The sequence below is a fragment of the Notamacropus eugenii genome, chromosome 3, assembly GCF_028372415.1.
Source record: "Notamacropus eugenii isolate mMacEug1 chromosome 3, mMacEug1.pri_v2, whole genome shotgun sequence".
NCBI lineage: Eukaryota > Metazoa > Chordata > Mammalia > Diprotodontia > Macropodidae > Notamacropus > Notamacropus eugenii.
In genome coordinates this window covers 166,562,609-166,634,697 of record NC_092874.1, presented here as the reverse complement: position 1 = coordinate 166,634,697, position 72,089 = coordinate 166,562,609, and the positions used below count along the sequence as shown (strand labels likewise).

At 37.4% G+C, this 72,089-nt stretch overlaps 3 protein-coding genes and 1 pseudogene across 8 annotated transcripts in view; 3 read left to right on the top strand and 1 right to left on the bottom strand.

Moving 5' to 3' along the window:
• Positions 1–5,476, top strand: part of SUV39H2 (SUV39H2 histone lysine methyltransferase) — a 16,800-nt gene extending 11,324 nt beyond the window's left edge. The window contains exons 4-6 of one of the 3 annotated variants that reach the window (XM_072653252.1): positions 444–590; positions 1,698–1,827; positions 2,849–5,476. In XM_072653252.1, the coding sequence (XP_072509353.1) occupies positions 444–590; positions 1,698–1,827; positions 2,849–2,955 (384 nt within the window). In that variant the 3' untranslated portion in view covers positions 2,956–5,476. The remainder of the gene's footprint in view (positions 1–443; positions 591–1,697; positions 1,828–2,848) is intronic. The other 2 variants (XM_072653253.1, XM_072653254.1) reach the window with 2 other exon arrangements.
• Positions 5,477–18,882: 13,406 nt separating this feature from the next.
• Positions 18,883–49,625, bottom strand: DCLRE1C (DNA cross-link repair 1C). The gene is made up of 14 exons (XM_072653248.1): positions 49,392–49,625; positions 48,407–48,458; positions 47,752–47,836; positions 45,035–45,094; positions 44,350–44,405; positions 43,393–43,494; positions 42,469–42,541; positions 42,135–42,275; positions 37,963–38,064; positions 34,665–34,801; positions 33,935–33,989; positions 29,983–30,071; positions 22,180–22,277; positions 18,883–19,977 (listed from the first exon to the last, which is right to left on the bottom strand). The coding sequence occupies exons 1-14, from the start codon at positions 49,498–49,500 to the stop codon at positions 19,058–19,060; spliced, it is 2,079 nt and encodes a 692-aa protein (XP_072509349.1). The 5' UTR covers positions 49,501–49,625; the 3' UTR covers positions 18,883–19,057.
• LOC140531921 (cell division cycle 5-like protein pseudogene) lies at positions 49,499–52,462 on the top strand (annotated as a pseudogene).
• A 10,853-nt stretch (positions 52,463–63,315) lies between these two features.
• Positions 63,316–70,788, top strand: MEIG1 (meiosis/spermiogenesis associated 1). 4 transcript variants are annotated; one of them, XM_072653244.1, is made up of 3 exons: positions 63,316–63,408; positions 68,085–68,253; positions 70,447–70,788. In XM_072653244.1, the coding sequence occupies exons 2-3, from the start codon at positions 68,116–68,118 to the stop codon at positions 70,573–70,575; spliced, it is 267 nt and encodes an 88-aa protein (XP_072509345.1). In that variant the 5' UTR covers positions 63,316–63,408; positions 68,085–68,115; the 3' UTR covers positions 70,576–70,788. The 4 variants fall into 4 exon arrangements, with proteins under 4 accessions (XP_072509345.1, XP_072509344.1, XP_072509348.1 ...); XM_072653243.1 differs by lacking the exon at positions 63,316–63,408 and adding an exon at positions 63,570–63,742; XM_072653247.1 differs by lacking the exon at positions 63,316–63,408 and adding an exon at positions 67,303–67,325.
• The last annotated feature ends 1,301 nt before the right edge of the window (positions 70,789–72,089 follow it).

Genomic DNA, 72,089 nt, shown 5'->3' with positions numbered 1-72,089 from the left:
CATAAGAGGCTTCAGTGTGCTTTCTCTTTGGCTTCATTTACTATTTTCAGGGAAAAATAACGGTAAAATTTGCAAAAAAAAAAAAAAAAGTAAAATTTGTTTTAAAATTATGTATTTCTTCTGAAGCTATTTCTGCAAAAAAGAAAAAATAGATTTTTTGCAAGATCCTCCCAGATTTCTTCCACCTATCTTGTTTCAAAATTTGTTTAGATAATGGGCAATCACTATGACTCTTCAGAGTAGCTAGTGTATGTCTAATTTAAAACATTTTTAGGTCACAGCTACTGTACATTGTTGGTGTACTGTTAATATTGGCTGCTTAATTTCCTTGGTTTCAGCACTAAGATCATCTCTGACTTTTTTATAATTATTTTGCAAAAATATGGATTACTTTTTATTTTAGTTCAGCAATAGTTATATAATATATTAGTTTTTCTTTGTAGGTTATCACAAGTGAAGAAGCTGAGAGACGGGGGCAGCTCTATGATAATAAAGGAATCACATATCTCTTTGATCTGGACTATGAATCTGATGAATTCACAGTGGATGCAGCTCGATATGGAAATGTGTCTCATTTTGTGAATCATAGTGTAAGAAGTATCATTTCAAGCATAAACAGGATTTTTTAAAATTAGAGGGCCAAGAATTTCACCTTGTTACTTTAAAATTTTTGATTTTTTTTATTATTTACTACCAAGAATCATTTCGACTTAAAACTACCCAGTTCCTTAAAACAAGGCTTTAAGAATGAGGTGATCACTCATACAGGGCTTTGTATTTCCAGAGTGCTTTATAACATTTTTACATCTTCCACATAGAATCTTTGTTAAGGTATTGTATTATTGCTGTTTTAAATAGACAGCAAGTGAGATTACAAACTTGGGGGGGAAACATACCAAATTATTAGTTCAGGTATAATTGGTTTAAGAAAAACGCTGGAAATTCTTCCAAATCCACTGATTAGATCCACTTAACCTATTTTAAGGTAAACTTTGTTTAGTGGTGAATTTGAGATCCATGAAATTAAACACTAACATAACTAATGTCTGGCAAAGTTCTGTGTTCATGTCTCACTTTGTTGTGGTGATAGCAGAGACAAAGTCTGACATTGTTTATACAAAGTTGACAGTGTTTCAGGTAGGAGACTGGGTGATGTAGTATATATGTCTGTTACCTAAAAACCAACCTAGGCGGTGCAGAGACATTCATCACCAGAAGGCTGTTCAATAAGTGATGAATTTGAATTTGTTTGGTTATAGCAGTTCAACAGGACCAAACAGTGGAGAGTTTTCAATCTGCATTGGTGGGGAGAGTACACACACTGATGAAATCATGAATCTTTTGAAGTATCTCAAGAAATACTGAGATAAAAATGTATAAAATATCTAGTTTTATTTGCTAAACAAAATATGGGCTTTATCCCCTCTCCCATATAGCTTATAAATTAAGTGTGGGGGAAGCAGTGGGTTCCTCAGCTTTTTCTTTGAGCACTGAGACACCCTGGAACCCTAAATTGAGGCTCTAAGAAGTTTAACTTAGTCCTTTATCCGTGTGAAAAGCAATTAAATTTTAAAAAGGAATTTAAAAACAAGGCCCTGGGAAAATAAAAATTTCATGTGGCATTTATCTGGCTTTAAATCAGATGCTTCTGTATATGTAACAGCAATGATCATGTAATTCTAATGTTCCTTTTTTAGTGTGACCCAAATCTTCAGGTGTTCAACGTCTTCATTGATAACCTTGATACTCGCCTTCCTCGAATAGCACTGTTTTCCACGAGAACAATACATCCTGGAGAAGAACTTACTTTTGATTATCAAATGAAAGGTATGATGATTTTTTTATGGATATGACTTAAGTTAAATAGTTTTGGGTACAGAATAGAATCAGACTTGGAAAGGACCTTTATATTTAGTTCTACCCCATTACTTTGTAGCTGAATAAACTTAGGTTTAATTTAGCCATAGTCATACAGGTAATAAGTCACAGGAGTAGGACTCTTGACTCATTTTGGTAACCTTTACATTATACCTATACAGCTGCTCAGGATATCACCTCTGTAGCGATGGGTTTATTGTGTTTAAACCAAAAGAACTTTCAAGTAGGGAAACTGTATTCCTTCTCCAATATAATGTCTTATACAAAATACTTGTATTTTAATTTTTTTGGAAATGTTATAAAATCTTTTTTGTTGTAGTCTCAAAAGACTAAAAGTTACTAAACCACATAAAAACTTAGCTCCTATTTGTATCTAAAGGTTTTTTTAAGTTAAAATTTAAGCAGCAAAATAGTTATTTTTAATATTTTTCTTTAGAATGAGCTTCTTAACATTTTATGTACAACTTAACCTTCCTGTGTAAGGTTGTATATTAAATAAATATTGTATAATTCAGTCATTTTCCCAGTGATTTGCATTATTCCAGATGTCCATTCCTACTAAACAAAAATTGATTCCACACTCTGGATCTGTTACTTTGTGTGTGTTTAATTCAATCATCCTACCTCCCTGTAAGAACAATTAATCTTCATGATCTTTATTTTCATTGAATTATATCATATAATTCTATTTGCTTATTAATCGATGATTGAAAAATACTAAGTACAAAATCCTTAAGAGAAGAACATCTATATTATTCTCGGAATAGTTTTTAAAGATTATTTTGCTACCTTGCAGCTACTTCTGTCCTCTAGTTAGTTATGTAAATAGGACAATTACCTTCATTGATGTTAGTATTAATCAGATATTCAAAATGTATATTAAGAACAGTCTTTAAAATTAATAATAAAGGATTCAGTATTCTAATTACCAACTCTCTTTTTTCCTGTGTTTTTCCCCCCATGTATTCAGGTTCTGGAGATATATCTTCAGAGTCTATTGACCTCAGCCCAGCCAAAAAGAGGGTCAGAACTGTGTGCAAGTGTGGATCTGTGTCTTGCAGAGGTTACCTCAACTAAGTTTTCAGGAGATAGGTCTAAAGATAAATGTCATGGTTCTTTTTGTTTGTTTTTTACTTAAATCCCATTTTAGAAAATGAATTTTTTTTTTATATTTAAGCATTTGGGATATTTTTGCATATGCTAAATCAAGGTTGTTATGCCTCATGTTTTCTTAATTTACAACTCATTTCAAAACCACATTAGCCAAAGACCTTACTGATGCTCATTAATGTGAAAGGGTAAACACAGGGTCACAAGAGTAGATCTTACAGACTGGTCAAAAATGTCAGTGCTTAGTAGTTGGATGTCATACCCATTAGGAAAACAAAACTACTTATGAATTAGGGTTTTTATTCAACAAACATTTATTAAGCACTAACTGTGGGGAGCACCATGCTAAGCACTGGGAGCGGGAAAAACTTTAGAGAAGATACCATCCCTGCCCCCATGGAGCTTACATACTCAAGTTTAGTTATGAAAATGCTGCTTTCGAATGTGTAAGTGTTATCAGTTTAAGACTAACATTCAGTTTGTTGAGAAATCTTAAATATAGTTAGTTTATTTAATTTGGACAATGTAAAAGAAGTTCTATTTTTGTTAATGTAATTTATATGGCATCCTTATTCACCTGTTTAACAGTCATACATACTGTGTATGTACTGATTGAAAATAGGTGATATCAAATTTTATACTCTTTTCTAATTTTTATTAAAACAAATTGACAAGTTACTTACTGATCCTAATGTTTGCTAAGGTGTAAAATTAAATGGAAAACAATAGAATTTAAATATCTTGATTTCATACTTTAGAGAATTTTGTAGCATATAAGATATTTTTTTCTGCTTTTACTAGTAGTTCTTAAACTTTTTTTCATATACAACAATAATCTTTTACAAAATACTGAATGGCTGGCCATCATAATTATGTGGGACAAAAAGGAGCACAGGGAAAGTTTCTGTCAACTGGTATAGTAGCATCAAAAGCCCCTTGCAGCACTCCTCAGAAGAACAGATATACGTCCTGAAACTCCCTCATAACTCCACTGAAAATTGCAAGAACCTTTTTGAGAACTACTGATCTGTATACTATAACCAGATGTCCGCCAAAGTATTTTGTGTATTCCCATATTTGCTATTGTTTCATAATAAGCAAATTTTTCTAATACATTAGTATTACACCTTTATTCAGACAAGTTTTAATGTACATGCTTTGTTAAACCTATAGTAATAATTTTTATATTTTCTGCAGGCTTTTCATTTTTAAAAGTGATATATATTTTAGGCTGATGTTCTGTACCATGAACCTAGTGAAAACATGATCATGAAAGCTAAGTTTGGCTTGGCCAATAATAGTTTTATCATAGTGTTTCTGAATTGTGGGGCTAGGATTAAAACTGTAAAGAAAAAAAAGAACAGTTTTATCACATGGGAACACCTAAAAGTTGAATAATTTTTCAGCTGCATATTTCTGGTTCTGGGATTGACTTGTTTTCGATTCTAATCATGATGTTCAACATGGAAACAAATGGTGCAAAACAGATGCAGTTCACTGATTCCTAACCAGGTCTGCCCAAGCCTCTTTTCCTTAACTGCAATGACTCAAAACTTGCCTGGGACACAATGAACATAACAGCAACTTAGATCCTGTTTGCCTCTGTATGACACAAACTAGGGAAAATCTGCCACTTGTTTATGAAATCACTTTTTGTTAAGGAGTGTGTGGTTAGCCAGAGAGCAAAACAACTGTTGCGTTTAAAAAATTTCATTATAATTTAGGTTATGTTTATGGACTTGGAACCAGAGTTAAAATGGCTAACTGGAAAGGACTTTTGTGTGTCTGCTCACAAATCATTTATGTGTCATTAGTCAGCAGGGGCAGTACTGGCTTCACAGACTTAGGCTTAAGCTTATGCTTAGGCTGCTATTTATTGGTTGAATCTTGAGAGAATGAAGGGGCCTTTCCTTTTAAAGATGTAATTTTAAGTAATTGTTAGTGCATTTTTACTTCTCAAAATGTTAAATATTTCATGAGATCTTGCCTCTTTATTTTAAAAACAAAATATGGATAAATGGGCCTTTGTGATTAGAAGTATCTGAGCTCCATTATACTATTATCAAAACCAGAATTTATTATGCAGCCAGACAAATGTAGCAACACTGTTTAGACAAAATAACTGTGGTTTCTTGCCATTTTAAATAGTGATTTGTGTTTACCATTTAGCTAGCCACCATATAATTTGGCAGTTACCTAAATTTTGTTTATTTTGATGGCTATTTTAAAGCCTTAGGAATTTGATATTTTTCAAACATAGGTGATTTTCCAATGTAAGATTTTTATGAAGTTTAAATTAAACTAATGTACAGGTTATACTAACTCCATTGTTTTCAGTGTATGTAAACAGAACTGTGTTAGAAATACACAGTTGGTAATCTCAGGAATGTTTTTTTTTTAATAGATATGCAAATTTTAGTTTGTATTTAGTGATTTTTAAAGCATTTTTTCCATAGTTTTTAACAAAATAAATTTAATTTAGTTTGGATTCTGATGTTGTTCAAGTACATCTCTACTTACCATAAAGTATCATTGTTTCTGTTTAAGCACCTTATTTTAGTGATCCCTGAGTGAGGCAGAAAAGCACTGACGTATTTCTGAATATACTGAGATGAAACTTAGCTGATTTATCAGGGACTTAAGGTTTAGTTTTGTTTTTAAAAGCAAGCTATCATCTTTGTTTAAATTCACACCTATTTTACTGGCCATTTTAAAGCCTTGGGTCACAGGATTATGGATTTTAGGATCACAGATTTAAAACTAAAAGGGATGTTAGAGGTTACCTAATCCACTCCGTCATTTTACAGATTAAGAAACTGAAGTAGGCAAAGATTGATAGAGAGGATTTGAACCAGGTTCTCTGATTCCAAATCTAATAATTCTTTCTATTGTGCCATATCACCTCTTAGATTCTTTTGATCACTTTACTCCAGAAGTGAAAGGGGTCTCTGTAAGACAGTTGCTCCAACCCCTTGCCTTTGCTTGAAGCCCTCCAGTGAAGGGAACCCAGTATCTCTTACAGCAGCCCACTGCAAAACATTTGTAAGTTTTTCCTTGTAACAGACTGGAATTTGCCTCTTGGTAACATTTTCCCTACTACTCTTAAAACTTAAAATTTGGTTTTTCCTGGTGGATCCAAGCAGAACAGGTCTAATCCATATAGCTAGTATTTTTCAAGTCATCATATCTATATCTATATATAGCTTTTTCAAGTATTGAAAACAGTCATCACATCTCCCATTCTTCGTCTAAGCTTAAAAATTTTCCATTTCTTTCAACTGCACTTCCTGTATCATGGAACTTTTTAAGCCTTTCCCCATCCTGGCTGCTCTCCCCTAGACATTTCAGATCTTTGGTGCAACCTAAAACTTTACTTTCTATTAACTTTACTAGACTACATAAAATCTTATTCATGATACAATTTATACTCACAAAACAGAAAAGGCTAACATTTAATTAAAATTATAAACTGAACACTAAACTCCCAAAATAATTCAAGTAAGTTTTAGAGGAGTTAAACACCAAAGCAAAAGACATCCTGGAATCTGAGCTAGTAAAATTAAGTCCTAAAAATAGATGGATCAAATAGATGGACCAAAGAAGCTATTATTTTTCAAAGTGGAATTACCTCTCTGTAGGAAGCCTCTTTATTTCTTTAAAGCAAAAAATACAACCTGTGTATTGTATTGGATTGTAAATAGAATAGTTAGTATAGGTATATATTTAGACCTGAGTTCAGATTCATTGGATTTCTAGTATGTGGCTACAGTGAAATTACTAGAGATAGCTACTCTCTAGATTTACGAGATATAGCTACTCAAATGTATAAAAACAGTGATTCTTAAGTGGACTTGTGATTTCATCAATGTAATTACTCCCTCCAGTGGTACAAGTCATCAACACCTTTCTATCCTATGTAACTCTTAGCCAAATCCTTTCATGAGAGGTTCATTGAATGTATTAGAGGCCTGCTTTTTAATTATGTCTCAACATTAGACTAGTAGCAGTTTAGCATTTAGGTTGTCTAAATGTTAGCTCTTACTCTAGCCATATGACTGATTCACTTCTCTTTCCAATCATCGATCTCCTGGATGGTATTTTTTATGCCTCTTCTTGGGCACAAGTCCTTACTGGTAATTTGCTGCAGCTTGTTTAGGCCCACCTACAGTGATCTCTCCATCTCTTTTGAGCTTTGATTGACTCACAGTTTTATTTCCTTGAGGATGGTAGTCCCATGAATTGAAGCCCTAACAGCATCACTAGAAGAATATTGGTGATAAAGGGAGGTTTTTGTTTCGGGGTCTTTAAAAGTTCTGTGAAACTTCTAAAGGAATCCATCCTGCTATCTTATTCCTATTCAAGTTCGGACCAGCTCGGTGGATTGTCTCTTTAGCTACATATTAAAATCCAGAGAATAGGCAGTCTTTATCAACTTTGTTTTTTCTCATAGATAATTAAACTAAAATTATGAGCATTGTGGATCTCATTTAAGGAGATTCTGTGATGTTCAGTACTAAATGGAAGTCATCTATAAAGAAGAGCCTCTGAAAGATCTCACCATCCACAGGGAATCATTCTTTCATTTGGTTTCTACACTATGCACTGTACTTGACAGTAACAAAACCCTTTGGTGTACATCTCCTGTTTTATGCCTTGATACTAATCAGATCATCCAACAAAGTTTTATCTCTATTGTTGCAGTTATATTATCTTAACTTATGCATGGGTGACACCTTGCTGAACTGGAATTTTTAAGGTTGCATTTTGCTCTACTGCAAGTAGATAGTGTATTCTTTGAACCTTTCAATCAATTGCATATGTGATTTTAATTGGCTGTAGAACACAGTTTGCAAACGGCAGGTTGCTTCCTTTTCGAACTTTGATCGAAGATATGCTTAAGAACCTCCTGAAAGACAAGTACCAGTTTTTTCTTTATGTGTATCCTCAGCCTGTAGTAAAGTACCTTGTATATAGGTAAGTGTTTAATAAATGCTAATAGATGTATGGATCCTCCAGAAAGATTTTATAGAAAATTAAAGTAGGCAAATAGTTTGTTGATATTCTTTTCTGATGCAATAAGCTATTGATTCCTCCACACACCCCAGTCTTCCAGCACCTAGTTATCTTTTCAGATAGAAGTGATATTGTGTCGCCATGTTATTGTGGACATTTCTGTACTTGGTTTGATCCAGGTGCTCTTCCCACCTTTATTGTTCTTTATGCATATTGAGAACTGAGATATTTGAGATTAAATATGATCACTCCATGATAATTGATGAACATAGTTTGTTTTAGTTGGTAGATGTTTTTCATTTTTATCAGTTCTCCTTCTACTTTAATCTTTTAACTACTCTTAAAATAACTGGCTTAAAGGAGATGTCATACCAGACTTTCTACAAACTTATTTTCTTCTTCACTTCTCTTTGTTGTTTTATTGAGCAATGTTACCCATAATCTAGTATCGTTAGGGTTTTGCAAATGAGTTTATATTATAAACTGGCATTTCTCTTGGCTACAGTCTTCTTGTCAAGGAAAACAAGAATTTGCTATCTAAGGTGGTGTCTTGGCTATTTTTGTTCCCTCATTCTGATACTTGCTTTATATCAGTGAAACTCATGTGAAAAAGGGTAATACTCAAAAGTCTGTACCTTTATCAGTTATTCATTTTCAGTGTTAGTAACATTTCTGAGTATCAGGTGGTCACTGTTCTAAATGTATACCAATTTTCTTATTTTTTTTTCTAATACAATATAATTTTGATCCTTTTGTTAGGTGGATGGTATGACTCCATATAAATAGATGATTCTGAAATTACTTCCCACATTGGAAACCTCCTCTGTGTTAAAACATGGTCATCTTCTTTTCCTTCTGATTATGTAGTGCCGCTCATTTCCACAGCAGCAGGGTCAAACTCAAATAGAAATGGATTCCTGTCAGCCACATGTTGACTTAGAAAACCACAAATTAGCATTACATTGTATTTTTTAATTTATTTTGTTAAAACATTGCCCAGTTACATTTTCACCTGGTTCCACCTTCAAGTTTGAAACCCACTCTGCAGTGCCTTCCAATTCCCCTCTTGAAAAAAAAGTACTCTTGATGTATGTATAGGCATCAGACTTTGGTATAGTCTTTAAGCCTTTGGCCTCTTTCATTTCTTGATCCTGACCCATACGTTTCAACATATAAATGTGGGCATTCTGAATTTTTTTTTTTAATATTCATGTTCCAAACATAACCAGAAGATGTAAGGAAGTTGCTACTAAATGGATTATGGTTTGCAGGTTTTCCTCAAAAAGTCCATGAAGTATGTACTATGTTCCAGTTACTCTGCTAGGAGCTAGGATACAAGTATAAATAATGATATGTCTACTCACAAGAATCTAAAGGAGAAACATTTTAGGGGAAGTCACCTTGCCTTTCAGTGTTGATAATAAACAAAAAGACCACCATTAAGGAGTCTGATTTTATGTGCGCAGCTATTGTGGACAATGGAGCAGAAAAATTTTTAAAAACTCCAAAAAATTCTTCAAATTAAATCACCTTTATATTTCAATTCTTGATGACTTAAAGTGAAGCTGGCATAGGAGATAACAGTAAACAATATGTTGGGGGACAAAACAAACAAGTAAAATTTTATTGTAACATAAATGATAGGAAAACACTTTACAAATCTCATTTGAGCCTCACAAGAACGCTGTGAGGCAGGTGTTATTATTGTCCTCATTTTACTGTTATGGTAACTCGAGATAGACATAAGGTAAATGACTTACCCAGAGCCACACAGCTTGTAAGTGTCTGAGGCCAGATCTGAACTCATATCTAACTAACTCTAGGAAGTCCTCTAGTCATTGTTCCACTTAGCTGCTTTTAATGAGACCTGATTTTTACAAAATTACTCAGCATTTTTCTAAAAAAAATTCCAAGTGTCACCTGGGGCAGCCAGGTGACACAGTGAATAGAGCACCAGTCCTGGAATCCAGAGGACCTGAGTTCAAATCCAACCTCAGACACTTGACACTTAGAAGCTGTGTGACCTTGGGCAAGTTACTTAATCCCAATTGCCTTGCCAAAAAAAAAAAAACTAACAATGTGATACAGTAAGGGGAAGGAGAAATGTTATAGATCGATGTAAATGCGTAATATAATAGTCCTCAAGATACATACAGGAGTCATACAGGAAAAATACTTTATATATAATTGGATTCTATAAGATAGTACTCTCCTTGTAATGCATCCTATTACTATCCATTTGATTAGAGGTAGTTAACAAGTGAACTAAAGATAGGACAGGATCCTTCTCAAAAGAAACACGCAGATTTTGGGAGGCAGGAAGGTAAGATTATCAAAGTTTGGGGTGGGACTGGTTGAGCTCCTCTATTAGACTTAAGCCCAGAATAATGGAAATGTTCATGTCAAGACAGGTAGGACTTTTTCTTGAATAAAATTGCAGTTTGCCTTAGGGTTCCCTCCTTTCAGCCTCTTCCTGTACCCCCTTTCCACTCCTCTAGATACCTAGCATCCTTTTGCTGTCGCAATTCTCTAAAATCCATCATTTAAGCAACATGTTTTCCTCTATAGTGACCCATGCTCCAAATTACCTCATTTTTTCCTGTTTCTATCCGACAAGATTGCCATGATCTCATCTAAGCTGATTAAGTGAATTTGCACTAATTGCCTGATAAAGTTACTAAAGCTGTTTCTTAAGATCGTTATTAACTCATATTAATTTAATATATGTTAACTCATAAATCATAATTACCAGGATCTAATTCTCTTTTTGCTTGGCCTTTGTGTGTAATTTGACATTGCTGACCAGCCTGCCTTTTCTTAACACTTCTTAGGTCAGAGGCAACAAGGTGATACAGTGGATTGTATCAGGGAGACATAAATGCAAGTCCTACCTCAGATGTTTATCAGTTCACTTACTCTCAGTTTCCTTATATGTAAAATGGAGGTAATAATAGTAACTACCTCCCAGGGTGGTTGAGAGAATAAAATATTTGTAAAGTGCTTTACAAACTTTAAAACACCATATAAGTGCTATTTTTTATTTATTCTAAGAACTATTGGTTCTTCTGACAACTTCTTAGGCTCTTTCCCTAGAAGGTTCTCCTTTCCCTAAACAGGGTTGTTGCCCAGCGTTCTGTCCTTGGGGCTCCTCTATACAATCTCTCCCTTAAATTGTCAGCCGTATCCAGATAACTACCAAATCTATATAATTAGCCTGTTTTTCTGAGCTTAAATCCTACATCAAACACTGGAGACTTATCAGTACCTTAAACTCAAAATTATGGACAAAATATTTTTCTTCCTGTAATACTTTTCTCATTTTTTGTGTTTTTGTTAATGGCATCACCATTCTCCCAGTCAATATTTCATCAGAATTATATCTTCAATTGTATTGCTATCCTAGTTCTGGTTCTTATCTCTCACTAAGATTTTGTAATATTCTCCTAATTCATCCCCTTACCCTCAGTCTCTTCCATTCTCAAATCCATTTTTTCCATACCTGCCAAATGGTTCCCTAATGACTCCCTTTAGGCTGAGGTCCAAGCTCTTTAGCCTTAGCATATTGAGCCTTTCGTGATATGGCTATACTCTAACTTTGTAGCTTATTTCACATTCTCTTAATGTACTTAATGTTCCTGCCAAATTAAGTCTATTTACTCTTTCCATTTCTCAGTTTACCTTTGTGCAGACCTCATCTATGAACATACTCTTCTATCAAGAACCAAGTGTGGTGCTCTTTTCTCTGAAAATGTCCCTGGATCCTATCTGAAAATGGTTTCTCTGTCCTCAACTTTATCTAGGTCACTTTGTCTTGATCTCTCCTTTACCTCTGTGTCATGACATATGTTTCATCATCCTGTCCAACCCAATTAGCCAGTAAAATCCTGAAGGATAAAGATTATACACATTTTATCTTGATATGCCTCAAGCATAGCATAATGGTTTTTATATAACAGTCAACTAATAAATATTTCTTGATTTGTAGATTCATTAATATAAGTGAATTCTAATGGTAAAATTTCAGCTAGAATTGGAGGAAGAGAGCTATATGGATATGACTGGAAATTATAAAACATTTTTAATTATTCCAAGCCACTCCCTTCAGAAATAGGATTTGAATTTATATCTCCCTGACACAATCCCGACAGATCCTTCAGAATAACTCCCTAAAACAAAATCGTTTTTTTAAAAACACCAATAGTCTTGGTGATACTTGGTGATGATTTTTGCCAATGAATAATGGAATGCCATAACCCTTGATGGATCAAAAATGTGATAACCCAAAGGGCAAATAAGACTGGTGTAACAGCGTATTACTAATGATGACTTATGTTTGAGAAATGGTGTGAGATATCATCCAGGAACCATATGCTGAAAGGGAATTGGGCTAGTTATATAGTAAGAGTAAGAAATAGAGAAATAACAGTCTAAATATTGCACCCATAGAATGTTACAAGACTTAGAGGAAGGTCTCTTGTACATTGAGAAGATCCTTGATAGAAGATCATGGACAAGAACTACACAGGATGGAAAGGCAGGGACAAGCTACCATCTGCACCACTGGAAGAATAATCTTATCAGTTAAGATCATATATCTACTGAGGTATTCAATTGCAGGCTATACAAAAGAGATGTACTTGGTTTAATTTATATTGTTCAACTCACTTTCCTGCATGCTTGCTCCTAGAGAAAAAGGGAAAGGAGAGAAAGTGGTATCTAGCCTTCCTTCCTCTTAGGTATGGATATCCCTTTCTTGATGCAGATCACAACCCATCTATGCCTTCTCATTCTGTATGATTTTTGCCCACATTTCAATACTTCAAGGATCTGTGATTTTATTAATATGGCAGTGCTTCCTCCACTGACACAAACTATGAGTCCTATATGCTTTAGCAGATGGTTTTTACAAGTCACTGAAGCTTAAAATTAATTACCTTGCAGCCAGCTCCAAATTTACAATACTCCTTGGACAATGGACATACTTTCTATTAAGGATTTTATGTTAGAAACCTTCCTACCATATGACCTTTCTGACCTTGTAATTCACTGACATAGGATTTGAGATCCCAGGATCAATTTCACATAACATGAGCCACTGAAAGATTTCTGTGGAAGATTACTTTCCATATCCTTCTAGGAAAGCACATGGAAGTCCTGTAGATCACAACAACCCTGAGGTCTTGCTCTAGCTTCTTTAATACTTCATAGGTGTCAGTATGTTAATTGGGCTAACCATTTGTTATCCATGATTTTTGCTACATAATTGACTTACTTGCTTTTTTCAGTCATAAATGCCTTTGATGCTTTATGCCACTTCTTATGTACAAGTCATTGGTAACATGCACTTGCACTGTATTTCTATCTTTTCCATTACTTTTGTGTTATCTGAAATTTTCATTCTTTTGAAAGCATTCTTTTCCATGATACCATAGTGATATGGCCTTACCAGGATGCGTGTTTAAAAGCTAACTTGGAGTCACTGAAAATGCCGCACAAGTTTCCAAGTGCAATATATTTAGAGCAGGAAAAGACCTTAGATGTTATCTAGTCCAACACTTTACTTTTATAGATGCAGAAACTAAGACCCAGAGACATTAGGTGATTTATGCGAAGTCAAGCAGAAAGTGGCAGAACCAGAGTTTAAATGTGAGTTCTCATGATTCCCAAGTTGAACACTTTCCAATAATTTCATATTTAACCTACTGCCTTTCTATTCATTTCTGGGCTCATTTTATCTTCAGTGCCTAAGATACATATACTGATGAGTGTACTCAGTAGGATAGTTTGTCCATGGAACTGCAAGTCAATCTGGCCAATATATATTCTTCGTCCACTCAATTTTTCTTTAGGAGATTCTGCATGGCCACATGCACACACACTGAACAAGCACTACAATATTCCTTGATAATATCAACACAGTATCATCCACAAAGAGGAACATACAGAGAACTTTACTTATAGCAGGGATCCTTAATATGTTATGCATCACAGACTTCTTTGGCACTCTGGTGAAGCATATGGGCCCCTTCTCAGAAGAATTTTTAAAATGCATAAAATACACATTACAAAGGAAATCAATTATATTGAAATAAAGGGTGTAATTTTCCCTCATTCAGTCTTAGACCCTTCAGAATGAATGTTTTGTAGGCAACCCTTCCTTTCTCAATCCATTTGAACTCTAGGCAGAAAATCCATGATAGTAATGCACATCTCTGGCAGGCAAGTCTTTTTTATGCCTTGTCACTAATTATCAGAGGATCATTGAACAATGTTAACTCTGTGATTGTATCAAACAAGTAATTTTGTATGATCTTAGCGTATGCACAGATAAAACCCAGTTAGAAAATTTTAGAGCCATGTTTTGTTCTACCAGGGTAAATTCTGGCATATGTCCTAATTTGTCTTTTTTCCTCTTCTGGTTTACCTAAAAATTCTCTAGGACAATTTAGCTTAGCTTAGCTTAGCTACTGTCTCATACCAAAGCTTTCTGCAATCTCATTTTTTTTTCCCCTCAACTGCTTTTTGGTGTTTTGTGAAGCAAATAATAGACAATAATCCTAATACTCTTACCATGAACCTCTGTAATGTTTGGCAAAGGAACCTCAGATATCATGTCTTATTATTTGGCCATGGGAGCAAGCTCTGGCTAAGATGGTTTCAGGGTTCTGTTGACCTAACTGTAGGTTAAATATCTCTAAAAATAGTTTTATTTCTATCCATTCACATTTTATTTTTATTCATTTCTTGCCATGGAGCCAGAAAGTCTAGGTTGGAGTCCCACACATACTGGCTATGCTATGCAATCCTGAGAAAGTCACTTAATTTCTCAGTGCTCTAGACACCTCTTTAATATTAAAAGTTGCAGACTTGTCAGGCTTTCACTGGTAGAAGAAGTTTCCTCATCCAGGATTTCCTTGTACCAATGAAGTCACAGGTCTAATCCCTATCAAAATTCTGTTTTTGTTTTTCATAGTCAACGTTTTGTTTAGGGTTGGAATTGTCATTACTATATGTAATGTCATGTCATCATCTTTCTAGTTTAGTGTTTATTTTAACCAGGTACATTGTGTTCTTGGTTGAACTTTACATTTGTTAAATGCCTAATAATTTTTATGTTCCGTATACTACACTAAGGGTACAGTGATGTAATAAGATATTGTCTTACCCTCCAGGAATTTGTAATTTAAAAGGAGAAGGGCAGCAAATGCATAACTATAACACACACATTCATAGGTGAGGTCCAAAAAGAGGTATGAGACTAGAGAAGGAAGAAATCAAGGCAGGCTCCTTAATGTTTAAAAAAAGAAAAAGGAGTCACCATTTCCTCATAAGTTTCTTTTATGGATTCTGAGACTCAAACTGCCTGTTCAATCTTTCTTCAGCGGAGAACAGCAACTCTTCATAGAAAGGTGAACATTGCCTTGAATTAAGTCAGCTATGACCTGAAACCCTAGTAGCCACCTTAATCTTGGTTCCAAATATTCCGAGAAAGGGAGAGACTTACTATCTGTATCTAGATCCCCCTTAGTTATGGATGGATTCAGGGATCCTGAGAAGGGTCTCAAAGCATCTTCTTGTTCTGTCCAGTTTCCCCTTTTATTCTTTACAGCTAGCTAGTTTTATTTTGTTAGAAATGCTTGGTTTAACAATAATATTAATTAATGGTCATTTAGGTGAAGTGCTGAACATGTACCCAATTGTCCACACTGTGCCATAATTATGTGTATTGTCAAATGTCAGATTAATTTGGTTTTAAGTTTTGATTGTAACAGTACTGTTCATGTAGACTCGGTCTTCATAGTGAGTTTAGTGCTCACATAGCATGGCCATCTACTCTACTAACTTAAAAATATTAGCAGGAATATTTGTTGTAACTCCCAAAAGGTAAGGAAGTAGTCATAGTTTATATAAACTTCGTATTTCTAAGAATTGAAACAGTTCAAAGGAAATGTAGATGTGCAAAATTAAAGTATCCGCCCCAAATGTTCACATGGACTGTCTCTGCCCAATCTGTGGTAGAGCATTCCAAGCTCGTATTGGTCTGATCAACCACAGTCGAACACACTGAAACTTAACTTTATCATGGTGATGTCATTTTGGTCCTCTTCAAGAATGAAGGACAACAACCAACCAACCATAAATATTCTACTTAAACTTAGGGACAATCCCAAACTTTCATTCCCATTTCATTTTGCTGAACAGCCAGCTACAAAAGCATTTTATCCTTCAAAGCTGATGACTTAGTAATTAAAAAATAACTGAAGTCTTTTTAAAAAATGTGAAAGCATTATCTGATGCCTTGGATTCTGAGAAATTGTATATTTCAGATTAAAGTGTATACAAAGACAAGATCATACTGTACACAACATTCCAATGAAGGGAGAGGCTGTATACTAGGGCAAAAGGGGGTTACAGATCCATCACCATGAAGCCTATATTAGTGTAGGGTATAAGAACAAATGCAAGTACAAGAACAACAGATGTGTCCCTCTCTGCCCTGTTCCAGGTCATGGATCCAAGACAAAGTGGAAAAGACCTGGGCCTAGAGGTGGTATTCCAGGGGGAGGAGCCATCCCAGTTAAGGCATGTACTGGGGAAGGAGCAAGTTCGCTAATAAGCAGCAGCTGTGAGCCATAGACCTCAGGAGCAGAGCAGGGTTTCAGTTCCAGCATCTAGCCCAGTGTGAAGCCCACAGAGGAATAACTGGGGCAGGAATTTCAGATCATAAGGGAAGCTTAGAGTTCTATCACTGGACCAGCAGAGCTTTTCACCTAGCTCACTGTGGCTAAGTCCATCAGTCTACTGAAACTCCAGATATAACAAGTCCACAGGCCTATTGTTCAAACCCAGAGCCAGGTTGGGAACTTGCACAACTCAGATGAGAAGGGCATGATCAGCCTTTGCCCTGGATCAAACCACTTCAGGGGCACTGAAAGGTTTCAGGTCCTGTACCTGAGGCTATCCCTGAGATTCCAGAATAACAATATAATACCCTTAGGAATCAAACATGACCAGTCCAAACATTTCTTCCACAAGTACACAGAGGCTAGCCTTAAAATCTAAAGTCGGGAAGCAGGCTGGAAAACATGAGCAAATTTTTTAAAAATCCTAAAATAAAAAGCTATTATAGTGACAGGGACACTCAAAACACAAACCCAGGAGAAAAGAATGACTCCAAAACATAGGCAAAGCCTCAAAAGAAAAACAGCTTGGGTACAAGTTCAAACAATTCCCTAGAAACTTTTTTTAAAAGTTTTTAAATTGTTTCATAAATGAAATAAGAGCACTAGAAGGGGAAAAAAATAGAAAAATAAATGAGGGCTGTTGAAAAGGTGTAGAACATCTTGGCACAAGTACAAAATCTGAACCAGTTAACAGACTCCGAAAATCAGAATGGACCAAATAGAAGCTAATGATTCTATAAAACAAATATTAATTCAAGGTCAAAAGACTGAGGGTGGGGCGGGGAATAAAAGAAAAGGTAAGGTTATCTCATAGCAAAATCAAGTAATCTGGAAAAGAGATTCAAGGAGAGAAAAGCCATGACCAAAAAAAAATATTTCAAGAATTCATAAAACTATCCAAATCTTTAATACTCAAGAGGGCAATGTGGAAATAGAACTCACTGAACATCTTCTAAAACCCCCAAATAGAAACTCCCAAGGGCATTATAACTGGCTTCCAGATCAAAAAAATAAATACTGCAAGGAGCCAGAAAGAAAAGAATTCAAGTGCTGAGGAGCCACCAGTAAAAAGGAAAGGAGAGCTCCAGAAGGCAAAAGATAACATTTATAGCCAACGCTCCTTATCCTGCAAAACTTAAGTATAATGCTAAGGAGGAATAGCTGGCCTTTAATGAAATAAAACACTTCAATGCATTCCTTTTGAAAAGACCAGCAATGCAAAGGAACTTTAGAATTCAAATACAGGACTCAAGAGACGTAAAAAGGAAAACAATCATGAGAAACTAAAATGGCTTACATTCAAATACAGGGGGATGATATATGTGTCCTTTGTGAACCTTATCATCATTAGGGATCATGGGGGGAGTCTACTTAGACAAAAAGCCTAAGAATGGTTCTGTTATATCTTAATGATCTTAAGAGAAGAATGAGATGGAAAAAGGGAAGACTATGCTAAAGGGGTATGTAGGAGAAAGATGCTTGGGTAAATTTATCTCACATAATCAGACTTGAACCTCAGTCTCACCTGAACTGGTCAAAGGAGAGAAGAATACATACACAGCTGCGTACAAAAATACATTTCACTCAACAGAGAAAGTGTAGAAGAGAGAAAGGGGCAGGGGCACAGGATGCAGGGTATAATAAGGGAGCGATTAAACCTAAACAAAACAAATTAAGGACATATGAAATATTTATAGTTCTTTGCAGTGGCAAAGTATAAGAAACCAGGGTGGGGGAAGAGAGTGCAAAGTACTCATCAAATGGAGAATAGCTTACCAAATTAATAAATATGACAATACCATTGTGTTGTAATAAGGGGATGGTTTCAGAGAAATCTGAGAAGACTTGAATGAACTGATGCAGTGAAATGAACAAAAACAACTACTTTTATACTTTTATACTTACAACTACTTTGTAAAGAAAATTTTGAAAGATTTAGGAACTCTGATCAATGTAATGACTTAACCATGAATCCAGAAATCATAATGAAATATACCACCACTCATCTCCTGACTGGTTAAAGGCTCAAAAGTGCAGAATAAAACTTTTTTGGGGGGAAATGGCCAATATGGAAATTTGTTTGGCTTGGCTACACATGTTGTAACAGGGGATTTGTTTTCCCTTCTTTCTCAATGGAGAGGTGGGGTGGGGGTGTGTGTGTGAAGGGGAGGGGAAGTAAAGGGGGAAAAAAAATGGATTTTTGCTGATTAAAAAAATAAAATTTATTTCTTAAAAATGTATATAATTTCAGCCACTTAATATTTCACAACATTTTCTTCCTTAAAAGTCCTTACTTTTAAGATTTTTTTTCTATTTCATAAAATCTCTGTGGGAGCCTTCGTATTTTGACTGAAATTATAACTCCAAAATATTTAAGAACTGGATGTACTATGCTTTCTTTCAATTACTATACTTTCACCTGTTGCCAGCTTTGTATATAGAAGTTGTAAATGCTCCCGTTTGGGAAGTTCAGCCTCAGGTGTTGAAGGTATTTCAAAGTCTGAGGAGCTCTGAGAATCCACACTTGTGCTAAGATTTAATAGGTTTTTTTCCTCTTCAACCGTACATTTCTCGCAACTTACTGTAGTTGCTCCTCTAGAAGTAGAAGCTCTATTGACATCTGGAGCCCTGCCTTTCAAATCAGAGGAAGTGTTTTTTGGAGCAGATATATTTTGTTCCAGCTGGCATGCAGTAACAAGCTCTCTGACTCGGGAGCCACTTTTGTTTAAAAAAGTGAAGTCACCACAGTTTCTTTCCTGAGAAGATAACAAAACAGTATCTGACTGGCTGTCCCAACCTTGGCTTTCTTGTTCTGATATGTGTGTGGACTGAGAAGAATTCTGTGAGGAGATGTGAGTGGAATCTCCATCAGAATCACTGAAAAGTCTTGGTGACTGGGACCCACCTGCCTCTGTGGAAGAAATTAAATTTTCTGAACCATCATCTGAAATGTCAGCATTATTTTTAAAGAAAATTTTCCACTCAGGCATGTCCACATCCAATTCCTGTTGTTGTAATGGAAGGGAATTCAAGTCCCCATGAAAAGAAGATGAGGTTTCAGATTGCTCCTCATCTTCACTGTTGGATTCTTCACAGTCTACGAAGTTTGTCAGAACTGAGGTCTGTGCACTATCTGTTCTGCAGTTTGCTCTGCTCAGCTTCAGCTGTCCTGGACAATCCTGAGGTTCAGGTTTTGGGGGAAGTAACAGAGGCTGGAAAGTCTGTTGGTTTGGGATCTTGTGCCTCAAAGGCATTAACTGAAAGTCATCAAAGAGATCTTCATCTTCATCCTCTGTCCACACCACCAAGGAAAAAAATTGGTAAATGGAAAGATTTACAGAAATTACAACACAATTTCTTGTGTAATGCATTCAACTGTTCTCGTGATCTAAGGCATCTTAAAGATCCTCTCTTCTTTCATAATAAAGAGTAAAAGACACTTTATAGATATTAGTTCCCCAGCTCTTTAGGAGATTTTAGAGCGCAATATTATTATCTTTTATTTGTGAGTTATTTTATTTCAGTTAAACTACAATGTTTTTAAACTCAAATAGTTTAACTACCACTGACACTTTTATAATGACGGTTTAAATTAAGATCAAATATTTTTATGCATATACACTCTCAACTAGACTCTACTTTTTTGTATCTCTATTAGCCTCGTAACTTGTGTTAAAGTAAATGCTGAGTAAATACTGGTTGGTTAAATAGACAACATTTAAGTCTATAACTTAAAATTGTAAATATTAACAAGCCCTACAAATGTTAAAATTGGTGATATTTGATGCAGCCAAATTAAATACATTTTAAAATCAGAGATCTGTCCAATTAAAGGTATTAAAAGTACCTTGAAAATCAAACACAAGCTCTACCTCTATCAGAATTCACTAACCCAGACTTCAAACTGCCAAAGTTGAAAGTAGGAACAAAATATACTTGAAGAAGAACTCCTGCATAAAGGCTGAGGTGCTAAATAGGTTATCCTACAAAGAATGACAGAACAGGGCTGGGAACAAATAAAAAATGTTTTCCTAACATTCAGCAAATAAAGGAGTTAGATTAGATCAGCAGTATCAAACACAAATAGACACAGGGTCCCTAAATCATATATAAAGATACCTATAGATATATATCTATAGATGTAGATATAGATATATATCTAAATCACTAAAGACAGTGATTTAGAAAACCACATATTAATGTTTTTATTTTTGTTACTTTTATCCTGCTAAATATTTCCCAATTACATTTTAATCTGCTACTGAGTACTGAGGGCCACAATGCAGCCTGAGTGTCTGACACTGGAGAAGATGACCTTAAAGGTTCCTTTCCAGCACTAAATGTTTTAATTCATTTTAATAAACACTGATTTATTAATAAATAAAATTCATTTTAATAAACCATCAATCACCAAGGTCAATGACTTTACATATGTATATTTCTTCTTACTAGCTGCCATGTAGATACATCATTATTAGAAAGTACTTTGACATAACTAATGAATTTGGAATCCACTATTGGGATAAACACTCCTGATGATAATGCCAAGTGTAAGTAAGTCTTGACTTCTCCACTGTCACCAAAATATATGCTGTACCTAGTTCTTCAAACTACCCATTTGTTAAGATGTTATTTTTTCCTCTCATATCTGATTTTACAATTACTTTAGTTTCTTAAACAAATCTAGCACTGTAATATTTTTGCACGGCCAGCTTATGTTGCTGGTTTAGTACACACTGGTTTTAAGAGAAATGTGGATTAAAGCATTCTCTCCTATATTTCCAGATTAGTGGAAGAACTAATCACAGAAAACAATGTGAGATCATTCTTAGAAGAGACAGGTGAAAGTTATTTACAAATGAATTTCAAGTTCCAGTATTTTGGCTCAAAAGTACTTTCCTACATAAACACATCATTATTTTCCAAAAAATTTATGCATCAAAGCAATGAGAATTCAAATTTTTCTTAATGAAGACCACCACAGTCAGCTCAGTTCAGAACCTAAAGTTCTTCATTCTGCTTCAAAATCAGCTCACTCCTCTCTTTGACTGGATAATGGAAATAAGTCAAAAGAGGCAGCAAGATGTGAAGTATCATCCGTATTGTTTAAATCAATGGTAGTTTTCTATCATACTGAAATTTAATCAAGCCAGAAATGATTTTTAAAAAATGAAGACAGACGTTCCCAATAGCTGTACAAGCCAGTGTACGCATAACTCATGGATGACATCAGTATAACTCCTCACTGCCTTCCTCATTTGGTGGTGCTTATTTCCAAGAAATTCAAAGCACTAAATAATATAAACATTTGTCCTCCCAACAGGTTTGTAAGCTAAAAAAGAGATCCAATTCAGCCCTTATTTTATTTTTAAAATTATTTTCCCAAGAAAAGACATCAAGTATTAGATCCTATTTCCTCTCCAAATTATGTTATTCCACAAAATGCAGCCTTCCTCAGGCAAATGCACCGAGAACCCAGGAATATTCCCTTTACCTGACTCGAGGCATGTTGTTCTGGCTCTCTTCAACATTCCAAGTGGTTTATACTTTGCTTCAGTATGCTTAGTAAAGGATCGGCATAATGGTTTTAAGCTGAAAAGAATAAGGACATATATACATTTTTTTTAATTTCTAAGAAAGCTTCTAGAATGTATAGTATCTAAGAACTTCAATATCTGCTCCATGAATTTTAGAAGCAATTTTTAAAACCTCATACTTTTAACAGAATAATAAAGTGAAGATTATAACCTCCGTAAACTTAACAGCACGAAGTAAGTAGTGTGTAGTGGCCACAACTGGATTCCCTTTCACAAAATCCTTTGCAGATCTGTAGTGGCTCCTGCTTACAAATGTGAAATATGTTTGGCCTCATCTCTTTTACAAGTCCTACAGGATAAAGCTTGACCCAGGAGGGCAAAGAAGTGAGACTTTGCTATGACCTATTCCTTGATAAGGGTGACCCCTACCTTTTTAATTCCTTATAACTGGCATCCTATAAGTTTTTTAGTTTTTAGCTCCTCTACTCCTTAGGAAAGATGATATACCACTTTGGTTTCCATTTAACCCAAATGATTTTTAAATTTATTGGTATAATTTTTTTGGTTATTTTTCTTTCTGAAAGCTTCCCATATTAAATTTAATTTACTTCCTTAATTTTAAAAATTATTCTTGTCACATTTTCAGATGTGCAAGTATGAAAAAAACAACATGATAAAAGATAAGTGGAACAGTCAACAAGAATTTATTAAGTACCTACTATATACATATGCCCAGTATTGTGCTAAACAAGCTCTGGAAGCTTTTGTGACCCTAATACAATCATATTAGTAGTCTAGACCAGTGCTTCTTAAACTTTTTCCATTTGCAATTCCTTCAGCGCTCCTTAAACCGAGTTGTGACCCCATAATGGTCCTCTCATTCAAAAAGTACTTTATTTATCATATAACTGACTTCAAAACTCTTTTCTTATTTCTATTTTTCTTCTCACTCCCAATCTTCCATTCAATCTACCCAAATCTATAAACACCAAATCATACTTCCTAAAAAGCCACTTCCATTATATCACTATTCTGTTCAAAAATTTCAGTAGGTCTTCCACTATCTTGAGAATAAAGCTCAACCTCATAGTATTTACAACTCTCTTCAATTGGTACCAACCTTTCTTTTCAGCCTGTGCCCTACTACTCTCTACCCTTGACAAACTGATAATTTTACTATCCCCCAAATAAGTCTTGGCTCCTTAAACCTAACACTACTTACGTCACCTTTCAAGCCCAACATCCTTCCTCTGCTTATCCAAAAGTCTTTCCATCTGTCAAGACCTCAAGTCCAATTTCTTCCACAATGCCTCCTAGGACAACTTCAGCCCACACAAAGAGCTCTCTGCCTCACCCAAATTAACATTATGCACCCTACCTTGTGGTATCTTGTACAACTACCTTCTGCTATATTTGAATTTTTATGTACATTGTCCTCCACTAAAGTACTATTCCTATATCTAACTATGGTCTGGGGAAGCTGGGTTCTTAGCATTTTTGCTAACAGATTGAAACTTCTGGCAGACCCAGATATATGATCAGATATAATGATTTGACTGAATTGTTGTCTGAGGACAAATCTAGCTAAATTTGTAAAGATTCATCACAAAAGGCTGGCCATTAGATGCTGAAATATCTTGGCAAGTTCAACACAATTCATCAAACAATCTACTAAAGTATGGAAGGATTACAATCTGTTGTTTGCTAGAGGGAGTACCCATCCTGTTAAAAATCATATGTTTTATATGAACGAGGTCATGAGCATAAAATAATGATGTAGATTTTTTTTATTAACAAAATGCTAGCACTTATACATATAAATGAGTTTCAACCCTTTCAAAGTAATCACTGTTGAAGGTAAGGAGAAAGGTCTCTTAATTATTACACAAAAGTTTTCAACAGTTCCAGCTGTGAACATGCCTTCCCCTGCTGGACATTCTGAACTCTTCTAAGTACACACTGAGGGAATATAAGAGCATACAATTAATAATCTGACTCAGAGATTACTACTGTAGTTATCAGGCATTTGGGAAAGGAAACATTCTTTTATCATTACCATGTAAGTCTGTGCCTAATAAAAGATTTTAAAAGAAAGAAATGAAATGACTACAAAAAAATTGATCTTATCTAAATTAGAATTTAAACTACCACTACAAACAGTTCTTAAGGCCACTGATCTCTGCCAATCAGAAAGTTGCATGGCTTGTTTGGTGTTATGAACTCAAAGGTCCAATGAACCACTGATCTCCTATATTTTATGATAATTTATTCCTTCCAACAGTTTCCTAAATAACTTGGTCATTTAGAAATCGACATTCCAAAAGATCTCTCTACTTCTGTACTCAAGCTTAGAATAAAGACTGACCAAATCTCAAAGACTTTTATATCTTTCCTTAGCTCTTTTCTCACAGGCTGCATTGCTCTTTAACATACTTAAAGACTTGCATTATGTTTTTGTGTTTCCCCTCCTGGGTCCAAATCAAGTTCCATAAGCTAGTTTTGGAAGGCTAGTGAAAAAAGAGGAGAAAGGTCTATGCTTGATTCAACAGAAAATATAACAATGTCCAGAATCTGATATAGAAGCACGTAACAGTATATATAAGAAATAAAAAGTAATTTCATTTGGTGGGACTGATCACTTTCAACAACTTTCCTACATATCATCCAGTTAGCATTAATCCTTTAGAAATACATCCTTTGAACCAAACCCAATGCAACCAAGATTAGGAGGGAAGCAGAAAACAGGGAAAGAATTTTTGCAACTAGTGTCTGTGATCAAGGCCTCATTTCTAAACTATATAGAGAACCGAGTCAAATATACAAGAATACAAGTCATTCCCCAATTGATGAATGGTCAAAAGGATATGAATAGGCAGTTTTCAGAGGAAGATATTAAAAGATATCTATAGTCATACGAAAAAATGCTCTTAATCACTATTGATTAGAGAGATGCAAATCAAAACAACTCATATCACACCTATCAGACTGGCTAACATGACAAAACAGGAAGATGATAAATGTTGGAGAAGATGTGGGAGAGTTGGAACACTAATTCATTGTTGGTGAAACTGTGAGCTGATCTGGACAGCAATTTGGAATTATGCCCAAAGAGCTACAAATATGTGCATACCCTTTGACCCAGCAATAATGCTTCTAGGACTATATTCCCAAGAGATCATAAAAATGGGAAAAGGGTCCCACATGAACAAAAATATTTATAGCAGCACTCCTTGTGGTGGGCAAAAACTGGAAATCAAGGGGATGCCCATCAACTGGGGAATGGCTGAATAAATTGTGGTATATGAATGTAATGGAATACCATTGTGCTGTGAGAAATAATGAACAGGAAGACTTCAGAGAGGCCTGGAAAGATTTACATGAACTGATGCTGAGTGAAAGGAGCAGAACCAGGAGAATTTTGTACACAGCAACAACCACAGCATGCAAGGATTTTTTCTGGAAGACTTAGAACTTCATTGCAATGCAAGGACTTAAAAAATTCCCAAAAATCTTTTAAGGCAAAATGCCTTCCACATCCTGAGAAAGAACTATGGAATTCAATCACAGAATGTAGCAGATCATTTTCTTCTGTATTATGTTTTGGTTTGTTTTATAATTTCTCCCATTCTTTTTAATTCTTCTATGCAACATGGCTAAGGTGAAAATGTATTTAATAGGAATATATGTGTAGAACCTATATAAAATTGTATGCCATCTCGGGGAGGGAGGGGAGAAAAAAATCTAAGTTATATGGAAGTGATTGTGGAACACTGAAAACAAACAAAATAATAATAATAAAAAATAAAATAAAATTACATCAGGAAAAAAAAAGAAATATGTCCTTTGGGGAACAGGGTCTCTCTTAGTTTCTATAAGCATATACATCTCTAGCATGGGAACAAACTGAAGAACAAATGGAATGACCTGGCCAAACTCTGAAACCTACGGTCCAAGAACTTATTTTAAAAGTATTTTAAATACTATGTTTCAACATAATTGGTTTCCTTTGTAACCTCATGAATCCTATTTTTTGCTTTAGTTGTTATTTAGTCATTTTCAGTCATGTCTGATTCTTCATGACCCAATTTGGAATTTCCTGGCAAAGATAATGGAATGATTTACCATTTCCTTCTCTAGCTCATTTTACAGATGAGGAAACTGAGGCAAATAAGGGTAAGTGACTTGTCACAGCTAGTAAGTGTCTGAGGCCAAATTTGAACTCAAGTTTTCCTGACTCCAGGCCTAATGGTCTATCCACTAGGCCACCTAGCTGTACAGAGAGGGCTTTATTTTATTCATTTTAAAACATTATTTTAAAAGGGAGTCCCTATGTTTTACCAGATTATCAAAGGGGTCCATGACACAAGGAAAGGTTAATAACTCCTGCTCTAAAAGAAATGTAATACTTTTCCCAAGGAAAGAAACATATGACTATTACAGTGCTGTTGAAAGGATATTATCATATTAAGTATATAACTGAAATTAAAGTCAGATCATAAGTCTAAACTCAAAAGAAATAATTCTATTTAGCCACCCAAAAAAGTGACTGTTAAGTGATTTTTTTAACTGTTACATAGCTTAGTCACCTATAAATAAATAGGATAGCCTAGTATGATCTGACACTGCTCTGTATCACTGACCTGGATCAAGGTGAAACTCCCTATCTGAATGAAAAGTAATGCCAAAGTAGAATTGTGGATATTATGAAATATCAAAGATGTATTCCCTTGAAGTTATATCAACCACTAGTAAAGTGGACTGTAAAAGTACAGCAGACAGATAGATCCCTTCTCCAAGCTATTTGGAGCAAGTCCAGAATCAGTAAATGAGAACACTAATAAATTGGGAGGATCAGGCAGGGGAGGAGAAACATATCCAAGTGAATGCATGGAGACTGTTGATATAGCAGCTTGAAAATGTGTCCAAGGGATGAAGTGCATACAGCTCTATAGACTGAGCCCTTTCCTGGTTAACTAATACTGAGAAAGGTTAAACACAGGGTCCTGGCAATCCACAAATGTACTGTACCGAGTATCACTGGACTCAATGTATGACTTATCACGGTGACTATGTTGAAGTACAATAATCAGCTGGATGTATGCTTATTTAAAATTCCTTCTCATAACTTTAAACTTGTATTTATTTCATCTACCCATTGCCTTGAGAACAGAAACTGATAATTTTTTTTCTGTATACCTCACAACATTTAGTGCAATGCTACAAAAACATTAGCTTCTTGATAAATATTTACTGACTTCATTTAAAGTACATGCTCTGGTTTAAGACAACTGAACATATATAAATTTGAATTTAGAAGGCAGTTCAATCAGAATGCACATTGTTATGTGCATTCAAAAATATTTTTCACTTTAAGAAATCACTATAGTGTTTCATTAAAGAGTAAACTCTCCTTATTTATTTTCCATATTTGGGGAAATGATTTAAATTGAAGTTTTCGTATATTTAACTACAAAATATTCAAAAACAAGTGTCTACAGAAGACCACAAAGTACAAATGTAGTTGGTTAGTAAGATGGAAGATGACAACAAAATTTTTGCAATCTGTTGATGGCTTATCACAGGCAAAAATCAACAAATCAATCAACATTAAATGTCTACTATGTGCCAAGCTCTGTGCTGCGTACTTTACAAATACCAATCAGTCAAACATTTGTAAAAGCACCTACTACCACCAGACACTGTGCTAAGCACTAGGGATAGAAAATAAGGAGAGTTCACAGTCTAACAATGGAGACCACATGCAGACAAATCTATACAAAGCAAACTATACAAAGGATAAAGAGGAGATAATTAACAGAGGGGAGGTACTGGAATTAAGGGAGGCTAGCAAAGACTTCATAGAAGGCGGGATTTTTGCTGGTATATAAAAGCCAGGGAGGTCAGTAGTCCAAGTGGAAGAGGAAGTGTTGCAAATGGGGGGACAGCTAGAAAGATTGCCTGAAGCCAAGAGATGGGGTACCTTGTTTGTAGAACAGCCAGGAAGGCAGGGTTACTCAAATTAAGAGTATGTAATGTGTAAAAAGATTGGTAAGGTAAGAAGGGGGCTAGGTTATGAAGGTAGATTCTAAAATCATAAGTATAGAGATGGTAATTAAATCCACGGACTCTGATGAGATCACCATCTATACTATGGTACAGGGGAGAAGAGAAGGGAACAGAACCCCGGGGGGCCTCTATGATTAGAGAGTGTGATCTGGATGAGGATCCACAAAGAAGACCGAGGAGGAGTCTGACACGTAGGAAAACCAGGAGAGAATGGTGTCCTTCAAATCTAGAGAAAAGAGAGTCCCAAGCAAGACAGAGCAATCAGCAGTGTCTACGGCTGTGAACCAGTAACAGGGAACATTTAAATAGCACTCACTACCTTCCAGGCTCCAAGGTCTTTGTATCCTCACAACCGCCCTGAGGGCTAGGGGCTATTCTTATCCCAATCTTAACAGAGAAGGAGGTTAAGTGACTTGCCCAGGGTCATAGCTAGTAAGTGTCTGAAGTCAAATTTGAACTTAGATCTTCCTGATTCCAAGCCCAGCACTTTGTTCACTGCATCACCTACCTACCCATGGAGACAGAGAAAGGGCCATTTGACTTGCTAACTGAAAAATCATTAGTAACTTTGGAGAGAGCAGTTTCAGTGGAATGAAGAGGTCAGGAGCTAGACTGTAAAGGATTGAGAGTTTACTGTAGATGGCCTTTAGGACAACAGCAGGGACAGAAGGCTTTTCTCAGGAGAGGGGAAATGGGATATTTGCAGGCAACAGGATATGAGCCAGTATGAAATGAAAACGAGTGAACGAGTGGGGATGGCAGAGGAGCCAACCTGTCAGAGGAGAGGGGATGGGGTGGAATCTCTTCAACAAGTGAAGGGGTCAGCCTTTGTGCAGATGGAGGAGAAAATGACAGAAGGCACCTGCCAGCAGATGAGGAAGAGAGAAAAGAGGGAATCCATGACAAAGGGTCTCAATTTTTTTTCTGAAAAGCTGAGAGCATGGGGAATGGAGAGCCAAGGGAAGTTTGAGGGATGAAGAGCTGCTGTGAAGAGTGGGACAGTGAGTAAGAGAGGGATAGTAGGACTGCCAAGCAGCAGCGAAAGCACACTTGAAATTAGGTAACAAATCTGTAGTGAATCTAGTAAAAACAGCTGAACGATTTTCTCCACTTTCATTCAGCATGTGTGTAGGAGTGAAGGCAGTAAACGGTGAAAGTAATCCAAAGCTGTGGCTTGCCTGGGGGTAACTCAATATGATAAGGGAGCCAAGGATTCAAGAGAGGACAGTGTGGAGTTGGTTCAGCAAGCAGGCAGGATGGGAAGAGGAGAGAGTGGCTAATGCAGGGGAACCAGCCTGGGACAGAACTGAGGTGGGCAGGGATTGGAGGTCAGGGTACAGATGGAGAGCAGGGTTATGTAAAGGAGGCACAGGGAGAAGTGAAACTTAGGTTACGGTCAGATAAGGGGATCTCAGAATTCTTGAACATGGAAGTGGAAGATCTATGGCTTAAGTGGGGCAGAGGAGCAGTAGAGGAGTTCCTTGGGAGTATCTCAGAGTAGACAATGAGCAAACTGAATGGGCAAACAGAAATGGAAACAAACAGCAGGAGTGACCTACCTTGAAGACAGGGTTCACAGATTTCGAGCGGAACCAGATTTATGACCAGATTCCACAGCGAAGCTTGAGCCTCTTGGCCAAGCCTCCCAGGGACAACAGCATCAGTCTGGGGCTCATTTCAAACTCTCTACTTACATTTCTACCACTTTTTCCATTGTTGCACCCACGGGTATGACATTTGGATACACATTGACAGGATGTATGTAGCTCAAGAAATCCTTAATCTAATGGAAAAGGAAAAACAATAATGTGACACTAGTGGGAGAAAAACAGTCCTACTTAAACAACAAGGAGTGAACTTCACAAGATTGGAGGTAAAGGAAAGTAAAGGCCTCAGATGTTTGCTGAATAATACAACATGTGCCCCAAATCCCATGTTGTGTGCACAAACTATTTACCTCCTTGCTCAGGGAGGTTCAGCACCCAGATACATCTCCTTTTCATTCTCCTGGAATTTAGTTGCTGCCTTTAAATAACCACATACAACATAAAATCTTACAACTTTGTTGTCTTTCCCTGTACAAGATCACTATTATGAGATGCAAACCTTTTAAAATGACAGAACATCCAAAAGCTCTTCAAAGGCTTTGATGGTCTCTGACCTTACTGAGTGCAGTTCATGGACACACAAAAGGAATGGGATGATTGTTTTTAGGACTACTTTGTGTCTTCTACGAAGCCCAGGTTGTTATATAGGTATTTTCTCATTACTCTCCACAACAACCCTGTGAGGCAGAGAATTATTCCCTTTTGCAAATGTGGAATCTGAGGCACAAATCAATTGTTGCATCTTAACTCCTCTAAATTCAGTATTCAATCAAAGGCAATTCCATTCAGCAACCACTAAGCATCACTGAAGAACCCTTAGGAGCATGGCAGAATATAAAGACCAGCCCTGGAGTCAGAGCCACAGGGCTTCCATCCCACTTCTCATGCTTACTACCTTTGGTACCCTGGACAACTTATTTAACCTTGCAGGACCTCAGTTTCCTCAACTGTAAAATGAAGGGGTTGTATTGGGCTAGATGACTTCTAAGGCCCCTTCTAGCTCTAGATTTTGATCCTGTCATCTCCAATGACCTTGTAGGAAAAAAGGAAATACATATTTTAATTAAAAGAGGAAAGTAAATGGGAAAATCCTTTATTTAGAAATTTTTAATTTACAATTTTCTTTAAAGTTTTAAAGACTTCATGAAATAGAAAATAATGCTTTATATGTCTACGACTTTTTCTTTTATGAACCAAATCCAACAGGATAGATAGGAGTTTAAGATGTAGTTCACGGGAAGTAAGAAAGGACAGAATTATACATGGGTAATTCATTTCTTCTTCTCTCAGATAGGGGACTACAAGGAAATGGGAATGCAAGTAGAAAAGTAACTCTTCCCCATACCCTACTCCCATACAAGCAGAAGTTTTACAGCTTAAAAGTACACTAAGATTTTTGGGATGCTGTATACATTCACACACAGAGTATTTAGAAAAATACAAGTTCTAATAAAAGCCAATCTAATTCAAAAAACTTGTTTAAATTAATATATATATTTATGTTTACATATTCTGTTCTCTCTAATGAGAGAATGAGTCCCTTTGGTTGGAACAATTTGTTAACTGGTGAGTAACTTAATATCCAGTTTCTAGAGATTTGCTGGGGGGAAGGAAGAGGGCGGTGGTGTGGTGCTGAGAGAAGCTACCCAGAACTAAGGTAATAACTTCATTAGTGTATGTAAAATAACAACCAGTGATATGAAAAAAGGAAACGGGCAGGAACTATTCTGCTATTCCACCCAGGTGATAGGAAACTAATTCCATCTGATCAGGGTAAAGCAAATACAGGCTCTTATGCTCTTATTAATGTGACTTTGCTATATGTAAAAATGCTCCCTTCCCCTCTTTCTTGCGCTGCATATAAAAAAAAAGAAACAGAGTTCTGGTTTCAAAAAATTTTAAAAAGTAAAGCCTGCCCTGAGATTGACTTAAATACCTTGGACAGGGTACAGAGACCACCTATGGCTAAAAAGAATACAAAAGAAATATAACAGCTGATCCAGAGAGACAGGCAGCCTAAGACATTCCAACAGCAAACTAGCTGAAAAGCAGACTATTGCTTCTATCTTCTACCCAAAATTTCAAATAACTAAAAAAGGTATGAATTGTGCCATAGGAACTTACTACTTCGAAAATTACCTTAAATATTATCTTTGTAACTAATGACTAATGTTAAGTTTGGTTATTAAATAGTTATTTTTGGTAATAAGTAGTCAAAAGAAAACTGTCCTTTTGGCCTTCCTAGGAAATATGATCAAATGACTCTTTCATCCCTCCCACCAAAGGCCCCAACTCCCTTCTGTGAAGTCTGCCCTTCCCTCTCACTCCAGGGTAAAGTTCTGTTCTACTATCTAGTCTCCTTTTTATAATAGTTTTATTTTTGTCCCTTGGGACATAAGAGTGCTTTATCAATCTCTACTGTTTAACCCTCTCTTCTCTATGACAAACCTTAACTCTATTATTTTGTACTTCCAGCCTAAGGTCTTTATCTTAACTCTTTCTCTTCATTTTAGCTCCACTATTTGCAAAGTCACCTCCTGAGAGGGTAGGAGAACACTGCCATTTGGATGGTTTATGGGGACAATGAAGCAGAATATTTGAAATAGGGTATATTATAGAAAATCTAAGACATACGTGTCATAACCTTGGAGGTTAATTATCAAGTCCAAATACTTACCCTACACACAAGAGAACCAAACACTGATTAAGGTAGCTACCAATATGATCTGACAAAATAAGCAGCAGAAAGTAATGCTGGAATGAGCTAAAGAAGAATGAAATGTTAGTCACTATGGAAAAGTGATGACTCTTAAGGTGGAGAACAATAATTTAAAAGTATAAATCCACTGTTATGTCATTTCACCAGAATCTAAACTCCTTTAGGATAGTACTGTATTTTATAATTTGCATTTTGTTGAATGCTTTCTAAATGGGGGAGAGGGGAGTCGTTATCCCAGTTAGATAGCTTGGCATTTCATAATTGTATTTTTAATCCCCACACCAATTTCTGAAAATGCCTAAATCTGAGGGTGGAGGATCTGACTGAGGATCACTGCATCACAGATTTATACCTGCCCATCCCTCTCCATTCACAGATGAGGAAACTGAGGCCCAGAGAAGCTGAATGACTTGCCCAAGGTTAGCAATAAGAATGATGAGAGGGGATTTGATTTGGGTTCAGGTAGAAATTAGGTCTCTAAGGTTGCTGCCAACTCTGAGATTCTGGGTTTGTGACTGTTCAATGAGCCATCTTCTTAAACCTGAGGCAAAACACACTGATGACTGATGCTTTACAGTAAAGAATGTCAGCTGGGGGCAGCCCAGCCCAGGTGTAGGACCAGTAACTATGAGGGAAAAAACAGACTTTCAAATTTCAAAACGAAAATCTTAAGTTATGCTATCAGAGCAAATGTTACCCAAGTCTACTTCATTCTACTTCCACACATGAACATGCTGAATTTGCACCCTCATCAGAGTTAATATTAGCTTGTCTGAGTTTACAAGAATAAAAACAACGGCAAATTAACTGGGAAATTAATTTTCAGGAAAAGTGCAAGTACCGCATTACCAGTTTGATACAACCTGGATCCCTGTATAATAACTGTCAGTATAATGAAAGCCATCATGCAACAATAACTAAATGTTTTTAAGCCTCATTAAAGGCAATTTACTCAACATTCTACTGAATGTTGCTTAAAACAATATTCAGTACAACAAAATTCTAGTACAATCTGGTTATTTCCTTATTGTGTATTGGAATTATTTTGGCTAATACTGAGTACTCCTTTGAATGATAACTTAATGGTTCTATAAGATAGGTAAATTCTACTTTAGAAAACCTTTTATTTAGGAGGGCATCTTTGGTAATACATATTTTAGAGTATTTAGACAGATTTTATTGATAATGAAATGCCTTTGGGGTTTTTTCTCTGAAACACATCAACACAAGTATTTATCATGAGCTACAATAAATCTGAGTAGCAGAAGCAAATATATGCCTGAAAGTCAAAGACACTAAAGCCACCCACTATCAACTTACCTCACTGTAGGAAGAATGAAATGAAAAACAAGCTCTATACGAACTCTCTCCAGTTCTAAGAAAAAGTAGCAACAACAAAAAACCTTGTTAATTCACATTCATAATCATTTTGAGGTCTCCCAGGGTAGCCTACTCCACTATTTAATCAACCTACAGGCAAGGGGACTTCTTTATGTCTGACTGAACTCTAGCATATGTTATCTTCTTTTTCCTCCTATGTAAATGCAAGAAATGAGAAGCAGCATAGTGTACTGAATAGGGAGCTGGACTTGGAGTCAGGAAAACTTGTGTTCAAATATTTCCCCAGACACTTACTAGCTATGTGAGGTCTGGCAAGTCACCTCACCTCTTTGGGCTTCAGTTCCTTGCCTATGAAGTGAAGGGGCTGGATCAGCTGTTCTCTAAGGTCCCTTCCAACTCTGCATCTATGATCCGATGATCCCCTGATCCTTCTTCCATTCCTGGTCCACACAGCAAGATTTTTTTAACTTTCCTTCAATAAACAGCTATTGGTTGTGATTGTCATTAAAACAAGCTTGGTAGTAGAGCTTAATTTAAAAAGTGCAGCTTAGAAATTGTAAAATCTCTATTACCCTCATACTAGACTGAATTTAAAGAAAGTCAGATTAGATATTTTGAATCAAAACAGACTTTTCCAATCAGAAAATTCTTTATAACCCACTGATATATTGTCTCTTCCCACTCTCCAATATTTACACACATGCCTTACCTCACAATTACATTTGTTTTCCTGGTTCTTTCTCCAAACCACATTGTGGATGGCTTAATGCTGATCACATGTAATGGAGTCCCATTTTTAGAAGTAATTCCACATGGCAATCTGTTCCATTGAAAAAATTCTTCTGACTATATAAGACAAAGAAAAGCCAAAGACCAGACATTGAGTTCTAGAAATCCCATGAATCTTTAACAAAAGAACAACACGGAATAAAAATCTGATATACGAAGGCACTATTTAATTTAATGCATTACTATGAAATCAACCAATTATTGAAATAATTTCTCAAATGAGAGAACATTTCATCTTAAATTTTGATGTGTTATCATTGTGCCTATGACCATAAAGCATATCTTACACTGGGTAATTTTAAAGCATAGTCAGTCAAGAAGCATTTTGGAGTTATAACACAGCATCGCTGAACCCACTGGACAAATCCATAAAGAAAGACCAAACAGAAGATGTGCAAAAGAAGAAAAGCCCAAAGCTTCAATAAAGGGCTACCTAGAGATTCCAAAGAAGTTGGGTCTGTCACAGAAAGGTGTGAACAAAGAGGAGGACCTGAGCTAACCAGGAAGAGTAAAACTATGAGGCTAGGCGGAAAAGTCTGGAACTCAGAGAAGGCCAAAGGCTGAATTTACGGAAGAGATATTTGGGAGAATATAAGGAAAACAACTTGAAATGAAAGAAAAGGACTAGATCTGACAGTAGCTTCCAAAATGAAAGAGGACTGAAAAGTATCAGAGGAAGAGGGAAGGGACTCAGAGAAAAGAGACTCATGAGGCAAGGAAAATAAATTGGTAAAACAATGTGGAACTGGGTACAAGTACTTCTCATTTCACCCTGGGAAAACATATAAACACACACACACACACACTGTATATATGCATATAAATGTGTGCATACATATATGCATGTACACTGTATACATGTGTGGCATGCGTGTACATAACATATACATGTTACATGTATGTTATATTGTAATATATGTTACACATTGTAGATTAATGTGTGTGTGCATGTATATATGTATATATTTGTATATATACATGCAACAGAAATAAATGGAACCTTGGGGGAGGTGAACACTCCATCTCAGAACTGGTGATGAAGAAGAAAGTTGGAATTAGTCTGACATGCATCCTAGAACTGGGGAGAGCATAGTTCAGAGTAAAGAGGACATATCTAATGATTCTATAAACTAAAATTCTATAGGTAGTGCACTAGATGAAGTGTTGGGCGTGGAGTCAGGAAGACCTGAGTTCAAAACAGGCCTTAAGACATGGCAATGTTCCACTAAATAGCAAACTCTCCTAATTCATTTTAAATATTTGAAAAAATGGATTTAAAGTCTTCAGGAATTTATTTTAACTTCTTTATGCCTCAGTTTTCTCTTCTGTAAAATGTGGATAATGCTGGGCATGTCACTTAATTTCCATCTGCCTCAGTTTATCTCAACTGTAAAATGAGGATAATAATAGCATTTACCTCTCAGTACAGTGACAATCAAATGAGATATCTGTAAAGGGCGTAGCGCAGTGCCAGACATATAGCAGGTACTTAATAAATCTTTCTTTCCTTCCTTTTTTCTTCCTTCCTCCTTTATTCCTTCCTACAGGGAAGTCAGGAAACAATATCAAGTGGGGAATTTCACTAGGGAGGTACACCTGCCAAACTGTAAATCAAGTATCCTAAAGTGAGCTCAGGGAGGGTAACACAACAAAGGTTTCTTTGTCTCTCATGTTAGATTAAGAAGACTGGACAGAAATGAACTTGGAAGTGGAGAAAAATGGGAAGTTCTACTATACTGCATGTTGCATTTCTCCACATGTATGTATATCTCACACCTGCTATATTAAATGATCTGAATGTCAGTCAATAAGTATTTATTAAGCATCTAATCATATAATGACAAAAAGCAGTCTGTATATTACAAAATGGATGTAAATGAAATTATCCTTTAAACTGAAAATCTGTAAATTAAGTGCATGTATAGCAGAGGGTGAGTAAATGGAAAACACCAGCAACAGTCAAACTAAACATGTTTGTATGAAATGAAACATTTAGTGTGAAAAGAAATACATATATTATGAAATCTAAAAGGCCAAGTCATTAAGAACTACCAGGTCAGGAAGAAAAGTCAAAAAGGTCTCTCTTGTGAACCTAGGGAATCTCCTCTACTCAAAAAGTTATTTAAAAAAAAATACAAAAATACAAACCTGATGACAATTTTCTGGTTGTCTGAAGTAACAGACTAAGCATTGTGGCTTATGTCAAATTTTTTATTAAATTAGGTATTCCATCATCCTCTATTTCTTTTCAGCCCCCAGTGTTACTTACTTTAAGCTTCTAACCACATACCCATATTAATTTTCATTGCTGATCTATCAATCTATCCATCTATCTATCTATCTATCTATGCATACACATGCATACACACACTTTCGTACTATAGGATTTGCTATGATATATTGGGAAATGCAACTTGAGTTTCACGTGTCAAACATGGACAAGCTATTAACAAATGTATAGACAAACAAAACAGATCCTCCTACTGTGCAAGAATATCATTAATAATATCATTTGCCATATGCTCAAAATAACTACAATCTGGATAAACATGTAGGAATTCAAATGAATGGAACATGTAACAAATAAGCAACAGATTTATGTGCAAGATGAGCAAGCAGTAAGAAGTGTTAAAACACACATCTTTCTCCTTTCTATAAACTACTGATAAACTATAAAAGCAGAAGGTGATATGATATGATACGATATGACATAGCATGTTATGATAACACACTATTAAGTGGTTTTCCTTTGCTGTTTAGGGGAATGTATTCCCCTAAAGTATTGTTTGGATATGGAGAAGTAGTATCTGTTTTGTTAAAACAAAACATCAATAATTTCTAAGTGAATAGAATGCAAAGAAAATTTTAAAAAATGCAAATCATTTTCATCATTCAAAACATTTTCAAAATTGTATAAAAGTAGGTGGTAAGCACTTGCTTTCTTAGAGTACACCAATTCATATTCCAATAATTATTTGCATCATTTTTTAAAAAATCAGTTATTAAATACATTATTTACGTTAAATATATTTTATTGAAACCCTGTGTGTGTATGTGTGTGCGTGTGTGTGTGCTAACTTTCTAAATTATCCGGACGTTTCACTTAATCTCTTCGCGTCTCAGGGATTAGGTCAGGCAATGCTGAGGTTCCCTTCCACCGCTAAAATGCCTTGACATCTATATTACGGCATGAGCAGAAAAATAAGACGGGTACATACCCGTGGGTGCCGACAGGCATGAATCTGTGTATGACGATCCGTTGTTATATGATGAAGGATATCAGGCATGTTTTTAAACATATCCAATTTGTTCACATGAACCTAAGGAAAACAGTACAATTTATGAAGATTAAATATTTTGAAATTATCTTATGGTATGAAGTAAGTCAATTTTCGGTGACTTAGGGACTAGTCAGTTCCTCCACTCAGGCCTCTCTCCACAGCCTCCTGGAGGCACAGAGGAGACTCTGGACTCAGGCTATAGCAATGAAGAGGAAGTTGAGACAAGTCCCATATACAAAGCTAAAAGACTTTGAGTCTAGGCTTGGGAATAGACAGCAGCTGGGAGGACTGCCCTAACTAGGCTGAGAGCAGCTCACCCCAAGCTGAAGCACAGGATGACTTATCTTTTAGCCACAGCTACACAAAAACACCATCTACTAGAGGAGCTGCTGATCTTCACCTACATCACCACAATAACATAATGAAGCATAATTAGTGAGTTGATTACCCTCTTCTTCTTGCTTGATCTTTCACAAGATCATATTTTGCAGATGAGAAGAATGTCAGTGACTTGTCTGAGGTGATACAATTACTAAGTAGAAGTGCTGCATCAGTACCCAGGGCTGCTGACCTTAAATCCATTGTTCTAGGACTGTGATAATCCCTGCATCACTTTCATCTAAAAAACTCTGACTATGTAAGGTATTAATAACACACACTGACAGACATTCAGCCAAGTTTCATTACAGTATCTAGTGGATCTATTCATGGTACGTTCGCAGCAATAGCTTACATTTATCGTGACCTTTAAGTTTTACAAAGCATTTTGCATACTTAATTCATTGCGTTCTCATGACATTTATCATTATACTCATTTTACAGATTTTTAAAGAGAGTTCACTCAGATCAGTCAAATGGCATAGATGACACAAAATAGCAAAACCAGAATTAGATCCTAGATCTTACAGCTCAAAGTTGAGTGACCTTTTCATTGTCTATACTTCACTGAAAGGTCAACGTGGTGCCTGTAAAGAGAACTAGGTTCTAACCAATCAACCAAACGAACAAGTATTTATTTAGCACCTACTGTGTGCCAAGTACTGTGCCAGTCACTGGGGAGACAAAAACAAAACAATCCCTGCCCTGAAGGAACTTATATTCTACTGAGGAACGTATGTATATAAGTATATACAAAATGAGAACCAAAAATCCTGTCTATATCTTGTCTGTATATAACTGTTTGCATGACTGTCTCTCCCATTAGACTTTGAACTCCTTGAAGGAAGGGATGATTTTTGCCTTTCTTTTTATTCCCAGCTCTAGCACTATACCTGACACTAAATGTTTAATAAATCCTTGTTGGCTTGTGAAAATACAAGGTAATTTTGGGAGTGTGGCACTGGTAGCTAGGGACACAGGGAAAGACTTCATAGTAGAGCTGACCTATGCAGGAAACTAGAAGCAGAAGAAAGAGAGAAGGGAGTGAATTTCAGCAATCAGGGACAGAGTGTGTGAGATACAAATAAACATTTTTGTGCTATAAGATCTATTGTGATTTCATGGGGAAAGCAACGTTGGTTTCATACATCAAACACTGGCAAGCTATTAACAAATACATGGATAAACAAGAGAGGTTTTCCTACTGTGCAATAACATCATTAAATATATCAGTGATGTTATATGCTCAGAATAACTGCAATGTGGATAAACATGTAGAGATTCAAATGAACAGAACTGCATTTAACAAATAAGCAACAAACAGACTGTGAGGTCTTCTGGGAAAAGAGAGTATGTTGCTGAAGTACAAAATTATCATTAGAGCTGTGAATATGCAACTGGATCACCAACAGGTGCAACCTTATCAAAAGTTACAATGAAAAGCCTGAGGCAGAGCTCATAAAGACACAGAGGGAAGAAATGAAATGTCAGATGTTATGAACAGTAAGAAGGTAGGTTTGGCTGGCCCAAAGAGTGCCTGAAGAAGAGGAAAGTGCCAGAAAGGTTAGATGAAGTCAAGTGGTGAAGGGGTTGAAATGCCAGACAGAGGAGTATGTTTTTGATCTAGAGCTTTCTGGACAGAAAAGTAGTCTAGTTAGACCCGTACTTTAGGAACATCATTTGGACAGCCATGTGGAGGATGAACTGGAAAGTAAACAGACTTTGCTGCCAGAGAGTTGTGTGACCTCAGGAAGATCACTTTCCTTCCTTCTTATAATGGAAGGATAGTAAGACTTTATCTGCCTCAAGAAGGCTCCCTGAGGAAAATTTCCCAAAATCAGAGCAGGGCTTCTTTGTGAAATAATAAGTTCCTGATCACTGGGAGTATGCAAGCTAAGATTAGATGACCACCTGTCAAAGATACTACAGCAGTAATTCCTACACTGAGCAGGAGATTGAAACAAATGATCTCTTAAGTCTCTTCCAACTCAAAGATCCTGTGATACCTTAGGTTATTTTAAGTTGTAAGATCAGTGATTTACATCACTTCAATGCTTGGAATATTCTACTGAAAACCACTACTGGAAAAAGGTAGCCAGGAAAACAATATACACAGTGACTACAAGTAAACCAAATGAAAACCAGTAAAAAAAAAAAAAGTATTGAAAAATTATAATTACCAACTCGGCCCCAAAGAAGAGATAAGGGAAGGCATCTTCTCCTACTTTATTTACTGAGATGGGGAAATATAGGTGTGCAATGTTGCCTACAATATCAGACTTTTCTGACACTTTAGTTAGTTTTGCTAACCTTTTTAAATTCTTCAGTATAAGGAAGTGTCTCTCTTGGAGGGAGAAAGGATAGAATACATTGGAGAAAGCAGGTGATGTAAAAATAAAAATATCAATAAAATGTATTAAAAATAAAATGACAGCAATCAGTATAAATGAAAGAAATATCCAAATATTTATGGTATTTAAGGTTTGAAATATTAACTAATAGGATAAAAATTATTCACAACGTAGCTTCCAAGCAATTCAAAGCATATTATGAACCTTCCATCATTAAAATTACTTAAAATTACATAGAATCAAAATATTAGAGTTGAAAAGGACCATCTAATCACAGATCTTCAGTTTAGTCATTCATTTATTTTTTACACAAATAGTTTTTTTGCAACTATCCCTGGACCCTTTTTCCTGGACATGGAGACAGTGTGACCCAAGTTCAAATCCAACCTCAGACAGTTTTTGGCTATGTGACCCTAGTCTATGTCTGCAAAAGTTTCCTAATCTATAAAATGGGGATAACAGCCCATACCTCTCATGTGAGGCTCAAATGAGATATTTTTAAAGTGCTCTGCAAAACTTAAAGCCACCATATAAATGCTAGCTATTAGTTATTATTTAGAAGCAGAAGACATTATGTGCGTGAATGTGAATAAGTCAAAAGCCTTTGCTTTCTCATCCATAAAACAAGAGTGAGTATGATGGAGTGGAGAAGGTAGAGAGGGGAAGGAAAAAAACAATCCTTTTTATTAAGCATTTACTATGAGCAGGCACTATGCGAAATGCTTTACAAATAGTATTTCATCCTTACAACAACCCTGGGAGGTAGGTGCTATTATTATCTCCATTTTACAGTTGAGAAAACTGAGGCAAACAGAGGGTAAGTGACTTGCCCAGAGTCATACAGCTAATAACTTCAAGAGGCTAGATTTTTGAACTCTGGTCTTCCTGACTCCAGGTTCATCCCTTTATCCACTGTGCTACCTAGCAGCCCACAATGTACCATGAATTGTTAGGCATGAGGGAAGATAAATCATAAATAAATCTTGGACCCTATGCTCAAGAAACTACAAACTAGCAGAGGAGCTTACATTAAAATGAAAAACAAAATCACGTAACTTTACATCTAGCGAGAAGAGAATTTAGAGACGATCTAGTGTCTTTCCATTTTACAGATCAGATTAGAAAACTAAGGCCTACAGGAAGGAAACTACTTGCTCAAGCTTGTGTAATGTTAACAAGAGACTCTCAAAAATTCCAAGGTCCAGCTTTGGGTTCATTCTGCCATCCTCTGACATAAAGAAAACTGTGACATTCCCTCATCAGGACAGAGGAAATTTCCATTTCAGAAAATGTGCCAATCCCTGCTCTAGAGACGTTCTGAGTTGATTTTCCAGTGTGCCATCATTTTCAGGTTTGCTTTTTTTGTAACTAGTAAAATACCTGGGTTCCAAATTCTTCGCTGAGGTTGGTGAATAAATATTCATATCCATAGGCTGCTTTGCAGTTCAGCCACACAACATGATATGGACTCAGAGTGATCCAACTTCGTACCAATTCTAACATTCCTTTTAAACACTCCACCTAGATCAGGGATTTTAAAGATGTATTCGACAATTAATAGAACAACTGACTCTCACAACCATTTTCCCCAGAACAAGTGGGGAAAACCTCCCAAATTTATTAGTTAATGTTTGAAGATCACAACACAGAATGTAAATATCAATTATGATTAGATTTCTTTGCTTAAAAAGTGTCTTTTTAAATGTATACTTACTCGACTTGGAATCTGATAATATTTTGGATCACAGAAAGTAGTGTCTAAATACACACTCTGTATGTCTTTCACTCTGAAATAAAATTAAAATTTTATTGTGTCATCTAATCTCATTTTATAAAACATTAGCAAAGGCAATGTTCAATTACTTTACAAAGTGCTTCTCTACAGATTGGAACATGGTGGCACAACATCTCTCAGTGCCATCTTTGATTTTATTTTTCACTGTAGGATTTTCCTTGATTTGGCTCCAGTTATGAACCCAACACAAACTACTTCCTTCTATTTAACAAATTTTAAGTACCATGCAGAACACTTTGCTAGGTGCCTGGGAAAATATTAAGATTAGATAAGACATGAGTTTTGACCTCCTGGAGCTTAATCTTCTAGGGGTATATTACATGTACATTACTAATTATATAGGATAAAACAGGTTTGGTTGATGTGGAAAAAGAAAACATTTCCCAGGATTCCAAAGCTCAAAATATGAGCTTTTACTGGAAAAGAATAAGAAACTATATAAACAGAACTACAAAATACTATTTGGAGAAATAAAAATGGAGCTGAATAACCAGAGGAACATTATTCATGGTTGGGCCATGACAAAATAATAAAAATGACAATACAATCTAATTTAATTTGCTTATTCAGTATCATACCAAACTACCAAAGGACTGCATTATAGAGCAAAAATAACAAAATCCATCTAAAGGACCAAAAATTCAAGAATCTCAAAATAAATAAGTTTTTAAAATGGAAAAAAGAATTTAAAATGAGCATTATTGTGACTGTCATGAGAGTAAAGTCATGGAAAAAGTCAGAAACGTAACAAAAGGAAAAAGAGAGACCACAGAGCATTGAAGCATCACACCCAAGTAAATTCTTACGTCCTACTTAATTAACAGCTGCAGTAAATTGCAATACCTGCTCCCAGAGTGCAAGAATTCCATTCTGGCCACTTCTCCTTTGGCTAACCTAAAGTCTCCTGTATACAAGACTGTTCCATTGTTCCCCTGAAACAAAAACCTACAAAGGAAAACAGATTTGAACAATTTCTGAAACTCACTATGCCAAATAATGTAATAAATGTTCTTGACAGACATTTTAATTACTAAAAGAAGGCAGTGATAATGGAAACTTTGATGGATACAAAAGAGTAAATTAATATTGTATTGTAAGTCACTTAAATATAGCATTGTACAATTCCCAAAAATATTTTCCCTCCTCATAAGGTAATGCAAATATTATCCACATTTTAAGAGCTAAGGAAACTAAGGCTCAAGAACTTTAAATGAAAAAGTTGAAGTGACTTGCCTATGGTTATACGACTAATGTTCATGATGCCAGACTTTTAAATGTTACCTGTTAATAATAACAGAACTGAATAATACTTAGGACATAGCTGTCTCTCTGATCTGAAACATATGAAAAACTTGCATTTTAGGTAGATACTGTTCATGGGAAGAAAATTCCATATGATAAAAAAAAAAATGCAAATGTTAACTGGAAAGATCGGTAATGAGAATTTCATTGCCAACAAAGTCCTTTTTAACTACCTCAGACAATCATTTCATCACAGGAAATAAAGGCTAAAGAAATTCTCGCAAAATAGTCCCTATTCTTAAGACTATAAAAAGGATTACCACAAAGGGGTATAGAGTAAAATATGAACCCTTCTCAGAAGAGTATTTTTAAAATGCATAAAAATCCATTTTAACTACAGAATAGTCAACTTCACTTTTTTATTTTTCACGTTTTCCTGAACATGGCTTTACAAAGATTACAAAAGAAACAAATTATAATGACAAACAGTTATCAAAATATTAGAAAACAAGTTCATAGATCCCAAGTTAAGAACCCCTGAGATAGAGGGTCTCTTACATAACTGAACCTGGGCAGTGACCAGCTGGTAAAAGAGTTACAACAACATCTTCCCTCTGAAATTTAAAACAAAGAAAAAAACATTAGGTCCAGGTCAAATTCAAGCGTTGCTCAATGGTATACACTCCCAAACGCCTCAAGAATAGGGAGTGTCAGAATTGTTGACTGACAAGACTTCTCTGCAGAGGTAGGAAATCATGAGTGTGAAAAATTACACCTACTATTGGGTTTAGCAGATGTGCTGATTAGTTTAAATTAATTGGTTTTCCCCTATTTCTTTTTAATCTTTGGTTGGGGGTTGAGGGGAGTGTGAGACATACTTAGAAATGAAGATGACATAAAAACAAAAGACAACAATAAAAATGTTAAGAGTCTGAATATTTGGTTCCACTGTCATCAATAATAAAAAAGAGTTGGTTGTAGACATGCCAACAGATCCATTCGATTTTTGAACTATTTTGTTTCTATTTATCTAATACAAACTAAAATTCTTTGCATAGACATTTAACACTCACATGAAACAATTTTCACCTAAATGATGGTGTTTAAAACTTCAGATATACCAGATTTGTCCAACAGATAAGGGAAATATTGTCAAGGAAAACTTTGCAAGTAATCAAATCCAAACTACAAAAAAGAACATTGTTATTAGTTTTAGAAGAGATTATTAAAGGTATTTGTTTACCTCACCAGATGCTTCATCAATTAAAGAAATCTGAGTTGGAGTTTCAACTTCAAGAGCAATCTAATGAAGCAAAAAGAGATGTTATTTATACACCACTTCATTTTTGTTCATGGCTCAATCACTTTATAAGACTCATATAACTCATAACACATAAGTGATTCTAGGAAGAATTCCAAGTCCCAGAAAGTGAATACAAAGTGTCTTTATGTAAGCCATGTTCAGGAAAACATATTATGTGAAAAGTAAAGAAGTGAAGTTGACTATACTGTAGTTAAAGTGGATATATTGATTAAAAAGACAGATCTAAGCTAAGTTTCTGGACCTAGAATGCATACACTGCACTATCGTCATAACAGCTACAACACATTCACATACTTGTCATATCTGTACAAAGGTAGGCATTTGTTTTTACCTTTTACATTCTGTGCAAAGCAAGCCCTATAAAAACCCCATAGTACAATTTTCATAAGCAAAAAAACTGTCAACACCTGTCATCAAATGTGAAGTAAGAACATCACTATAATCATCTTCAACATACACTACAAGGTCAAAAATTTCTCAAAAGTAGAAGAAGGTTACATTTTTGACAAAGGCCATCATCATCAATCATTAGGAAGAAAATTAAATTACATGAATTTTTTAAATTCACATTCATAGGACTGAAAATACAAGGTAAAAACACAAGAAAGTCTAGCAATATTTTCCCAAACTCCTTCTGGTCTAAGGCTGCAGGGAAGTCCCAGAACTAATTTGTTCCAGGAGATCAGGCACTATAGGAAGATTTTCCCCTCCAGACTGAACTCCTCTCCTCCAGATATCCAACCGAATCTCCCTTGGCCCTCCAACCTTCCTGTTACTATCTGTTTCATCATTTCCCCCCTCCCAGCTGGAAAATGATCCCATATCTTCACCATCATGAGAGAACCACCAATCATAATTCTTCAGGAAGACAAAGAAACTCCATCCCTTGCCATGTGCCCTCTGGCCCACAGAGCCTTGCAATCTCCAACACTGAAGGACCCTAAGATCCACCAGACTCTTTCATCTCCCCTTCAAATGAACCCTTCTACTTGTATGGTCTCATCCAATTAGAAAGTGAGCATCTTGTGAGGAAGAACTGTCCTGCTTCTCTATTTGTATCCCCAGCACCCAACACAGTGCTTAGCACACAGTTAATACTTAATAGATGCTTTTTCACCTACTGATTCATAATTTCTATTTTGCTTTTGTTTTCTCCATTGAAAACTATCTCTACACATAAAAGGATAATTTTTTAAAAAGAGTAAGAAGAAATTTAAATCCAAGAAAAGCATGATGACTAGGATTAGATCATATTAACAAGAAGATCAGCCAGGATGCATGATCTAATCTCACTGCCTGGATGAACTGAATTCTAAGATACTAAAAGAACTACAGGATATAATTATAGAATGATTGTTGTCAAATATTTATAGCAGCCCTCTATGTGGTGGCCAAAAACTGGAAATCAAGGGGATGCCCATCAATTGGAGAATGGCTGAATAAATTGTGGTATATGAATGTAATGGAATACTATTGTGCTATAAGAAATGATGAAGAGTCCGTCTTCAAAGAGGCCTGGAAAGATTTAGATGAACTGATGCTGAGTGATAGGAGTAGAACCAGGAGAACTTTGTACACAGCAACAACCACAATATGCGAGGAATTTTTCTGGTAGACTCAGTACTTCATTGCAATGCAAGGACTTAAAAAATCCCCAATGGTCTTTTAAGGCAAAATGCCTTCCACATCCACAGAAAGAACTGTGGGATTCAATCGCAGAATCATTTCCTTTTGCAGATCATTTTCTTTTGTATTACATTTTGGTCTGTTTTATGATTTCCTCCATTCATTTTAATTCTTCTATGCAACATGACTAAGGTGAAAATGTATTTAATAGGAATGTATGTGTAGAACCTATATAAAACTGTATGCCGTCTCAGGGAGAAAGGGGGGAAGGAGGAAGGAAAAAGGAGGAGGGATGGGAAAAAAATCTAAGCTATATGGAAGTGATTGTAGAACACTGAAAATAAATAAAATTAAAAAAAAAGAATGACTGCTATTCTTTTAAAAAAATCATAGAGAATAATAGAGGTACTATAGGACCGTAGATGGGCAAATGTCTCCATTTTCAAAAGGTGGACTCTGCAAACTCTAAAGCAATATCTGGAATTATTAAAATGATAATCTGTAGACTCTTGGAAAGGAAAGCAGAAATCCCTAAAAATCAATATGAATACATTAAGATCAAATTATGTCAGACTAGTTTCTTCTTTTTTTTCTTTTACTGGATTACTAAGCTGGTTATCAGGGAAATGACACAGAAATAGCATACAGTACTTAGAATATGGTAAATTTTCTCATATTATTACTTGAACAAGATAAAGTGATGTGGAATAAATAACAATTCAATTAGGTGGATTCAGGGTGGCTAAACAACAAGACCCAAAGAATGCTGATGAACAGGTTAAAGACCAACTGAAGAGGGAACCTTAGGAAAATCACACAAGGCTCTAGTCTTAGCCCTGGTCAGATCAACATATTTGCCAATGACTTGGATCAAGTTCTTGATGTCATGAAGTATAGTTTTAGCATGGCTTTCACTGGCTTTTCCACTCCAATACTTCTTCTCAATTTACTTAGAAAATAAAATTTCATTTGAAAAAGTAGAATTCATTTTCATAAGAATATAAACTTACAATTCGTTTTTCCCAAAAGCTGTATCTGGGACTAGTCAACAATAGTTCCTTGGTGACAGGGGAACAATATAAGTGAACCTTTAAACTGCAAGAAAATAGAAAGAAGGATTAGTTCCTATATACCATCACCCTATTAACTGAGTTCAATTCAATTAACAGAGTCGAGAAGGGCAAGGCTATTGAATCACAGAATGTTAGAACTGAAAGAGAATTCAGAGATCATCTCATCTAAGACCTGCAAAAAAGGAATCTTAAGATCTTCCAGCTCAGATCTTATGTTCTTTTAAATGGATAAAGACAGTGGCCTAAAAAAAACTATTAAATCACTGTAATTCTCCTGGAAAAAAAGTATTATCTGACAAGTGAATTTAAGACCACTCTGTTGCAAACTTTCCCCTATGTCTAGTCAAAGGATAGGATGCTAAGAGCAAATAAAACCTTAAGGAATTTGATTCTAGAAATGGCAGAAAACTATTTCAGGCATAGGCAACCATATACTCTAAGCAAAACTGAACTGGGGGGAAAATTTATCTTCAACATCCCTACTTTCAATGTTTTACAACATTTTCCCCTGATACTACCTTAAAACACCCCAAACCTAGTTGCTGGATTAACAGACTGTTACTTTTTCTCATTCTTTATTGAAACAAATTACCTGCATTCCAATCTTCTTTTCAAGGATGGAGACCTCAGTCCTTTCATATGGTCTGAATAAAAAACCACAACAAAGACGAATGAGCCAAGTCATCCATCAGAAATGTATAGTCAGTAACTCCGGATAGGGAATACGTACATATGTACGTGAGGGATCACATCAGCTCTCTTCTGGTCAGCGCAGGTGACTGGCTCATGGCTACACGCATGATACACACGTGCAAAAGGAGGCGGGGGCAAGCACAGGGCCCTCCACCTCCTCGGCTCCCGGCTCTCAGCGCTGTCCTTCCCACCCACTCACCGCACTAGCAGTACTTATTCTGTGTCTGTATTTATTCACTTGGGCACTTTTCGTTCCCCCCACGTGCAGGGCAAGCTCCTGGAAGGCAGCGCCGAACACAGCACCAGGCACACGGCAGGGACTTCGTAAATACTCGCCGAGTTCGTGACATGCACCGCTCCCTCCCACACACGCTTCACCCACCCCTCCCCCAGCCGCGGGCGCCCGGCCCCCTCCCCCAGCCGCGGGCGCCCAGCACCCTGGGGGGAGCCCAGCCCTCTGGGGGGGGGGGGGGGCGCATCCCCGCCGCGGACGCCCAGCCCCCTCCCCCAGCCGCGGACGCCCAGCCTCCTCCCCCAGCCGCGGGCGCCCAGCACCCTGGGGGGAGCCCAGCCCCCTGGGGGGGGCGCATCCCCGCCGCGGGCGCCCAGCCCCCTCCCCCAGCCGCGGGCGCCCGGCCCCCTCCCCCAGCCGCGGGCGCCCAGCACCCTGGGGGGAGCCCAGCCCCCTGGGGGGGGGCGCATCCCCGCCGCGGGCGCCCGGCCCCCTCCCCCAGCCGCGGGCGCCCGGCCCCCTCCCCCAGCCGCGGGCGCCCAGCACCCTGGGGGGAGCCCAGCCCTCTGGGGGGGGGGGGGGCGCATCCCCGCCGCGGGCGCCCGGCCCCCTCCAGACCTCCAGCCTCCGGACCCGAGCAGCTCTCACTCACCCTTGTGGCAGTGGGACAGGAAGTACGCCCGGGCCATCAGATTCTCCCGGTCGAAGCGATCTATGGAGATGGTCGGATACTCCACCATCTGCCCCTCAAACGAGCTCATGACGCCGGAAGGAGCAGCCGCACCCGCGGCACAAAGACAAGACTCTGGAGAGGCTCAGCCAGACTCCGGCCCGAGCCGTGGCTCCACCTGGTACTTCCTGGAACGCAGCACCGCCGGCGGCCCCATTGGCTGGAACGGGCTGCAGCCTCCACCAATGAGAAAGGCCCTCCCTGGCGGGGCTAACTCTCGGCCCTCCCTCCCACACTTCCGGGTTCCCGGGTCAGCTTTAGGTTGCGGGGCGCTCGGCCGTCGGGTCCTCGCGGGTCCTCCTCAGCTAACTGCCGAGCTCACCCCTCCGCCAAGAGGGCTCGAATTTTGCCCAAATTGGGGGAGGGGGGCGTGTGGAGGTACACGGAGGATGAAATTCTCAAAGTGAAGGTAATGAAATATTGGTAGAACCAATGATCTTTGGATTGCGTCACCTGCATAGGAATCAGCAAAGCAGCACAAGGCCAGAAGGCCTGAAAACGCCAAACTGGGCTAGGGAGGAGGAAGGAAAGCTTTGACCCCGGGCCTTTGATGTGGACCAGCGCAGAGCCATTGCCCCAAGCACAGGCTGAAGGACTGCACAGTGCTTGGAGCACTGTGAACTTCTCCTGCATAAAACTGCTCAAAGAAGAGATATCAGATGATCCACGAAAACTTAAACCTGAAGATATTGATCCAGATCCAGAAATGAAACCAGCCAGACCTGATCCAGTGATTAATTCTAAATGCTCTCAGAAGCTGAAGCTTGTCTGACTTCTTGTTGTGGTTTGTCCTTCATTCTTGAAGAGGACCACAACATCAGGAAAGTGATGCCATGAATTGGATTTAATTGAGGGAGGGCTGTGCAAGGTCACCAGCTTTTTTCTCCTCCAGAGCCACCTGGGTCCAGTGGTAAGATACAGATCAGGACAACTGAGATGGCATCACAGCCTGTCTGGCAAACACACAGGGAAAAAAGGCCAACAGAAAAAAATAATTGGAATAAGCAAGGGTGCCATACTGCCCTCCAAAACGGAACTTCAAGCTGCTGGCATAGAAATTCAGAAGAAAAGGAAAAAGAAGAGAAGAACGAGATTATAATGCAGAAATTCCATTCTGGAAAAAAAAAAAAAAAGCCTGCGCCAGGTTTTTATGACACATCTGAAGAAAATTATCAGGCACTTTGATAGTGACTTTAGGAAGTTACACCATGATCTTGATAGGGAGTTAAGATCTGAAAAGGAAAGGAGAGATAGGAAGAAACACAAAGGAATCTGATTTTCCATCAGCTATTCTTAAAATGGTCAAGTATCAGAATTTACCAAAAAAGAATAAAAAGCAAATTAGTACTTTCTGCACCTCAGACCTTCAGTGCAGAACTTCAGGAGGTTGTGAAAGTTGACCAACCAAGTGAAACTGTACATCAAATGGCAGAGGAATCCAGCATAATGAATTCTGCTTCCAGTACTCTTTTGTCTGTTTTTGTCACCAAAAATAGTATCACTCAGACAACATTCAAAGCTTTGCCTGCCTATGATCAAATCCCGAAGGAAGCACAGATTTGATGGCTATTACCAACATGGACACCCCACTGAAAGATGGTCTTAATACACGATGGCACGAGAGTGACTTCTCTGGTATGACTCCACAAAAGCCAGTCATTCAGACACCAAATACAGTCCTGTGCATTCCCATTCAAGACTCCTCATGGAGCTGAAGGGTTATTAACTCCTCTATGTGGAATGACGCCTATACCAGTTGTTGGCACTACCCCAAGCAGAACCCCTCTAAAGGACAAACTAAACAAATCTTGAAGAGGGACTAGCAGAATATAGTGACCCCTCTATATATAGCAGATAGAGAATCTCATGAGCATCTCTATTTAGGGTTGATGGGCCTTCCTGCTCCAAAGAATGACTGAGATTGTTCTACCAGAAAATGCTGAGAAAGAGCTACAAGATCATGAGATTGATGAAGCTTAGGTAGAAGATGCTGTTGATGTAGTTGCTACAACTCCAAGCTGAGATGCAGAATGAGGAATTAAATGCACAAAGCTATTCCAAAGGATCTACCAAGACCTTCAGAAGGAAATGAAACTAAGACCCTTAAATTTAGAACTACCACAGAAAAGTGAAGAACTAATTTAAAAATTATAATCACAGTGTTTTGTTATGATCTTCTGTATCATCCTTACAGAGAACAAGCTGGAAATAAAAAGGAGAAAACTCTAGGACTAGGAAGTAATAGTACCAAGTACATAACTTGCCAGAAACTCACCTATGAAAAATTCTCTGAAGTTGATCTAAATAATAGAATCAGAGGCATTTAGGGCTCAAGACCTTTTGACACAGAAGGTAGACATAGTAAAGCAAGGAATGAGCCATGGCAAGTTGTCAAATGAAGCTTATAATCACGTATGGGAAGAATGTTACTGTCAGGTTTTATATCTACATGGACAGAGCAAGACAGGATGGAATTACTTGAAAAGAGATTTGAGATAAATAGGGGTCACATGACAACAGAAGCTAAGAGAACTGCAAAAATGGAAAAGAAGATGAAAATGTTCCTTGGTGGCCACCAATCTTGAGCAATGCAGCTAATGAAACATTTGAATGGTTTATGGGACCAAATAGAGCAAGTTCACTTGGAGTTTCATACTTCTGAGAAGCTAAGCAACATGAAGATTCTGGTATTCTAAGAAGTCTAGAGTGTCTAAAAGATGATGATCAGCAGCAGCAAGAAAGGGAAAAAGAACTTCAGCAAAGACACAGACTTGCCACTGGAGAAAGAGACTTTAAAGTCAAAATACCAAAACATCTTTTGCATTTTGTCATAGAACAAATTAGATGCTGCTCTCCATCCTCTGGAAGAATGTAGCTGATGTTTGTGTTCATCAACAAATTTGCCTACTATCTGTGACTTTTCGTTTGTTGTTTGTTTTAAATGAAGTCCTGCATGTAGATTGTTTATGCAAAAACTCTGGCTCCACTAGAATTTTTAGAGGTTAATTTACTAAGAAAACTATCACTCCTTTAGTAATGTCATGTTCTCTAAATTTAAGTTTTGACCTTTCAACATAATATCTTTTATATTAAAGTGTTCTCAAATGTGTTACCTGTGAGTAAATTCTTGAATAAAAATTAACTTTAAAAAAAAGAAAGAAAGGATTGAGTAGTGGAAAGATCTGCAAATCCAGGACTGTTCTGAGGTTTTTAGGGTAGAGGGAGGGCATGCTGCAGAGAGCAATAACAAAAGTCTTCCAACAAACACTGGTACCCTACTGTCAGTGTAGCTGTGATTGTAAAAGGTACCTGAGAGGCAGCTGGAGAAGAACCAGGATAATCCACAGACTAGATAATCAGCCTTTTTGATCATAAACTAGCTGTGTGGGCTTAGTGCAAACAGGTAAGGATCACCTTCCACCCCCCAAAAAAAATTTTTTTTGAATGTAATCTATCTTTTAGGAAATAGGAAAGATAAATAAAAGGTTTCTAGACTACATTGTCATTATAGTGTCTTCTGGATCTAAAATTCTATGAATCTATAATTTTTTTTTTATGAAAGGCACACTGGATTGGGAAATCAAGGAAATATATATGCAATATACAATTAGAGATTTAATGTGTTTTGATATCAGCAGGCACAGCCCGTTCTGAAACACTGGCAGATCAAATGGAGTGATGTAAACAGCATGAAAATAAATGTAGGTGGATTTGTAACTTCCATAGTGACCGTACTAAATGAATGTCGACTAATCCACATTAACCAGGAGGGAAGCCTCTAGTGGAATTGCTGCAAGACATTGTCCTTAGCCCTATCCTGTTTAATATTTTTATCAAGGAGATCAAAAGCATGCTTTCATGTTAGGCATGATTATTAAATTCCTGGTTGCATTAAAGCTTGAAAAGATAGTCATTATTATGAATGAAAGGATGAAAATTAGAAATTAGTTTATCAGAATGGATAAACTTTGGGATAAAAACCAAGTAAATGAAATTTAGTAAGGATTAACACAAAATCCTGCACTTAGGTTCAAAAAAATCAACCCTACAAGTACAGGTTTCAAGAGAACTGGTTCATATGAGAAAAGTTTTTGTTGACTATAAGCTTAATAAGAGCTGACATTGTGACATGTTTTCCAAATAAAATCTATGTGATCTTAGACTGTATAGTTATCAATTAATTAAACACATATTAAGTAGCTTCTATGTCCCATGCAGTGTGTTAGACATTGAGAATACAAAGACAAAGATAAAACAGAAATAGACTCCAACCTCAACGAATTTGCAATACAGCCAGGTAAATATAAAAGTATGCATAAAATATATACAAATTAGATACAAAATAATTTTAGGAGGAAGCTACTAGGTGCTGTGAATATCTGGAAAAGTATCATGTTGAAAGTGGTGCTCAATATTAATTCCTGATGAAAACTAGGAATTTTAAGAGGTGGAAGTAAAAAAAAAGGTACATTCCAGATATAGGAATAGCCAGTGCAAAGGCAATGAGATGACAGGTGGAATGCCCTGTATGAGGAAGATAAAGGCCAGCTTGATTGGACCATACTATGCATAAAGAGGAGTCATCTCTGTTGTAATAAGGTAAAAAGGTAGAATGAGTTGTAAAGTTGCAAAGGGCTTTAAGTACCTGATAGAAATTTATATTTGATCCTATAGGTAATAGGGAGTCCTAGAGTTTATTGAAAAAGCAAATGTCATGTTTAGACTTATGATTTAGGAACATAACTTTGGCAGCTATATAGAGAATAGAGCAGATAACAGTCTCACCATGTTGTGCTATGCTTAGAATAAAATAAGATTGGCTGCCTTTTCGGGAGTGAATTCCCTTTCACTGGAATAATTTGGAACCCATGGCCCAGAACTCCAATTCTGTTTACATGGACCTAATCATTCTCTTTGGCTAATTTGTCCCCACCAATGTAGCTATACTGTGCCAGAATGAGATGAAAATGAAATTAAAGTGTCTTACAACCATGCAAATGTTAAGTATTGTTAATACTGTTTTTGTTATTTGTTGAATATTCCAGATGTCATCAGAAAATGGCTGAGCACAACCCCAGCTCTGAGTTGCTTCTCACAAATTACTCTTTGCCATGTTTGCCTCCACCAAGAGTGTCCTGCCAGCTTTTATCACTCAGGACATTATATTCTACTATACCATGTCTGTGGTATTATATGTCCAGTTTTAGTCTTCAGAATGACATTGACAAACTAGAGCTTACTAGAGAATCAGGATGGTAAAGAACCTGACTGAAGGAACTGGGTAGGTTTAGCTTGAGAAATAAAAGATTTAGAGTGGTGAACATGATAGTTGCCTCAAATATTTAAAAGCCTAGGAAAAGGAATTTGAATTATCTTGTGAAGCTCCAGAGGACAGAAATATGAACAACAGGGTTAAATTTCAGGGAAGTTTAGTTTAGCTTATTACAGGGAAGAACTTTCTAATAATCAGAACTATCCCCCACAAAGTGGGGCTAATGGCCTTGTTTGGTTTGTTACTTATCACGAGGTATATTTATAATTATCCAGCTCTAAGTTTATGTGGACTAGGTTAAAATTGAGAGGACTTCTTACAAATTATGCTATTTGGCTTATTTGCCCCAACCACTGTAGCCCAGGATGAAATGTGAAATAAGAGCTAAAAAAGATAAAAAGAGAATCAAAGGCAGTGAATTAACAGAATTCTTAGTATCCATACCAAATGTCTGCCCTGATCCAGATGTCTCCCAGGAGTACTCATCTATTTTCCAATGATTTTTCCATATTCCATAGACTAGACAACAAGTCCCCATCCAGCCAGCACAGAGTGGATGTAATAACTAAATAGTAATTGTTTCTCTTTTACCCAGAAACCCTGAGGGTCTTCCTCTCTGTTTGATTTTTTTTTTTTATTAAAGGGGACCATCCCTTGAGTAACTTAAAGAAGCCTGTTCATTGAATGGGTGTATCTCACTCAAAGTAAGAATGTGATACAACCTTAGCCTGAAAGGGTCTCCCATTGCATTCTGGGCTACCTCCAGTCACTCTGATGAAAATCAGGTCACTGGACCCAGATGGCTCAGGAGAAGAAAGTAAGATTGGTGACTTTGCACAGCCCTCCCTCACTCAAATCAAAATCAACTGCAAGTCATGTCATCATCTTGATGTCATGGTCTTCTTCGAGAATGAAGGACAAGCACAACAACACAACCATATTCCCTACCTAGTAAAAGCAGAAGTAAGGTATAAACCCATGGCACAGTTGTTAAAAATGAGCATTGGCACTTCCTCTACAAAGGCACATCCCATTACTTTTTTGCACAGCTCTCTGTTGTGCTCAGTCTAGCAAGTGCTGACATTTCTTCACACAGCTGCCACCTGTGCCTTTTGTTCTCTGCTGCTCATGCCTTATCTAGTCATGCCTCTACTTAACCCTGGCCATAACCCTTTGTTGTGTTCTCCAACCTATGTTAACTGTTCTCTAGACACCTTTCTAGTTTGCCACTTGCATTTCTCTCATCTCAAAACTTTCCTACCTGCCTATAATGGCCTCAGACTAGGTGACATTTCCATACACTGTGGACTCATAGCCTTCTGAGAGTCATAATTCTGAGATTGTTACCCAAAGATCTATTAATGAGGACTGTCTTGATGAGTTTCTGTAGCCAAAATATATTATCAGCCTGAAGCCAGCCTTTTGATAATGAGTGCTTAAACTTAGCCAGTTTGATCCTCAGATAAATAGATAAATAGTCCATCCACAAGCCTATAGTCAAAGTCTTTCTATTAATCCATGTAGCTAGCCATCCCTACCATCTTACCATCTTTTCTGCTGCTTCCTCATCTCCCCCAACCTGGAATAGCTCCTCTGGACTGGATCACCAGAAAAAATTCTCCTGTAGTCCCTTTGTTCTTATTCAGTTGTCTTCAATTATGTTCTACTCTTCATGACCCCATTTGGGGTTTTCTTGGCAAAGATACTGGAGGGTTTGCTATTTCCTTCTCCAACTCATTTTAAAATTTATTTATTTATTGTTTTCACCATTCACTTCCATAGGATTTTGAGTTCCAAATTTCCCCCTCTCTTTCTTCTCCCCCACCCCAAGATGGCATGCAATCTGATATAAGCTCTACATATATTCATTCATTCATATTAAACATATTTTCACATTAGTTATTCTGTAAAGAAGAATTAGAACCAACGGGAGAAACCATGAGAAAGAAGTTTTTCTCTCTCCTTTCTTCCTTTTCCTCCTCACTAGAGTTTCGCTTTTGACCACCACCTCCCTCAATCCGCCCTCCCTTCTATCAGCCACCTCCCTTTCCTTTCCCTTTTCTCCTACTTCTTCCCTCCTTTCTATACATACCTTCCCCCTCCCTCCCTTTTCCCTTCCTACTTCCTGTAGGGTAAGTTAGATTTCTATACCTGAGTATGTTATTCCCTCTTTGAGCCAAATCTGATGACAGTAAGGTTCAAACAATGCTCATCTCCCTCCCTTCTTTCCCTCTACTGTAATAGGTCTTTGCACCTCTTCGTGTGATGGAATTTATCCCTTTCTGCCTCCACTTTTCCTCTTCTCCCCATTACAATCCCTCTTAATCACTTATTAGATTGTTTATCATCACATCAAAGTGCCCTCTATGTATATCCCTTCTAAATGTCAAAATAAAGATACAATTCTCAAGAGTTACAAGTATTATCTTCCCATGTAGGGATGTAAACAGTTTGCCCTTATTTAATAACATGCTGGGTTTTATTTTTCTTTCCTGTTTGCCTTTTTCCATTGAGCTCTGATCCTTTCATCAGGAAGGTTTGGAAGTCCTCTATTTCACTGAATATTCATCTTCTCCCCTGAAAGATTATACTCAATTTTGTTTGGTCACAATCCAAGCTCCTTTGTCTTACAGAATATCATATTCCAATCCTTCCAGTCTTTTAATGTAGAAACTGCAAGGTCCTGCGTAATCCTGACTGAGGTTCCACAATATTTAAATTGTTTCTTTCTGGTTGTTTACAGTATTTTCTCCTTGACCTGATAATTCTGGAATTTAGCTACAATATTCCTTGGCATTTTCAATATGTGATCTCTTTCAGAAAGTGATCAGTGGATTCTTTGGATGACTAATTTAGCCTCTGGTTCTAGGACCTCAGAGCAGTTTTCCTTGATGATTTCTTGGAGGATACTGTCTAGGCTCTTTTCTTGATCATGGTTTTCAGGTAGACCAATAATTTTTAAATTATTTCCCCTGCATCTATTTTCCAGGTCAGTTGATTTTCAATGAGGTAGTTTATGTTTTATTCTAGTTTTTTTCATTCTTTTGATTTTGACTGATTCTTTATGTCTCATAAGTCATGAACTTCCACTTGCCCAATTCTAATTTTTAATGAATTTTTTCTGTTTAGTTTTTTAACCTCCTTTTCCATTTGGCCAAATCTACTTTTTAAGCAGCTGTTTCTTACAATTTTTGTCCTTCCTTTTCCAAGCTTTTGACTCCCTCTTGCATACTTCTCATTTCTTCTCCTAATTTTTCTTCTACTTCTCTTATTTGTCTTTTAAAATCCTCCTGAGCTCTTCCAAGAAGGCTTTTTGGGCTTGAAACCAGTTCATGTTCCCCTTTAAGGTTTTGGATGTGAGTATATTGACAGTGTTATCCTCTTCTGAATTTTGGTTTTGATCTTCCCTGTCACCATAATCATTCTCTATGATCAGTGTTTTTCTTTTTTGCTCATTGTATTGTCCTTTTTCCTGGCTTTTAAAGTTGAACTCTGCTTCTAGGGCTCAGGGGACACTGTCCCAAGCTCCCTGTGCTAGGGACTAGGGGCCTGGGTCACTGGCTTTGTGTCTGGGGCCTCAGGTTCTGGCAGCTGGAGGCTGTAGGGGTCTGGTAGCTTACCTGGTGCTGAGCTGGAACTGGTGTTGATGGTTGGTGTGTGCCAAGGCCAGGTGAGGTTTCTGTGAGTTTCCCTGGGGCTACACTGAAACTGTCTGGGTGAGGTAGTATGAGGGGCGTGGCATATTCTGGCTGCTAGAGGACACCTCCTCACCAGGGCTACACTAGAGCACTGCTATGTTCAACTGCTAGTGGATACCTGTCTACCAGGACATGTGGTAGTTCTCTGAGTCTGCAGGTTCCCCTGGCTGTGCAAAGGAATGTGGGGGGTACTAGTGTTGGTGCTTGCCTGCTCCACCACCCTGGGATTCTGGATCTCCTGCTGGTTTGCTAAGGTGGGACTTGCTGCCAGCTTGCCAGGACACCTCAGATCCTGTATGTTCCCCTTCCACTATAGGAAGGGACCTTTGCTGTTAATCCCCCAAGCTTCCCAAGCTAAGACTGCTGCACTCTGTCTTTTTGCAGCTCTGCTGTTTCAGCATTTTTCCTGGGGTGATATTTTCTGGGTTTTTCAAAGGTAATAAGGTAGGGTAAGAGTGACCCACTGCTTACTCTGCCATCTTGGCTCTCCAACTCATTTTACAGATGAAGAAACTGAGGAAAACAGGGTTAAGAGACTTGCCCAGGTCACACAGCTGGTAAATGTCTGAGGCCAAATTTGAACTCCGGAAGAGGAGTCTTCCTGACTAACCACTGCACCACCTACTTGCTCTAGAGAAGTTAAATCACTCCCACCCTGAGCCAAACAATCTTGATTATAAAGTGGATGAACAAAAATTTCAATTAAGCCACTACAGGTGACCTTAGTCCATTTTCCACATTCTATCTAGCTGTCCACTGCAGCTGTCTTAACATCCATCCACCTATGCAGCACATCCTTCCCCGTTCCTCTTGCTCTGAGTTCAGTAATCAAATCAAATCAATTATATTATAATTGCTTCTGGAAAGAATGTAACAGTTGACTGTCCTATGGATCTTTGACTCCCCAGACACTCCCTTCCTTTGCCACCACTCCTATATATGTTTTGTCTCCCTCTATTAAAATATAAGCTTCTTGAAGGGCAGGCTCTGTCTCATTTTTGTATTTTTATCTCCATATAGCACTTGGCACATAGTAAGCACTTAACAAATGCTTTTTATTCTTTTATTTATCTACAAACTCATGCTACAAACTGACTTCATAAATACGAACAAAAAGGCCTCACTCATTTTCCTCATCTGTAAAATGAAGTTGGAGTAGATAATCTCTAAGCTACCTTCTAGTTCTATCTATGATTCTGAGAAATTAAAAACAATTTAATTTCTAACAATAGTTATCTTCAGTCAATCACCAAGTATTTATTAACCACTCACCATATGCCAGATATTATGTTAGGCACTAGGGATACAACTATAAAGAATGATGCAAGCCTAACTTGAAATGAACTTATATCCTAATGGGGAAGATAACACATACACATAAAAATAAATATAGCATATGTATAAATATCATAAGTATGAATATGTACAAGTTGTTAAATATAAGGTATTTGGGGAAGGCACTAGTAATTTGGGGGATTGAAAAAGGCTTCATGCAGAAAATAGTACATATGTACACACACAGAGTGTATATTTGAAAATATAAATAAAAAGAAATATATACAAAATAAATATAAGGTAGTTTAGGAAGGCTCCATGCAGAAAATGGCGTGTATGTATATATACACACACACACACACAGCATATATATGAAAATATAAATAAATACAAACATATACAGAATAGTTAAATATAAGGTAGTTTAGGAAGTCTCTAGTAGTTTGGGGAACTGAGAAAGGCTTCATGTAATAAATGGTATATATGTGTAAATTTATAGAGATATAATAAATATAACCACATACAAAGTTGTTAAATGTAAAGAAGTTTGGAAAGGCACTAGTAATATGGGGGACTCAGGAAGGCTTCATGCAGCAAATGGTGCCTGAAATGCATACTAAAGGAAAAGAGGGATTCTGAGGAGGAGGACTTGTAGAACATAGAACTGGGGTATGAAGTGGCACGTGTGAGGAACAGAAGATCAGTTTGGCATAATCACAGAGTGTAGTAGGGGGAAACTGATGTCTGGATAGGTTGTAACCTGGTTATTTAGGACTTTTAAAGCTAAACAAAGGAGTTTATGTTTTATTCTAGAGGCAAGAGAAAACACTCAAGTGTTTAAGCAGTAGATAGAGTCAGGTGGTTAGATATGCACCTAAAGAAAATTGCTTTAGCAGCAATAAGTAAGATGGACTAGAATGCTTAGATACTTGAGTCAGGGAACTAATTAGAAGCTACTGCAATAATCAGAGGGAGAGGTGATGAGGATCTGAACTAAAGTGGTACTGTGTGAGGGGAGAGAAGGGAGCAGATGCAAGAGATGTTGTCCTAGTAGACATGCTAGGATTTGGTGAATATTTGGATGTGTGGGGTAAAGAGAGTGAGGCATCGAGGATAACACTAATATTACAAACCTGAGACATTTGAGAGATGGTTATGCCTTGGACAGAAAAGGAGAAGGCTTAGGCTTTAGGGGGAAATATGAGTTCCATTTAAGATGACTTTGGCACCTCTAGTTTGAACTGTCCAATAGGCCAGTGGTAATAAGAGACCAAAGCTCAGGCAAGAGACTGGGGCTGGATATGTAGATCTTGGAGATACATGCATTGAGATGATAATGAAACTCATGGGAGCTGATGAAGTAATTGAAAGAGAATATAGAAGAAGACTCAGGAGAGAACACTGGGGACATACATAATCAGAGTTCATGATGTGAATGCTACCCACCAAAGGAAAATGAGAATTAGAAAAGTAGGAGAGAATTGTCACAAAAACCCAGAATGGAAAGGATAGGAGGGCGATCAGCAAGGTTAAATGCAACTCACAGGTCAAGAAGGATTAGAACTGAGAAAAGAGACTTAGAAATTGGATTACTGAGAACTTTGGAGAGAACAATTTCAGTTGAGATGGAGGCCAGATTTCAAAGGGTTGGGGACTAAGAGTGAATAGAGACAGTAAGTATAGACAACTTTTTTCAAGGAGAAAGGGAGGAAAGATATAGGATGATAGCTTGAGGGTGATGGTAGGGTCAAATAAAGGGGTTTTTTTTCTTAGCAAAGGAGAAATAAGCATTTTTGAAGTCAGTAAAGGAAGAAACCGTTTGCTAAGAAGAGTTTGCAGATTTAAGAAGAGAGATCATTGAAGATGTATTCTGCTGGAAAAGACGGGAAGGGATGAGAACAAATGCACACACAGAGGGATGTGCCTCTCCATGCCGGAACAGGGTCGCCTCCTTGTCAGACTGAGGGGAAAAGGAGAAAAGGATGGGAAAAGATGCCTCATAGCCCTCCAAGGCACTAACCTTTTCTTTCCTCATTCACTGAGACCTTTCCCCTCCCATCTGCGTGACTGAAGACGTCAGAGGCTCAGAATAACTGAGGATGACAACTGGATTTCTATCCCTGTATGGAGTACTGCTCTCTACCTGGGTTTCGCAGGGAATTTAAACGTCCCCCAGACCAAAGGGGCCTTCAGCCTGTGGATGGAGCAGCAGAGTCAGCAATCAAGCAGCAGGCAAACAGCCTGCAGACGAAGGCCGCCTTCCCCAGAGGGGAGCGCCCCCGCTTACTGGGGTACAGTTTTTAAGCCTGAAAGCCACAAGTGGCTGCACCACAACGCAGGCACCCTGGGCCCTTGGGGAACGGATCCAGATTGTTAGGGCTGTGGAGCTTCGGGTCGGCCTGGCTGGGAACGGAAGGGAGTCCCTACAAGCTCTGGGACGGTCAGCGAGTCACCTCCATGCCCGGGGCGCCTGGAGAGTGGGGCAGTTCTGACAAGTCTGCATCGTAAAATCATTGTTCGCGTCGTATCCGCTAATGTGAAAGCGACCCATCTCATGACAATACTTCACAAGAAAATGTACAGCTGTGTTTTCGTATGATCGATTTACTTCGTAATCCTAGGTATTCTGTGCATTTTAAACATTATTCCGAGGAGGGATCCGCAGGCTTCACCACACCCACAAAGCCTGACACAAATAAAGGCCACGATCTCCTGCTCCACACTGCGGCTCCCTCCCGGCACCTCCCCTGCCCTGGAGGGGATCCAGGTTCCCAGAGGAGGACCTCTCTAAGGCTTTGGGTAGCCTGGGTGAAAGCAGAGAGGCCTGTCTGCAGGGGGTCATGCGGGCAACTCATAAAACCCGTACTGCCCAGCAGGAGTTAACAAAAATAATTTAGAGGGTTGTTTTTTCGATGGCATTGGGCTTATGGAAGGTCCAATTTTTACTTGGAAGGGGTTGGAATTCGTGAGCGAGGCCATTCTGGGGCTTTCTCCGGACGCGGGCCTTCAGCCTCGCCCCTTCACCGGGCGGGGCCCACGCTCACAAGCGAAGTCTGAGGGCGGGGTCACGGCCGGGTCCTCCCCGACCGGCAGTCCTAGCCCCTCGCTTTACCGAGGAAGAGTCGGAGGCGGGGATGAAGTAACGTGACAGGGCCGCGGGGCCGTACCTATCCGAGGACCCGGACGCGGACTGCGGACTACGAAGCCGGCCTCATTCCCACGTGTCATCGCATTTTGATCCCCTCCCCCGCACCGTGGGGTGTTTTTTGTTGTTGTTGTTCTTTGTTTTGTTTTGCTTTTTTGAGAAGTTAACGGGGCTCAGATTACAAAGAGTCTTCGGAATCTAATTAATATCCCGGGGAAAGGAACCCCCGGCTCTCGCGACATTTCCAACGGCTCCGCGTGACGTGGGCGGGGCCGGAAGTCACCTAAACACGTTCCAGCTCCCACAACCTCCAGCGCCAGGCTCCTGTTTCCGGAGCGATCTTCCAAACGTTCCAATTTCCCCGGCGCCGGCGCACGGGAGAAGGAGGGGAGGGCCGTTGGCCCCCACCTCGAGCGAGCTTCCGGGTTGCTAGGCGGCTGGAGGCTGCAGGGGTGGCCGTTGTCTCTTTGCCGGCCTAGCCCCAGAAGCCGAAGGAATCGCTTCCAGCGCCCCCTCCGCCCAAGCTTCCAGTGCCACAGGGCGTCGGCAGTGAGTAACCGGCAGCCCCGGGACGCCACGGGCGGCCGGGCGATGGGGACCATGAGGGGCAGGAAGCCGGTCGGCAGGGGGCGCTGTTCTTGCGGACCAGAGCCCTGCCTCCCCTCTGGCCCCTCCCCACCCCCTAGGCCCCGCCCCTTTCTCCCTCCCTCCTCTCCCGGAGTCTCGAGGCAGCCTAGGCTTTTCGGGACCCCAGGCGGCCTTCCACCCATGGCCATCTGCCCCCGTACTTATCCCGTTACCGATTGGGCTTTTATTTTTTTTCAACTCTCAGTCCCTTTGTGATACCCATGAAACCCGCGGGAAGGAACGTGGGGGAACCAAGGTTCGTTGTCCATTCGGAGGGTGCCTGTCCGAGGAATGGTTCTAACCCAGCCTCGCCCCGAAGGCACAGAGGCCCGACTGACGGGTTTGTGGAGTCCGTCTGTGTATGATGCGGAGGGGAAAATGCTCTGAAGGGAGAGGGGAGCCTTTTTGGAGTCGCTTAGAATGTATTTTTTAAAACAGTTCTACCCTATTGAAACTTTTTTTCCAACTGGTTTTGGGGATTTTATACAGAAACCTGTTTTGTACTTACTGGTTTAATACAATACGATACAACAGAAAAACCAAATTGGAAGAGACCCCAGGTGTGAGCTCACCTCTGATTTTGAATCTCGATTCTGTCACTTGTTAGATGTCCCTTCGGTTTATCAAAGCGTAATTTCCTCCGTAAAATGAGTCTAATAATATTTGCTCTGCCTACCTCACAGGGTTGTTGTGAGGATGAAAGATGTATTCATAAAGTTTTTGTAACTTCAAGTGCGTATAATTGCAAGCTATTTTTGTTTGTTGTCTAAAGAAGGTCCTTTTTATAATACCTATGAACTGGACTAAGAATTCTGAAGAACTTGTATAACTTTGTACCTTCGTACAATGAGTGTATAAGAAAAGCTAATTGTCAGGTTGGAAGTTAGGTGGAGACTGTTGGGGGAAGGGAATGATGTAAAAGTGGAGGTAGGAGACAAATATGGGACCATAGTAAGGTCCAGAGGTGGGGTAGGGAAGTATTATTGAATAGTGTTGATGAAAGGTGTCCAAGATGGGGACTCAAATTGATTTGGGTAATTAAAATTAGAATTTTCAAGCTGCCACTAGAACTCTCATGTACTATTATAATCAACATATAATCCTTTTACATTTAAATCATATTAGTCAACATACAGATACAGACACACTTATTTTGGTTAAAAGGGCAGCTGTTATAGATGTGAGTAGTTGCATGCCACTCATTTCCATTCAGAATCTAACATTATCTTGGGGAACAGGGAAAGTAAAAGGAAATAAAGTATTAAGAGTGTAGGCATTTTAATTCTGCTAGAAATATAAAGAGGAATTTTAATCCTACTAGAAATGAATTGTTTTGACATGTAACTGGGGGAAAATAAAATACTATTTTTTAAAAAAGAAAGAAATAATAATGCCCTTTGGGAATTCATCACTAAATAAAAGAGGGTGGGGAAAGTATTTGTTACAAAACACGTGGTAGAGAAGAGCAGAAAAGAGCAAAATAGTAAGAGAAATCTATGTACCGCACATCATTTCGTGTGTTCTATTTCAGTTGCTTCCCATTTGGGATAGGATGCTATATTTACACTGGTGACCTGTAGAGAAATGATTCTACTGCATCTGTCAAGCTAAATTGCAAATTCTTATTAACATCCAAACTCCTAACATTAAATTCCATTTCAGAAAGGTAGAGAGTACTGAATTATTTAAAATTTCAAGAGGAAAGTAGCATTTCTACCATTAAATCCTGCAGAAATAAATCACTTTATTACAGAAATCAAAATATATATCTAATGAACTGAGAGTGTTATTTATCTTTCTGCTATGTCTAACACTAAATGCCTTTGGGTCTCAAAATGCTGAGTGTTCTTAACATAGTTTGAATCTTCAACTGCTTTTTACCAGAAGGATTAGAAATGTTTAACTACAGACAAGTAATTGTGGGCTGTCTATTTTTGTAATAATATTAAACTTTGTTCTGTGTTTTATATACATTGAAAAGCAAATTATAAAGCTAAAAAAATGCTGTATTTGACACCACTACTATACAATACTGTGATAATAGTGTCCAAGGTTCTTGTTAGATACTTTTTACTTGTAAACTGACTAATGCCTACTGCAAGAATTTGCGGTTCTACCAAGGAGAATGTTCATCTCTTAACTATACTAGCCTCATCTAGCACTTAATCTATGTTCTGTCCTTTTAAATGTAGCACACAGTTTTCTGTTTTTTAAACACATCTAGAATCAGAATCATATGACAAATGGAAATGTAGACATAATTGTAATATGTATCAGTGTTTAATATAGGGAACATATTGAAGCAAAAGTATTGCTAATTGTGTACTGAAAAGCCAAATCTTAAAAAAAAAAAAACCCTGAAAAGTCAGTTGGAGTTATGACTATTCTACCACTTATAAAAACTGCTTCATGTTGTATTATCATTTTAAGTAATACACTTATTAAATTTATGTAAAAACCTGACATTAAATTTCAAAAGTGTTTCGAATGCACTGAATAGCACTCTGGTATTTCTTTTGCGTGTTTCTTGGCAGCTTTTTTTTCCTATGGAATATCCATTTGAATAATTGGCTTATCAGAATGTAGCAAGTATGTCCAGGTCCACTGGGCAAGATCATTTGTTGAATAGGTCTAGTATGTTGCTCAGCAGTGAACCAGTTAACTGAGATGGCATGTAAGTGGTTATAATTAGAATTTAAAGTTAACTTCACATTAAAATGAGTGGAATTGCAGGATGAGCATCTCCTTTACTGTTTTGAACAAGCTGGTTTATTGCTCAACAGAATATGTACTATTAAATGTTATAGGTACATATATGCTACCACTTAAAAAACATAGATATACCTAGAAATATAACATTACCTTGGGCTTGCATAAATACCATGGGCCTGAAATAAATAAAGATCAAGGTTTCAAAACTAATCCTAATAATCCTACTAATTTTGAAATACATTTAAGTCGAGCTTCATTTTAATTGTCATATCTGGAAAGTTGAAACAAGTTAATTCAACAAACGTTCATTGAGTTCGAGGCCTACTGATGGATATTTGAAGATTCATCGACTGCCCCTGCCCTCTAGAGATAAGACATAACAGTAATTACAATGCACAATAGAATAGATAAGTAATTGCAGTGCAAAATAGAAAGTGCTAGTAAATAAGACAAGTACAAGTAAAAGGCCCCAAGAGTTCAGAAGAAACATTCGTTGCTGACCCAGGGGAAGTGGAGAGAGTAGTGTTTGAGGTGAATCATGAGAAAACAGGTTTTGAATGGACAGTGGAAAGAAGAAAGGCTTAGTTGGGAATGCCATGATTAAAAGGGTAGGGTAGGTTGTTTCTTGGTGTTGCGTTGTATCTGACTCTGTGATACCATTTGAGTTTTCCTTGATTTTCCACCCTCTCCCCCAAATGATCTCAGTCTCTCATAGCACTTTGTTTGGAACTCTACATTGCACTTCTGTCACTTTTTGCTGTATCATAGGATATCATTATTTGTGTACTTATTCATTAAAATGTCAGCTTTTAAAAAGCAGGGTCTGTGTCAAATCTATCTTTATATCCCCACATACCTGAGTGTCTCCAATACAACAGAGAAGTCCTTAGTAAATATTAGTCAAATTGATTTCAAATGGGAAAGCGCATAGGTGTCTTTCATATAGTAGTCTTTATATTAGGGACATAAGTAACTGGAGCCCACCTTATAGCTGTCATGGACTTTATGTCTTAATTTTGGTTCTCATATTGATTTGTCAGAGGATTGGGCACCACAGTGATCTGAGCCAAAGGACCAGGGTGACAAGCAGTTAGGAAGAGAAAAAAGAAGAAACAGCAATTGCCCCGGTAACAAGGGAGAGAAAAGAGTGAAAAGGAAGATTCTCTTCCTAGGAACAAATGGCAATAAGAAAAGGGAGAATTTTTAAATAGAATCATGTGGGAATGGTGAGATGTTTTGACATTCTGTTGTCCTATTAAAAAAATAGTGTATCAGAAATATGCATACAATTGCTCAAAACATCAGGATACAATATTAAGACATCATGTCCTAACTGAAGGGAATTGATAACGAAACAGCTTTCTAAGGCTATTCTAGTTTGTTGTTTTTTAAGAAAAAAGGCATAAATCCTACCCACTTTTGGAATTCAGTGTGGAAAAACTTAACCTATTTGATGTATTTTAGTCCTTTCCCTTAACAATTCTTTTCTAAAATAACTGACTTTAAAAGTTAGTCACTATTCGTTAAAATCAGTTGTCTAAGAATTCTAAACTTGTGGCAAAAGTACCAACGTACGCATTTCATAAAATGGAGTTCTATTGTCGGGGCTCAGGGGAGGAGTTTGTTAAAATGCCCACTTGGTACTTAGTTTCACATGTCAAGGTTGATCGGGAAGGTTCAGGAAAAGCATAATGGCCTTTGCTGTACATCGTATCCTTTAACAGAATCTTGCTTGAAGTCTGTGACTGAGGTTTTTACTACAGTAGTGGTTACAAACAGGGTTATTGGGAAATATGTGTTTTTTTAAAATTGTAGGTCTTTCCATTTTGGGGGGCATTCAACAGTATGTCATAATTATAAGATAATGTTGTTTTAACATCTTTCAGAAAAAAGACTGGTGGTAAAACTTCTGTAGACATGGCTAGTTCTGACATGAAACCCAAATCAATAAGTCGTGCCAAAAAATGGTCAGATGAGATAGAGAATCTGTACAGATTTCAGCAAGCAGGATATCGGGATGAAATTGAATATAAACAAGTGAAGCAAGTCGCTATGGTAAGGTAGATTGTAGAAACAAAATAATTTTCCTTTATCAGAATAGTTGTTATCTCCCATTCAAGAAGCAATATATTTGTTTTTATGTTTCTCCGTTGTTGCTGTTCTTTCCGGCATTTGAAGGGTTTGGAGGATGGGAATGAGGGGATAAATTACAATCTCGAATTTGACAATTTTTCTTTCTTTTAAGGAATTTAAGTTAATGTTTATGAAAAAGTTGATATAATAATCTAGGAAACCAGGTATTGCAGTGGACAGAGCGTTGGATTTGGAGTCAGAAAGACTTGAGTTTGATTCTTGCCTGGAGTGTTTACTAGCTGTGTGCCTCTGGGCAATCACTTAATCTTGATCTCGCGGTTTTTCCATTGGTAAAATAGGGATAAGAAGCTGTGAGGATCAAATGAGGCAACATTTGTAAAGCACTTTGTAAAACTTAAAATGATAAAAAAAAAAAATGCCACTATTGTTAATGTTTAGAGTATAACATTAACAATAGGCATTAGCCATGTTCAGCCTTAATGGCTAATTGGTTAGGCATTCAAAATTTTTCTTCATGAGGATGTTTTAGAATTATAAATTCTTTGAATTTTTCATCTAGCTAAAGCTATATTCAAAATGCCCAGTTAATTCAGACTTATTATCTACTTAATGCATCCTCAGTATCTTTAGATCTCGTCTTTTTCTTTCATCCAGCTGGTTTTTCTTTTTAATTCTTGGCATTTCTACAAAAAAAGAGGAGTGGAAAAATGAAAGATGAAAAAAAAAACTCTGGCTACTTATTAGTAACTTTTTTTTTTAAAGCTGCTTGGAAATGACTTTAAAATTATTGATCCTAATTGAATTATCTATGATTTTTATTTATCAGCGTTATCACATATATTTGAAGTTGACTATATTCCTATCACTACAGGAAGGGTTTTTAGGGTTTTTTGGTATTATAGTAGGTTTGAAATACAAAGGACAGGAGCAATATTATTTGAAGAAGGTGTTCTTCTTCACCTATAGGCAGGGCTGTCCCCAAGGATCTGTGGCAGTCTTATTTAGCAGTGAATATTTGCACAGAGTCCTCACTTTTCAATCAGTCAACAAGGATTTATTACATTTTTACACAGGCAAAACCAGAACTCTTGCTTAATCATGGAATGGAGGAGACCCTTTATTGTTGAAGGCTATTCATGCCAGCAGAGAGCAAGGTCTGGCAAGTCCTTCCAAGCTGAAAGTCTTCAAGTATAGCCTGGCAAGAACTAGTCTAGCTAAGTAAGTTAGGAGAAGCTCATCTATAGCAACTCAGGAAGGCTTACATTATGTGTCAATTAAAAAGGTACCCATTCTGATTAAATCAGATTATCTTTTAAGTATTAAAGTTAGGCTGTACATAAAAATGAACATTAAGAACAGTTTTAAAGGAGAAAATACTTGCAAAAAGATACCCTGAGGAATGTATGTAGAAGAGGAGAAGAGCAGCCTTACCCGTGTTGTTTAAGTTTTGCTAGGATTGTGGGGTGATGTATAATGTATAAGCATCAGATTTTGTTTTGTTTTTAATGGTTGGTGGGACCAGGTACTAAAATTTATCCAGAAGTGTGGTCCGGGAAAGCTTAGCCTTGGTGTCAGAAGACTCATTTATCTCTCCTTAGACATGGCAGTGCCCAGAGGTAATATATTGGAGAGGTGATGTTGATGAGGCAACACATCGAGCTACAATGTAGCTTTGCAGTACTACAGTACTGAATGTGTATGACCTGAATTCAAGTCCCAAGTAACTAAGATTTTTATTGCAGTATATCACCTTAGGTAAATCACTTAACATATCTAGACATCAGTTGCTTAATGGAAAATGGAAGTGAACTAAATTATTTTTAAAGTCCCTTCCTGCTTTAAATTATATTACCTGAAGGCATGAGAAATTTGAATTTCCTTGAGTATGCTCTATATCTTGATCATTGTCTAGAAATTCTAATATGGTTTTAGGAAGAAATGATAAATTAAAACGAGTAAGTTTTATATTTTCTGTTCCAATTATTTATCTGAAAGTCTGCATATATAAATTTGTTCAAGAATCAAAATTCTATACAAGTTAGTTTAACATTTTATTTTTTTTATTTTGAACTATCACTTAAGAATTCTTTTGTATTTAAGTATTTCATAAATATTATAATATTTGTTTATTTTTTATTTTTTGTGTGTGTACAGGTAGATCGTTGGCCAGAGACAGGCTATGTGAAGAAACTTCAGAGAAGAGATAATACTTTCTATTACTATAATAAACAGAGGGAATGTGAAGACAAGGAGGTTCATAAAGTGAAAATTTATGCTTATTAGCATTCCTTCCTTGTGTGATTTATTTATTTTAGAAAACCCACTGATTTCATGATATAATGTAAGATGTATGTCACATCACCAGCTGTATTCTTCATCTTAATGCTTTGTAACATAAAAGTAATGAAACTAGCTTTCTTTTAAACCACCTTGCCCCATAGTTTAAAATATCTGATAGATAATTGAATAAATAAAATGTCATCTTCTAAAAGTGAATCAGGGGGAAATTGGTTATTTCTGTATTTGGTATTTTTCAGAAATGTTGTAATATTAAATCAACCCCATTTATGTTAGAAGGAATCATGCAATCATGTCTGGCATTGCATAGAATTTACTTAAGTTTTCAAGTGACTGCAAATAAAATTTTACTGAGGTAATTTTTAAAAGATGATATAAACCTTGTCATTAGCATCACACCACCTAGCACATTGCTTTTTACCTTCTCTTCAAATTCATCAAGGCATGAAGGGCAGACTCTGTAGGGCAAAGAAGGGGAAAAAAATTCCTCCTTACCAGATTATCTGAGGAAATCAGATGTAAACCTGACCACTTTAGATACTGAACATAACCAAGTTCCTAAAAGTCAATTGAGGCAGCTAAATGGCAGTGGATAAAACACTGGGCCTGGAGTCAGAAAGACCAGAGTTGATATCCACTCTTAAACACCTACTAGCTTTGTGATCCTGGGCAAATCACTCTGTTTGCCTCAATTTTCTCATCTTTATTTATTTTTAAGCTTTGTTTTCAGTGTTCTACAATCACTTTCATATATCTTAGATTTTTTCCCCTCCCTCTCCCCCTTAACCTCTACCTTCCCACTCTCTCCCTGAGATGGCATACAGTTTTATATAGGTTCTACACATACATTCCTATTAAATACATTTTCACCTTAGTCATGTTGCATAGAAGAATTAAAATGAATGGGAGAAATCATAAAACAAACCGAAACATAATACAAAAGAAAATGATCTACTTCATTGTGCAATTGAATTCCATAGTTCTTTCTCTGGATGTGGAAGGCATTTTGCCTTAAGAGACCATTGGGAATTTTTTTAAGTCCTTGCATTTCAATGAAGTACTAAGTCTACCAGAAAAATTTCTCGCATGCTGTGGTTGTTGCTGTGTACAAAGTTCTGGTTCTGCTCCTTTCACTCGCTGTCAGTTCGTATAAGTCTTTCCAGGCCTCTCTGAAATCTTCCTGTTCATCATTTCTTGTACCACAATAGTATTCCATTACATTCATGTACCGCAGTTTATTCAACCATTCCTCGATTGATGGGCATTCCCTTGATTTCCAGTTTTTGGCCACCACAAAGAGAGCTGCTATAAATATTTTTGTACATGTGGAACCCTTTCCCATTTTTATGATCTCTTTCCTCATCTTTAAATTGAGGATAATAATAGCATTTAGCTTGCAGAGTTGTTGTGAGGCTCAGATGAGAAAATAGTACTTGGCACATAGTAAACACTATATAAATGTTAAGTATTGTTATTATCATTATTTGAGGGGATTTATA

Bases quoted from the DNA above. Each gene is read 5' to 3' on its own strand.
- DCLRE1C (XM_072653248.1), bottom strand. From the start codon at position 49,500: ATGAGCTCGTTTGAGGGGCAGATGGTGGAGTATCCGACCATCTCCATA. The intron at 44,406-45,034 runs GTAAACAAATAC...TTTAAATTTCAG, and splicing joins TTGATGAAGCATCTGGTGAG to AGGGAAGATGTTGTTGTAAC. The intron at 19,978-22,179 runs GTAAAGGGAATA...TGGTGTGGACAG, and splicing joins AACAACATGCCTCGAGTCAG to AGGATGAAGATGAAGATCTC.
- MEIG1 (XM_072653243.1), top strand. From the start codon at position 63,708: ATGAAACCCGCGGGAAGGAACGTGGGGGAACCAAG. The intron at 63,743-68,084 runs GTTCGTTGTCCA...AACATCTTTCAG, and splicing joins AGGAACGTGGGGGAACCAAG to AAAAAAGACTGGTGGTAAAA. The intron at 68,254-70,446 runs GTAAGGTAGATT...GTGTGTGTACAG, and splicing joins AAGTGAAGCAAGTCGCTATG to GTAGATCGTTGGCCAGAGAC.